Source organism: Perna viridis, chromosome 3 (assembly GCF_037379345.1).
Source record: "Perna viridis isolate PV_CMFRI_1.1 ecotype Kerala chromosome 3, ASM3737934v1, whole genome shotgun sequence".
NCBI classification, from domain to species: Eukaryota; Metazoa; Mollusca; class Bivalvia; order Mytilida; family Mytilidae; genus Perna; species Perna viridis.
The window spans coordinates 58,972,341-59,033,288 of record NC_142447.1 but is presented as its reverse complement, the minus strand read 5'-3'; the positions used below and the strand labels follow the sequence as shown (position 1 = coordinate 59,033,288).

The following is a 60,948-nucleotide window of genomic DNA, read 5'->3' as shown; positions in this document are numbered from 1 at the left end:
TGATTACTCTTTCACTATGACAGCTGCCTACCTCATAACTCTATCAATGCTAACCTTCACTATGAAAGCTTTATACCTCGTTCATCTATTTTTGCAACCTTCCCTGCGACAGTTCAACTCTCAATCTTTACATCTGTAAACCTCTGAAACATCAGCCTTTCGGTACGGTTTTGTGACCTATTCTAATCACTGGCTTTCACATAGGTGATGCAGTAATGTCACTCGACACCCTCTCAGTACTGGAGCCAAACATATATAGGTGGTATAGTAGTGTAACTCGGACACCTTGTCAGTACTAGATTGCACACAACGGCCAAAAAAAAAGGTGATGTAATGTAACTCGGACATTCTGTCGGTACTGGATTTCACACAATGGAGCCAAACATAGGTGGTGTAATAGCGTTATTCGGACACCCGGTCAGTACTAGATTTCACACAATGGAGTCAAATACAGGTGATGTAGTAATAATAATCGGACACTCTGTAAGTAATGGACTTCACACAATTGACCAAACAATGGTTTACGTACATCATCAATCTTTTTAGTTTAAATCGAAATTAATACTTAAAATACCTGCTGTAAATGATTTGAAATGTTTACTATAAAATTCGATCATAATCTTAATGTCCATTTTATAAATCAACTTCAACAATTGAATAAAAGTCACTTTATTGTGTATTTGCTCAGCTCATTTTAATTGTTAAAGCCATCTGTCCGTCCAATTTCCCTGGAATTGGTCTACGAGCACTAAAGGAATCAACATGAGGTCATGGGGACATATTTCTCGCAACATTATGTTTAAGATAAAAAAATGATATTTCTGCTGATTTCATCATCCTTCCATCTGTATGATAACAATCATTACAGAGAGTGAATATTGAACCAATATATAAGATCGATTATTTCTAATATACCTATATAGAAATCTGTTCCAATATACCTACATACATGTTTTTTTTTTGGCTTTCAACTGCTCTGCTTGAATTCATTATTGTTTGTTGTTTACCAAACATCAACCAAAATTTAAATGAGCCTGAATCGCTCTGCAAGTATAATAGCTTTAACAAGAGGCTCCCAGGAGCCTGAATCGCTCTGCAAGTATAATAGCTTTACCAAGAGGCTCCCAGGAGCCTGAATCACTCACCAGGTTTAATAGCTTTAAAAAGTTGAAAACTTTGAAAAACCTAAATAAGATCCAACAGATTTTGATCAAATTTGTACAGATGATATTTGTCATGGTACTGAACATTTAAACATAAATCATCATTCCACATAATGAATAACATGCTAAATGTGCAAAAAAGCAGTGTCAACAGATTTTTCTGAAATTTGCACGAAAATAGATACATTAAACATCAATCTGCTTTCATTTTCTAAATAATAGGCAAAAACTGATAAAAACGTCAAAAATGACCATTTCAATGGCCAGAAATACAAGAAGGTTTTAACAGATTTTAATCAAATTTGTAACAATAATAGATGTTGAAGGACTGAACATTTTATCAACTTACATTAACAATCCATCTGCTTTCTAAATAATAGACAAAAACTGCCAAAAAAGGATAAAATAAAAAGGGTAATAACTCGAAAATTAGTCAATCAACTATCTTGAAATTATGAAAAATAGATCTCTTTGAGCCAAAAGCCTAAAATGTCTTAGAAATCTTCTATCTGTTATATTTTTGGAGATATAAACAAAACTATATAGTTATACTCCTATGTATCACTTTAAGTAACAGAGGCCATGTTTTTTGGTGAAGGACCATAGCAGACACATTTTTTTACTTTTTTGGATAGACATGCCAAGAATAATTGTCACCAAATTTTATCAAATTCTGTTTAGTGGTTTCAGAGGAGAAGATTTTTAAAGAAAAGTTAACAACAGACAACAAAGGACGCCAAATGATGAAAAAAGCTCACATGGTCTTCCAGGCCAGGTGAGCTAAAAAGGCTATTGTCAACTTACAAAATGAAAATAACTGAGAATATATGATTTCTATAAAAATGAATATGCAAATGCATGTACTACATTAAATTATGTATAAATTGTCAACTATACATATAAACATTGGAATGCTTAATTTTTAGAACAGTTGTATAAATACATTGCATCAACTTTAACATAAGAATCCCTTTTTTTTTTTTTTTTTTTTTTTTTTTTATAAAAACAGCATCTTTAATTTTCATTTCATTTGTGACTCTCAGTAAAAAATATCAATTATTTGTTTACTTCTATACAAAAATAATACAGAGGCAATGAGAGAAATATGCAGATAACCATCTTGAGCAATATATTTTGCAACATAATGAAATTCTTCTACAAAAATAAAGGGAAATTTTTAAAAACACAAAACAAATGATAGTGGATAGATTTTAAAAGGACTGTCACTTGTGCTTGCATGTTTCAATTTGTTGCTGCCGATTTGGTAACAACTCCCTAAATTCTTTTTAACATGTACATATTATCTAAGTGATCATTCACTATTGTAGAGGTATCAGGTCACTTTTCGTGACAAATAAATGCAAAATATAATATAAGTTGTCAAATAGACACATAAAAAACTAGTTTATTACTTCCTACTCCATAAAATCAAAGTCCAGTTTTCATACTCTTATTTATAAATTTGAGCCATGAAGACATGCAGGAAGTAATAAAATAACATTTTACTACTGAAAAAAAGTGACAAAAGAAAAATGATTTATTTCAGGTAAACATTTAGTCAGTACTAATAAATCTAGATAGCTATGTTGTAATGCAAAGATATAACAGAGATTCTTCAGATATGTAACAAATTTCTTCATCAACATACAAATGTATAGCTCATCTTTATAATAAGATTATCATAGCAAAAACTATATAGTATTATAAAAAGCACTTATATATTACTATCATAATAGGACAATGAAAAACAGTAATAATTACTTCCCCTTAAAATATCAGCAACTAAAAGATCAATCAAATTGTAAAATAAAAAACATCTCAGATTAAACGCAATCAGTCTTTACAACTGTAAAGTTTCTGCAATGTTACATGATCATTTAATATACTGGTAGGCAATTCTAAGCTGAATTCACCACCTGTTCAGACATACAAAATTCTAATCTCAGACTGTACTGCATTTCTGAGATAGAACATCGTTATAACACTTAACAACATGACTAGTTTAATGTATACATTTCTATCCATCAAAATATATCAATAAACAAACTCAATAATTAATGTAACAAATCTATTTTTACCTGATTTCCATTTAAAATATTTGTCATAATATTATTTTAGGCTTTGAATATTGAGGATCTGAGCTATTTATACTCCAATATAATGACTTTGTTGTTATATGTGATGTCGACTAAGTGGAATAGGCTTCATTGCTGACTTAGTAAACATAGCAGGAAGTAAGAAATATTTTACCTAATAATTATTATAGAGGACAAAGTCTTAATATGTGCTATCTATCTGGGAAGTTTCCAGTAATCTACCATTATAGTCCTCATAAAAGTAATTTTCCAGTCTCCATGAAGTTTGTCTATATGTCTTGTCTATTACCTTTTAATCAATGAAAGTCTGATTTCAGTCTGACAAGAAATGAACAAAAAAAATCAGGAATGTGCATAGACACAAAAGTTTGGGTAACCAAAATATCACATGTTTAATTAGTTTGAGAGTAAAGATTTAGGTCAGAGAGTTTTTCCACCTTTTGATTAATACTGACTGACTGCAACATTTTTCATTTCAAAAGGGCAATTACTTTTAATGATGTTTTTCTGACTTAATGACTTTGTCCTCACTAATATAGGAAGAAATTACAAAGCAAAGTTTAGAAAATAATTATGAAAGCAACAAGTGTTTAGTACTGTTTCCTCTATCAACTTGTAGACAGTTGGCAGTCTTTGCCATGGTTTTAAATTTTTGGTTCTTTTTTTTTAAGAGGTATAACATAGTATAATAGATATAAAATAGATAATCAGTCTGAATCTTCTTCATCACCATAGTCTTGAGATAAGGCTCGGGGAGCAGCTGAAATAAACAATAAATTCATTTTATTTTTAGCCACATCACTTAAAAGAAAGCAAACAAAAATGACAGGCAATATTTACCATGGTGATCACTTAATCAAAGTGCTGATAGCACTGGAAGTTTTTGATTCTAGTGAAAATAGAAGCATGAAAATAATTTCAAAGATACCATGATGTTAAATAAAATTGTGATCATACATTGTACATTTGCATTTTAAATATTATCAAAATCATTTTTTTTTATTTTTTTATTTTGCTATGTATAAACTGAATGTCAATCCATACTACTTATCCAGCCTCACACATATTTACAAATATTGTTCCATTTCACCTTTTTCCCAAATTTTGAAACCAGTCAAAAAGTTCATGTGTATTTACATTAAAAAACTATATTAACAGTATTATCCTACAGTGTAATTATACTCAAATAAAACCAATTTAAGCTTAAGAAAATAATTTCCTTGGTGAAAACAAAATTTTCCAAAATTAGACAATTTTATCAATTTGAATTTTCCCGCCAATTTTACTTGGTTAAAATCACTGCTTGTCACTTTCTGTTTATTAATGGTGAAATATTACTGATAGGATGAAAATTTGACTGGTAAGTGTGTTAAAGGGACATGCTGTTCCATTTAACACTTCTTGACACATTACTGCAAGAAATAAAGTCTCTAAATGTAAAGTTATTACTAAATGTCTTAAAAGGCCAAAAAGGAGTCCCTCAAACCTTCAGCTGATCTGAAGACTAGATCTTAGTTTTCTTTGCAGAAATAATAGAATATTGTTGGGCTGAATTATTTACTGGTTATAAAAGAGGTGTTGAATGATATAAAAGGAATTACATTTCGACTGTATTTTTGTGTAGTATTCAGAAATGCGGGAAGTTCCAGTGATGGACTGGTGACATAAGGTATTATTATCCTAAAGGATCAAAAACCCCAAAACTTTACGACTAGCTACACATGTATCTAACTTTTTCATCATTTTTTTTAAATAAAGTTTGAAGGAATCATCAAATTAATTACAAATCTCATTTAGAATCTTAGGGTAATGACTAATAGTAGAGGACATAGTCATTAAATCTCTTGCTTTTGGGGGAGCATCCCTGTATTTCATAAAAATGAAAAATCTCCACTTATGTGCATGCATCAAAGCAGGAGATTAAGACCCATTTGGAGATTTCTTCTGCCTGATTTGAATTTTCAGCTTAAAATGGTAATGCATTTCTTCTTTTCTTGTCAAATCAAATTAATGTCATTTTGAACCTGTAATAAAGATCATTGAAAGGAAGTTCCTGCACTTAAGAATTTTCAAAAGTTAACTACTATGGCAGGTAATGTCATTTGTATTTAAAGAAACCCTCACAAGTCTTATCATTATGTCACATCAAGATAATGGACTCACCAGCGAGTTTGAGTTGAGCTGCTGTTTCAGGATTTTTACACAAATCATAAGGAAGTTTCTTTTCATTATTTACAATATCTACTTTAGCACCTAGAAAACAATAAATGATAATTACAAAAAATAAAATATTCTGATCTGATTTGATTGTTGGTATTATACATGATGTTTCGTAAGTCATAGAAAACAATAAGTAATTAAAGAACCTTAGTGAGCGTGCTCACATACCCCACACGTCCCCTTGTCAGATAACCATGTAAATTTGTGAGAGAAATACATGTAGAAGGACCCAGATAAACATGAGGCTCCAAGGAGACTAAATTGCTCACCTGGTTCAATTTTGTCTTTCAATGGCAATAAATTTAACAAGAGGCTGTCTAATAATTTTGACTCAAGAAGACTGGTAGGACTTATCATTACATGGCCTAACAGATAAAAATGAAAATTTGACCACATATAGATCTCATCATGCTGAACACTTTTACCCTATGTCAGAAGTTGAATCAGAATGGTTTTGGAGATATATAATCAAAAATCTACAGTCTGACCCCCTATGCTCTATTTTTAGTAACAGATGCCATGTTTTTTGACAGATCAAAAATCTAAACACAACTTTTGTGCACGATTCCCCAAGAAACATTCATACCAAGTTTGGTTCCCATTGGTCAAGTAGTGTGAGAGGAGAAGATGTTTTAAAGAAATAACATTAAAAATAGCAACAAAACGTCAAAAAAGGTTCATAACTCCTAAATGGCTTGACAGATTAAAATGAAAATTTGATCACAGATAGATCCCATCATGCTGAACATTTTTACTACTATCAAAATTTGGCTTAACCTAGCGGTTTTGGAGATATTTGCAAAAAATTACTGTCTGACCCCTATGTTCTATATTAAGTTGTGGCGGCCATGTCTATGTATGAATAAAAAATCCCCACATCAGTTCTAAGCAAGATTCCCCTACAAATATTCAGGTTTGGTTCTAATTGGCAAGTAGTGTCAATGGATAAAATTTTTGAGAAATATAACATTAAAAATAGCAAAAAAAAGTTGAAAGAAGGCAATAACATGGCTTAACAGATTAAAACGATAATTTGACCACAGATAGTTCTAATCATAATGAACACTTAATCCCCAAGTCTGAATTTGGTTAAAATTAAAGGTTTTGGAGATATATACAAAAATCTGCTCTCTTACCACTATGTTTTATTTTAAGTAACAGCAGCCATGTCTTTTCAGTGATCAAAAATCAAAACAATCATTTTTTTATGAATACCCTTAAAAACAAAGAAATCAACTTTCATTGAATTCTTTACAGTAGTTTCTGAGGAGAAGATTTTTTAAAGAAATAACAGCAAAAAAACATCCAAAAAGGACAACAACCCCAGCATGAGTCAACAGATTTTCACCAATATTTGACCACAGATAGATCTCATCATGCTAAACACTTTTACCCTTGTCAGAATATGATTAAACCTGACGGTTTTGGAGATATATGCAAAAATCTGCAGTCTGAACCCTATGTTCCATTTTTAGTAATGGCAGCCATGTTTTTTAACAGATCAAAAATCAAAACACTCATTTTGTGCAGAATACTCTAAGGAATAATCATATCAAGTGTCATCCAAATCCATTCAGTAGATTTTTAGACGAAAAGATGTTTGAAGAAATTGTTGATGACGACAACAGACATCAAGTGACGGTTAGTTAGAAAAGTTAGGGAAACAAATGTAAGACAGACTGGCAGACAAAGAGCAAATTAACTGTCCTTTTTGCTGAAGCAAAGCAGTATTGGAGTAGAGCTTAATCAAATACATGTAATGTTATGCCTAACCATACTTCAAAGCTTGGCATCATTAAACTTAATAATATATGTAAAGAATATATTACCATTTTCTAGCAACATCTTCACTACATCAGAATGTCCTCTCCAGGCTGCTGAATGAAGTGGGGTATCTCCCATTTTATTCTAAAATTTAAATGTTTCACTATTATATAGCATATCACACATAAAATACTTAAAATCAAGAGGCAATTTTTTTTAGCATAGTTCAAAACAATTACACAAATCATTCGTTCTTTACATTTCATTTCTTTATGATTTGGTTATTTTATCTTCAGACGGCTAGATCTTTGTGACTTCACATCATTACAACTATTACAAAAAATAGCCGTTGCAATTGGTTGTTGCGTGTTTGTGTGTGATTTCCTATAAAACCTGATTGGTTTACAGTGGCTTAGTGATGTTTCTCACTTGTTCTTCCAACATAATTGTTAACATCATAAAAGGAAGATCCTAGACAGTGTCCCTACTTGAATGTTGACCAGACAGTTGGGAACAGATGACAACACCTTGATAGAGTGTCTCTACCTGAACATTGATCTGACAGTTGGAAGGATAACAACATTTTGATACAGTGTCCCTACCTGAACGTTGATCTGACAGGTAGGAACAGATAACAACAACTTGATACAGTATCCCTTCCAGAATTTTGATCTGACAGCTGGGAACAGATGACAACACCCTGATACAGTGTCCCTACTTGAACGTTGATCTGACAGCTGGGAACAGATGACAACATCCTGATACAGTGTCCCTACCTGAATGTTGATCTGAAAGCTAGGAACAGATGCCAACACCCTGATACAGTGTCCCTACCTGAACATTGATCTGACAGCTGGGAACAGATGACAACACCCTGATACAGTGTCCCTACCTGAATGTTGATCTGACAGTTGGGAGCAGATAACAACATCTTGATACAGTGTCCTTACCTGAATGTTGACCAGACAGTTGGGAACAGATGACAACACCTTGATAGAGTGTCCCTACCTGAACATTGATCTGACAGTTGGAAGGATAACAACATTTTGATACAGTGTCCCTACCTGAACGTTGACCTGACAGGTAGGAACAGATAACAACAACTTGATACAGTGTCCCTACCTGAACGTTGATCTGACAGTTGGGAGCAGAAAACAACATCTTGATACAGTATCCCTTCCAGAACGTTGATCTGACAGCTGGGAACAGATTACATCAACTTGATACAGTGTCCCTACCTGAACGTTGATCTGACAGCTGGAATCTGATGACAACATCCTGATAGTGTCCCTACCTGAACGTTGATCTGACAGTTGGGAGCAGATAACAACATCTTGATACAGTCTACATGGCCTCCATGTGCCGCCCAATGGATTGGTGTAGAGCCTGCTTTATCTAAACCATTTACTGACACCTGTAACCAAAGTAACAGTCTACAACAACGGAGCCAGAATATACATGTACAACAGGGGATCAAATGCAAGTTGATTTATGTATAAAAGTACTTATCAGAGATTGAGAGGATACATATATACATTTTAAATTTCATAATTGAACAAAAGATGAATTGGATAATATCCAAGCTCTTTGTTCTTAAGAGACATAAAATTAAATGAAACTACTCTCGATGACAAAATTATTTTGAACTTTATTTTCTCATTTCATAATTTAAAAACCCAACAACAAAACATCAATACCTGATCATTGTATGTGTGATACTTACATTATTATTTAAGCATTCCTGAAGGAATGGTATGTTACCCCTCTTAGCTGCCTCATGTAATGGGTAATCTATTGATTCTGTACTGGACTCAACTAGACAAACAAAATGAAAGGGAGATAACTACAATAAAAGCACTGTCATTAATAGAAAGCATACAAAATTTCTCTTTGTTTCCCTACTGCTTGACTACAGGAAAACCCCTGAATACAGAAAGAGTAATCAAGGGAACCAAAGATTCTAGCAAGAATCAAAAGGATGTAATCAAGGGACAAAGACCAGACATAGAAAAGACACACACAATAAATAACATAAAATAACAAAATAAAATGTACAAAGCAACAAGAGGCTCCCAGGAGCCTGAATCGCTCACCTAGTTGAATTTTGCCTTTCAAAGGCAATAAATTTAACAAGAAGTTGTCCAACAATTTTACTCAAGAAGTCTTTGGTAGGACTTATCATAAGAATTATATCAACAACTGAAAGTTTCTTTTAATCTATCATAGTTTTCAAGATATTGACCGAAAACTGTAAAATAAAAGTCATTTTTCACCTTTCAAGGGCAATAACTCTTACAAGGAATCATCTGACAACTTTTATCCCTGAAGACTATTGTAGTCCTAACATCAAGGATCATTTCAGCTATTGAAAGAATTTAGTTTAACCTAACGGTTTTGGAGATATATGCAAAAAAATATCTGTCTGACCCCTATGTTCTATTTTTAGTAACAGTGGCCATGTTTTTTTGACGAATCAAAAATTTCCACATCAGTTCTATGCAGGATACCCCAAGGAACATTCACACTAGGTTTGGTTCTAATTAGTCAAGTAGTTTCAGAGAAGAGTTTTGTATAATTGTTAACGACGAGGACGAAGGACGCCAAGTGATGACAATAGCTCATATGGCCTTTGGCCAGGTGAGCTAAAAAAAATGTAAATGAGCAATTCTGACTCCCATTAAAAACTGGGAGCATGGATCAGGTGCACTGGTAGGGAAAACATCCTCTGCTTTTCTAGAAGGACCTGCTAAGTTGCTCATATAGAGTCAAGTTCAGGTTAGAAGAACGAGGAAAGGAAAACTATGACACAATGAACAAATGGGTCCTCATGGTGTAAATAACCTACCAATGTTTGACCACAAGAAAATCCCTTGATACCAAACCTACCACTGTCTGACCACAAGAAAATCACTGGATACCAAAAATACCACAGTCTGACCACAAAAAAACTCCTAGATACAGAACCTACTAATTGTTAAGAATTTTGAGGGAAAGGACAGCCTACCACTGTTTGATCACAAGAAAACCCCTGAAGACAGATAATACCACTGTTTGACCACAAGAAAATCCCCGGACACCAAACCTACCACTGTCTGACCACAAGAAACCCCCTGGAGACAGAACCTACCTTTTTTTTCAATTCAGTAAAGAAGAAGGTCATAGTAACAAAACAATTATGATTACATAAGGAACAATACATGTAGTTACATAAGGAATAATACATGTAATTTTACAAAATAACATACATATAATATGGTGTAACAGTCTTCATTGGTCATTACGATTATATGATGCAGAGGATACTCCACGTACATGAAGCCATGTTTCTATTTCTAAATATATTGACACTATACTTCAAAATTTATAAAGGGATATCAACCGTTCCATTTCATAATTACTCTTAGCTAATCATAGCCGAAGCACCGCAGACAAAGCAGACAAAAAGAAAATACATTATCTACATATGTAATATATAAATTAAGGACTTTCACTCAGTCAATACGTTATATATGGACCTGTTAGATCATTTTGATCTCAGACTTTGTCCTCATTCAATTTAATCTGAACAAGTCCATATATAACATACTGACTTCATTAAAAGTCCATAATTGATAAATATATCATAGCATGGTATCAAACTATAAGATACAGGTTCTTAATTTAATTATTATGCTACATGTTTATTAGTAATGACTATAACAGAACAGTGTCTAGCACTTACCCCAGTATTATTGAAGAAAAAGAAAGAAAATCTGACGGTTGAAAAAGTATTAAAGGGGTTAAAATAATTAACAGTATATAAAGTATTTTGTGTAAGGTGACTCAACTGCAAAGAGTAGCAAGGGTTGATGTATTAAGACATGTCATTGGTACTGTAGCATAATAGAAAATTAATTTTCAACTTAATACAGGGGGTGCTCTTGCTTCCAAAACTCAGTCGCCAGAAAAATCACCAGTTGGCAATTTTCTTCACCAATTTTCAGAAATTAAGCCAAAAAAGCAGTCCCAATTATTTTTTATTTAGCCATAGTCTTAGTCATCATCTAAAACCATTAGTTATTTTTCACATGCAAAATACTAAACAAGGACTTTATATTAATATGCTCATATACAGGGATCAACACTAACAGTAGTCCAGTAGTCCTGTGCCACCCTAATTTTAGAGAGGACTACTTGATAATTGTTGATGGTAGTCCAGTGGGCTATCTAAATTTTAAACTATTTATCCAAGATCTAAGAATGGAACTGTCATTACCATCTGCGGACTACCTGTTAATCCTCTAAAGTTGTCCTCTTGACCACCAAACAAATGAAGTTAGTGTCAAACCCCGATATCGTCCCTGATTTTAAAACATTATGACCTTTGTCCTTTGTGGTCTGATTAAACTCATCTCAAAATAAAATTTGATGTTTTATTTATAAATTTTCAGCAAACTTGATTTTTTTTTCAAGTGATAAATTTTTTTTTAAAAACTTTTGGTGAGACAAGTCTTTTGATTGGCTCAATAATATATTTACATCTGATTGACACCTTCCAGGAGGATATTGTGAGTCACAGTCACCTGGTCCAATTACCTTTGATTTGTTTCAGTCGTAAATTGGTTGTGGTCAATTATCTCAGACCAGGTGTCAATACAAATTGTTTAATTGGAGAGAATATCCTGTCAACACTTAGGAGCCAAGAAAATTGCCAACTGGCTACTTTTGTTGCCATATCAAATAAAAAATCTCAAATTGCAACATAGGCAAAGCCCAGCACGATCCCTGCTTAATATAGATTCTATTTGCACGTGTATACATATTGTACAATAATTATCAATACAAACAATGAGTAATATCAATATCAGCAATGTCTACCTAGTACTTTGTGCAGAAAAGTCAACTTATTAGTATATCAAACTCCACTAGCAGTCACTGACATCAGTATTCCATCAGTATATCAAACTCCACTAGCAGGCATTGACATCAGTATTCCATCAGTATATCAAACTCCACTAGCAGACATGGACATCAGTATTCCATCAGTATATCAAACTCCACTAGCAGACATTGACATCAGTATTCCATCAGTATATCAAACTCCACTAGCAAGCATTGACATCAGTATTCCATCAGTATATCAAACTCCACTAGCAGACATGGACATCAGTATTCCATCAGTATATCAAACTCCACTAGCAGGCATTGACATCAGTATTCCATCAGTATATCAAACTCCGCTAGCAGACATGGACATCAGTATTCAATTAGTATATCACTAGCAGGCATTGACATCAGTATTCCATCAGTATATCAAACTCCACTAGCAGACATGGACATCAGTATTCAATTAGTATATCACTAGCAGGCATTGACATCAGTATTCCATCAGTATATCAAACTCCACTAGCAGACATGGACATCAGTATTTCATCATTTAACATCATTAAGCAACCAATTAAATTTATCATTGATGCCAAGGTATATAAAATTAGCACATGTAGAATTTGTTATATCCAACATTGATTTTCTCAAGTTATCATTGTTGGTGCATATAAACAAAAAGTGTTTCTTGTCATCTATTTCCTGGGATGTAGAAAAGTTCTGATTTGTTGACAGAATACCCTGGTATTTCCCACTTTATACTTGTAATCTATGAGCAGATTTTCTGAGTCTGGTTGTATTTCTCTGATTCTCAAAGTTCATCAGAACTAACATTTTTCAATGCCAAAATTATTTTTAATGAGGCAATAATTTTCAAGTTTACCATTACCATGTGATTTTTTAAAATTTTACCACAAGCCAAGATAATGTTGAAAAATTAATTTCTAACCTAATTCTTTAAATTTTGTAACTTAGTACATAAATTTGCATTAGGCCATATAAAATCAATGAGTAGATTCTTATCCTCTCCCGCTCTTAACTTCATGACAAAATCAAAAAAAAATTGGAGTGGGAATTTGAAAATCAGGATTTTTTTGGCATCAAAATCTAGTATTGAGATACAAAATCTTTCATTTCTTGGTGATTAAAAAATGTTCTTCTCTGGAACTGATGTGGATTTGGATTTAGAACATATCTATACTTCAAATAGCCAAAATTAGGCTAGTAAGTATCTAGTAAAAAAATAAAAAATAAAATCCTCCCACCCACCCCAATTTTTTTTTGAGAAGGTTAGATGAGAATCTACCATCTTAGTTAACATGGCCTTATATTAAAATGAATTAAGGAGAATGTACTCAAACAAAAATATGACAAAAGCAAATGATCAAAGTATACATGCATGCACAATTAATCCGTAAAATTTATTATTACACATGTATAACACCACACACTGCAAGCATTGAATTACAAATATTTACAATGCACATTTTAATGGCAAAAAAATTACATGTGCTTAATATAAAATCAAGTTAGTAGCAAATGAGCACATTGATTGGGAAACATTGTGAATGAACCTTAACCCTCTCCATTGTTTCCACGGTAATCACTTACCATAATTACTGGGTATAAGGCCTTTCCTGTTATCACACTTTGCCATCCACCAATCCTTACTACTATGCATGTCAAGTATGTACAACATATCACCTTCATCAAATGACAATTCATCTGTCTGTAAAACACATGTTAATCAACTGCTAGTATTGAACTGATATATATTCTATAAGTCTATTTTATGGGAGTAAATCAGGGCATCAAATAGTAGGGTGGATCTAACTTAAAGATTCCAACTAAAGAATGTCTAAGGTCTTGAATATTGACAAGAAAGTTACAACAACACTAAGCAGCCAGCCTGATGCCTTTATAGTTTACCACAACTTTTTCAATGCTTATGCCAGATTTTAGGGGATTGATCTATTTGTTTCTACTTTCTTATGCTGAAAATATGATGAAACAAAATAATATTTACTTCTTTTTGTTTATTTTTTTCATAACACTAGACCTATTGAATTTTTTTGGGGGTATTTTCCACAGATTCATTTTATGTATTTGCTACAGCTCCTATCAAAGTTTAATAGCATTGGAAAAAAGCCTGTTAGGCACAGACCATTTTTCTTTTCAAAGGGGATTTCATTTTCATTTAGATTTTTTTTTGGCACAAGATTGAACATCTAAATGTACATTATTAAGTAATAGGGAAAATATTGAATAGTTTTTTTTTTGTTCATGGCTGACCAAACTTTACGACAAACGTGATGACTTTTCATTCAGAATTGTCAACTTTCCTTTCATCTGTGGCAACATCCCTTTGGCTCCTGTGTATGGAGTGTTCATATCACAACTCATACGTTATGCCAGAGCTTGCCGAAACTACGCAGACTTTTTGTATCGCGCTAGAACTCTAACAAATAGGCTTCTGGAACAGGGTTTTGTTGCTACAAGATTGAAGTCATCATTACAGAAGTTTTATGGTCGTGATCATGAACTCGTGGATCGTTATGGTGTATCCATCAGCACAATGAAAACTGATTAATTAAACGGGTCATAGTTTTCCTTCCCTCGTTTGTCTCCCCCGGACTTGACTTTTTATGAGCAACTCGGCGGGTGTTTCTAGAAAAGCAGAGGACGCTTACCCTACCGGTGCACCTGGTCCATGCTCCCAGTTTTTAGTGGAGTCCGAGTTGCTCATTTACTTTTGTTACTTTGTATGTATGATTTTAGTTACTTTATGTTCTTTGTTGTGTATGTCTGTTTTCCCTTTCTGGTCTTTGTCCTTAGATTACATTCTTTTGATTACCGCTATGGCATTGGTTCCCTTGATTACTCTTACTCAAATTTAGAAATTTTTTTTCTTCAAAATAATCCCAGCCCCCTCCTTTGGTATAAAAACCTGATGGTGTTGTAATTGTGTGCAAGAAGATTAAAATTCACCCATACACTTCTCAATACACAAATTGAATACATTATTTGTTCCCTTGGACATTTCCCAAAACAGAATAATTGTTTAGAAACAAAACAGCACAACAAAGAAGAAAAAAAGGAACACTTGATATTCTTGTAGTTTTTGTACCCAGAAAAAAATAAAACCAATATGTTCCCTGTTTTCTTTGTAAATACCTGGCCTGGTCGTACACCAAAAAACATGTCACTGAAATCACATCTTCATATGTTGAGGAGAAGAAAAACTTCACAATTTTTACATAGCTGCCCAACATGCTCAAAACTTTTTTCCTTAAGGATATCAAATTAGGGATTCCATGTTTATCATAAGAATAAAACACAGACAAAAATCCACAGATGAGAAGGGGATAATTTTTATTTCTTTTGGTTGATACAGCATAAACATGCTGTCAATATCAGCTAAAACAAAACACTGAACAGATACACAGAGTGAAAGAACCCAATTTCTACTTCTGTTAGGAATTAAACAGGTTATCATGTTTATTTCCTAACCTTCTAATTTTGGATTGCTACATCGCACTCAATGATTACCATAGATGATGGTCATTCTTTGTCTTGTTAAACTTTAGTTACAAATGTACAACTCTATCATGGTGGCATAAATAGATATATGTCCAATTAAGAGTGAACCCAAAATTGAACTCCCTTCATTCAGTAGTAAAGATGCCTTTAGCTTTCATTTTTTGCAAACATACCAAGATATGTGTAACGGTTCCTTAAAATAAGATTTCAAATATGTACAGAGAAAAAAATGAAAAAAAAAAGTGAAATTTAAATTATTATTTTAATCAAGTCTCCAGTGTAGTATGAAAATTAATAAAATTCTGGTTAATGGAAGGGTACACAACTGATCATTATGAACATTTCATGTTAAGCTAAAAATTAGACTGCATAGGTTCATACATACAGTGTATGTAGCTGTGTAAATAGTTCACGACTGACTGATAATCATTACCTGTTGTGCGGTGTAAGGATACATTGCACGGAATACCTTGACTTGGCCTACAAAAATAATATAAAACATGAACTACATGAAATAAATCAGGGCCTAGTGAAAGAGGGAGCAAAACCCTAGTGTCTCTGACAGGAAGATGTTTTTGTAATAGATACAAATGTAACATAGACAAAAATGTAAATCTTGTTATTTTTTCAAACATACATGTAATTTACTGAAACTTCTTACTATCAATGTCTAAAATAGGCCATGTAAATTTTAACCATTTTAATTTCTCTCATCATACATGGCTTAAATTTGGTGCTTAAAACAACAAAAGATTCTAAATGGTTAAACAATGATCTTCATCAGTTACATTATATGTCATAATTTTGCTTTGTATCATGCAAGTTACAAATCTGGCAAGGTGCTTCAGGATACACTACAGGTACACATGATAAAATACTACATTCATTTTAGGAACAGCTGATTTAAATTTTATAAATTGATAATAGTGATGTACCTACAAGTTAAAATTTGAGGTACAATAGCCATGTTTAAACCAATTGATGGAACTAAATCTGATCATGCTATTTTTTCACAGCAAATATACAATGAATCTCTTAAAACTTCTACAATACAATGAATTAAAATACACAGAAATGTTTTTTCTCACTGAAAATATTTTATTTATTTAATATCACTTAAACTGTATGTACATGTTCAAAGGATGTACCACAAAGACTTTATCACAAGCTTGGTAAACAAATACATAAAAAAAATGGAGGACCTATTTCAATTAAATACACAATCAATCCACACACCCATCCAAAATGTGAAACTAATGCCAGTGGCTGTTGAATGTAGTAAAACAGTGCATGCAGGTCTCTGACTAATTATTTGTAGGCTCCTGGGTCAATGTACAAGTTGCTAGAAAATGGAAATACAAACCACTGATACATACTGAAATAGGCAGTATATTGCCATTGTCAACTTACACAAAGACCTAGAACCCTACAAAAAAAATTCTGATTAGCTGTACTCCTATCAATTATTGTTCTGCCAGAAACAAGTCAGTGAGGTTGTTTGGGGCTATACTTTCTGTTTTTTTTTAAACCCAGGAACTTCAATTTATATGATATTAACCAAACATCATTGACTAAATTACATGTAGGTCAGTGTGAATGTCCTGTGCTATCCCACAATTCAAAGGCAATCTTTTTCTCTCTAGTTAAGGGAACACATTTATGGAGAGAAAATCTTTATCTTTACATAATAATAGCCCTAAGTTAACAATATACTAAAGAGTGACATATAACACTGCTGCATGTTTCTTGTGTATCAGTTTGCAACTGCTTTAAATTGTAATATGAGTGATAAACAGAATTTCATCTTTCTACTTTTCGTCACTGTATATATACAAATGTTGCACCGAAATCTATCCTCAGAACTGTTTTACTTTTAATAATGAACATGTCCAATCTGATCTCCTCAGCCTTTCTTGTTACACAAAAGAAAAACCTCGCAGACACTAGACGGAAGAATCTCTCCAGAATTTGACCGATCTGATTCTAAAATTATAGTTTTACTGCTTGAAATTTTTACCATTACTTTTTTCTTTGCTCCTCACTTCGCGCCAAAATTCTTGAAAGATTTATTGTTCTTTATTTCTAGTGATATTTATTTTTCAGTGCCACCTGGTGGATAGAAATACTTTGATTCCCTAATGACTACAATTACAGCAATTTTTTCAAAAAGAAATTCTACTTTCTGCTCCAATGTTATTTTTTAGTATAGCGGAAATGGCAGAGTAGTTCTGATCAGAACATGCACATATTAATTCTGCATCTATCATTCTAGAATTTCACTGTTCCTGCCTATCAATAATGAGATGATTATAAACGAGCAATCTTGCTCTTAAATGTATACAAATTCATCTAAAAATTCATCATACTGACACTTAAGAAAATTTCCTTGAAGCAAAACTCTACATCTGGGTACATTAAAGCTTAAGAAATACTAAAAAATGCAGCCTAGACAAAACCTTTTAAAGATATTATACTTCTGATAGAGATCTAGATAAAACCCTACAATGTACACCAAACCTGGAACAGTTCTTCCAATAATTTTACGAATATCTGGAATTTCCCACTCACATGTATAGGTGAGTTCACCAATGTCATTATTGATGTCATATTCACTAATTTCCATACCACTATGTGTCAAATTGGTTCGCAAATAAACAACTAAATAAACAATTGACAAATTCATGATCAGAATCCCAATTTTCAAAACTTTATAACTTTGTTATCTTATATCCAATTTTGGTTCTGTAAAATGTTTCATTTAGATAAAATAATTCATATTATGTATGTGAATTTATAACTCTTTTACTTAAAAAACAAATTTGTAGTGATATTTATATGTAAACCTATGTAAAAATTCCATGGATAAAAAGAATTTTACTTGCAATGTTGGGAACCAAAAGAATTTTTCAATTATCTATAAAAATAAAAGAAGTTATGATTATTTAAAGATGATACCCCATGCCACTAAATGGATTTTTTGCCAACCAAAACCAAATCACAGGTTAGTGATAACATCACGAAGAACTCTCCTATACACTGGTGAAAAATTCCTAAGAAAACTTGGAAAAATGATAAATGGTATGAACTAATGAAAAGGGGAACCCGATACTTTTGCTTCGGATTTCATTCGCACTAAAGGCCACTGCCTTCCTCATATTATTTTACACCAAATGCAGTATTGGTGCACTCCAATATGTGGAGGAAGTTATATAGAGAAAAGAACTGTGATATCTGCTATCTGGGAAGTTAAAAAAAAGACTGCTACTGGGTCTGTCAGTAAAACCCTTGATCAGTAAATGAGTAAAACATATGACAAAAAAACAAGCAGTTCTTGACGACAGCATTACCAGGTTTTGGTACTGGCGGTGGCGGTCTGCCTGGCTTTGACATTGCGTTTATAAGAAATTTTGTCGAAACACGGAAGTCGGAAGTTTACATTTTTATTGAATTGTGAGTTTGCGCAGTCGGAAGTCACGCCCCTTTCAAAAATGAAAATAGAACCGAAAGTAAACAAGAGGAACTCCTCCTTCTTCAGTGTAGACTAGAAAGGCTGAAGATTTCTTCTCGATAAATTTGCCGGGATTAAGTTATCTTTTATTGTAGCGGAAATGGCCGAGTAGTACCGATTGCGAAAGTAAACTGTGTTGGTAGAACGATGGTCTCCTTTTTTTTTTTTAATGTTCCTGACAATATAATGTAGAGGAGTAATCAAGCTATTCAAGGGAACCGAGATTATAGCAGTAATCGAAAGAATGTAATATAGGGACAAAAATCAGACATGGAAAACAGACATACACAACAAAGAACATAAACTAACTAAAATCATACATACGAAGTAACAAAAGCAAATGAACAACTCGAACTCCACTAAAAACTGGGAGCATGGACCAGGTGCACCGGTAGGGTAAGCGTCCTCAGCTTTTCTAGAAACACCCGCCGAGTAGCTCATAAAAAGTCAAGTCCGTGGTAGACGAAAGAGGAAATAAGGGTAACAACTAAAATAAAGTCAAGTCCAAAATAAATCTGGCAAAACAGATATTACACCACTAGAGCAGTTGTACCGCAATGGTCCAGATCGACTTGGTACAGGCACTTCAGACGAATAAGTATAATGGTTTACTTACCGCATACAAAAAAAAATAAAATAAAAAATAAAAAATATATAGACCAGATATTCGTGGTCCAGATAATTTCATGATGTTGCTGATGCATTTTTTTATCCGACGTTTATTGCGACCAAGAAAAATATTTAAAAGGCCATAATTATTTGGACTAGTTCTATTAAGAGATTTGTTATTTACGTGTATTGATTAGAATTATTTCTTGGAATTGTTAATTTGGATCTATAGCACATTGTCGCGTTTTCCCAATGACCAAGCAGGAAGATGGGTATGCAGGACAGGAAAGATTCTTATAAAGACAAGAAAATTCATAATTTGACAAATTAATTTACCAATGGACATAATGTGATGCATTATAAGACTGTATGTTTTATATAAAATACCCTCCTTCATGGTCAATTCATTTTTGTGAAGTTAAATAGAATCACAGGAATGATCGTTGGAAAGAATGGACTGGAAGCAAATTTTATTGTCATTAAAAAATTACCCAACTTAAAAGACAACAGTTTTGTGAAAATAAGAATAACATCCATGTATATGTAAACTAAAACAAATCCTCATGTTATTGTGAATGGATAAGGACACAGAGGGATGCTCCGGTGGATAATACAGAGGGATGCTCATGTGGATAATACAGAGGGATGCTCATGTGGATAATCTCTTTTGGGAGTGAATGAGTCTTTTTCTATTTGAACGCATACGGTATGAAATGAGTACGTGAAATGCAATGTTTTTACTTCGAACAATTAGATGTATCCCCTATCTAAACTAATATTCAATGACTGATTTTCAGTTTATAATGTTTTACAGTCTGATTATAGAACCAAGGAGGCATTAAGCAAGGAGGTTTTATTCACATATGTTTTCAATGCATTTTAGTATTAGACCATTTAATGTGATTGAAATTTCGCACATAAACGCCTCTCTCCTATATTATAAACAACCTGTTTTGGTCTGTTGAACAGAGATCTATTTCATGGTATTTAAATTACTCTTTTTTGACATGGACAAAAGTAGAAATATATACCAAATGTAAATATAAATTACTTTTATTGTTCAATTACGATTTAAATATACACTAAACTCTTTTCAAACACTGTTTGGATAAGTACAAAATACCTGATGACGGAATAAGGTAAGATGACTATCATAAGATAATAGAATAATTCCATGTGTAGTTACAGGCAGGTAGGAGGGGGTTAAGCATCTCAAACTGTTAACACTGGCATGTGACAGCAACATAGCCAGGAATCTGTTTACGGTGGCTTGTAAACGTGAAACAGAACTTATTACTCTACATTTTCTTGCTCGCTCTTACAACAGTTTGTAAAATACATACTTGTACCATGTTTCACAATTTATCTAATTATCATTCAGTGTACCTAAGGACGAATTCCTGTATGGCAGGATGGACAGGCGGACGAGGATACGGGGTTAAGGGGGCAGGAATCAGTGGTTGAAGGGTCAGGGAACGGGGAGTGAAAAACACGGGAAGTGGGCATTATAATTGGGAACAATATTTAAATCAGGGTAAATGGAAGGGGTCGGGTAATCAGGAGGGTACGTAGGAGGCAGTAGTCTGGGAAAAGAAGCGGGGATTTAGCACCCCTGTTCACCCTCCTTTATGATCTGGATGTTGTTCTAGTTTCGACTTGTGATATGGCGTGTCTTTCCAGAAGTCTTAAACATTTAAAGTCAGTGATGGATCAAAGGTACTGGGGTTGGTTAGAACACCCTTTTGTTGGGAAATTTACTTATTAATAAATCTGTGCAAAATATATAGACATAAATAAGCAAATGGTAGCTAAAACCCCTTTTTATACATTTTTTGATCGAGAGCCTTTTATTATTCTGGATTTGCCCCTTCAGAGTAACCTATACAATACTTAAGATTACTACACGAATTTAAGGAATTCACTTGCACGTCTAGACAAAAACTGAAGGAAAAAAAAATTATTTAGATCAAAGTCAAGTGTTTCATTACTTCATAGTTACAATAAAATCCTGATGTGTTTTATTCATTTATGGTTATGTAACTGCCATTCATAATCGACTGTTAAAGCTGAACAAATCTGGCATTCAATCAATACCTGTCATTAATAATAAAGGAACTCTCAATTAATCTTGATCTCTCAAACAGGTAAGGTTGATAATGCACATTTTATTGCAATCTAAAATGCAAAAGCTTCTTTTAATGGCTACTCAAAATAATATTTCTTCAAATACACGAAAAAAGATAGTAGTTATACATTTTAAAGTTATCATATTTAATGCCACGTACAAAAAAGTATCCTGGTTTCATCATACTTTCAAAATCATTCCACATTTGTATGATATATAACGCTCAAACATAAACAGTATAAATTCTGAAAGTTCAGTTGTTAAAACAAATTACATGTAGTGTCATACATGTGCTTGCAGCTGAAATGCCGAAAGTGAAGGTTGTATCCTCACTGGAAACCTCTGAAAAAGTAGTGAAATCGTTGTTGTGTCTGGACAGACCAGTTATAGGGGTATGCTGCAAGGGCACAGGCACGGAATCCAAAGGTATATGAGCTTAATATAAGTTTTAATATAATGTACTTTGGATGTGTACGTTAAAGTGTATCTCCTGTAAAACAGCCATCTTCATCATAAGAACTGCCTGCCTTCTATAGTAAGCTATATCGTAAAAAAAAATCCCGTAAAAGACATTCTATGCATAATATAACCTGTAAATAAAATAAAAAGCACCTACGCGTGACACTATATTGGAAGTTAATTTCAGGCAGATACGTTTGACTGTTGAACAATCGGCAACTCATAGGTTCAGACTAGGTTTTAAGAAAGCTGAATCAACTAGAATGCTTTGTTTACTTACTTACACAGGCAGTATCACCCAGATTACAGTTCGTACATGTAATGACGAAGTCTACATATTTGACGTCAGAAAGCAGCCCAGTATTATCTTAGATGGAGCAGTAATTAGACTGTTACAGTCTAGAGAATTGGTTAAGGTACGAATCCTGGGGTTAAGGTAATTAAACAATACAAAAGAATGAAATGAAACGAACATGGCAAAATATTTGTGAAGAAAATACAATAAAAATCTGCATGTAGTTAAGAAACATATGTTGGGCCATATGGGGCATCGCGTTTTTAATATGCTTCTTAAAATTCATTGATTAGTTGTTAGTAAGAAAGGAAGTAAGACTTGATAAAATAACTATTGTCTTAAAATGTCCCTACCTTTGCTTAATTTGTCATTTATTCAACTTCTTTAGTTTTCTCTACCATTTTCATTTATATTTTGTTATCCGATCTTACATTTCATTACATGAGATTTGTTAAATAAATGATCTTAATAGCAATAGTGTTATCTCTCATTTGAGCAAATGGAACTTAGTCTCCTTTGTGAGAAATATGAAACAAGCATGCTCTATCGTGAATGTGTTTTATGGGTCTGTCAATAGCTTTCGAATGGGATTCTCAAACTTAAAGCAATACCGAATTTATTAACTCAAATTTCTTTGGCTGACAAAAAATACGTTGTCGAGATCAGTGATTCTGTTATACTTGCTTTCTTTATTAGGTTTTCCACGACTGTAGAGTTTACAGTTCTATTTTAAAGAAAGCCTATGGTGTGGACATCAACAACTATTTCGATACTCAGGTACCATATACTGTCGTACATATATGTCCCACTGAAACCAAATAAGCTAGCTAATCCTGGAAAATAATTTGTCTTTTTTAAGGGGATAATCTCTGAGTGACCACTTTTTATCGGAAATATATTTTTTTGTTTAAAGAAGTTCTCATCATTGGTGACCTCAGTTTTGAAATTTTATTACAGATTGCATTTTCAATCATTCTGGAACAACATGGTTTCCCACCAAGAAAAGTTTCCTTGCCTTTCTTGTGTGAACGATTTGGATTACAGGCATATAGGCTAGACCGTACGCAACAGGTACTGTGTTTAACGGCTATACACTAGACCGTACGCTGTTAAACACTTTAAGTTATACACTAGACTGCACACAACAGGTATTGTATTTTTACACTTATACACTATAGACTACAAAACAAGTCCATGAACATCAACGTTGAAGTTTTTATATAAGGACTATGACATAGAAATGACTTATCTTCTTATTTTTGTTTGTTAGTACAAACAATGATATAAAACAGGAACAATAAAACAGTAGAGGTTTTTTTTCTCTGTACAGATAATGTAACTCTAATATCTAAAACCCAAAGGCGAATCCAGGCCCGGTGCGCCGGGAGCATGTCATCCCGTTTATCGGTAAGAATGTTTGTTCACTGAAGCATGACGGTGTGTAGACCCTTCTCTCGGCAGTCAGTGCACCCAACCCGCTCTTCAATTCCTGTATCCGCCCCTGGAAGTATGATTATCAGCTGTATAATTTCCCAAGTAAAGTGATGTAAACAAACCCATTATAATAATAAAATAAAATAAAAAACAAACTAAAACTAAAATTCAAACAAACACGGACTACAGCATGAAATTATCGACTACATTATAGTAAACTCCAGCACTAACATTTTTTGACGCAATGAAAGGTGGAAATTTTATTTAAAAAAACACTGGTTAATTGTCGCATGTAACAAAATAGAAGGACCATCAAAAACAAAACCATAACCACTGAAATCATTGTCTTTATTGGTTTCAGATGAAAATGAGTGATGTCAACTTTTGGGCATTGCGTCCACTGAGTACTGAAATGATTGACATTTCTGCCGCTGACACACTGCCGTTGATACCATTGTATCACAGTCTAACGCAGTAAGTGTTCTGCATCACAGTCTAACGCAGTAGGTGTTATGTATCACAGTTTTACGCAGTAGGTGTTATCTAGCACAGTCTAACAACTGTAGGTGTTCTGTATCACAACCTGACGCAGTAAGTGTCAGGTAACATAGTCTGACGCAGTAAATGTTCTGAATCACAGTCTAACGCTATAGGTGTTCTGAAGCACAGTCTGGCTTAGTAAGTGTTCTGTATCACAGTCTGGCTTAGTAAGTGAGTGTTGTGTATCACAGACTGACGCCATAAGTATTATGTATCACAGTCTAACGCTGTAGATGTAATGTATCAAAGCCTGGCTTAGTAAGTGTTCTGAATCACAGTGTAGAAAAGTAGGTGTTATGTATCATAGTCTGACGCAGTAAGTGTTCTGCATCACAGTCTAACACAGTAGTTGTTATGTATTATAGTTTTACGCAGTAGGTGTTATCAAGCACAGTCTAACACTGTAGGTGTTCTGTATCACAGTCTGACGCCACATGTGTAATATATCACAGTCTGACGCAATGAGTGTTATGTATCACAGTCTGACGCCACAAGTGAAATGTATCACAGTCTAACGCAATAAATGTTCTGAATCACAATCTAACGCTGTAGGTGTTCTGAATCACAGTCTGAGTCTGAATCAGAGTCTGGCTTAGTAAGTGTTCTGTAATACAATCTGGCTTAGTAAGTGAGTGTTCTGTATCACAGTCTGGCGCCATAAGTGTTATGTTTCACAGTCTGACGCAGTAAGTATTATGTATCACAGTCTAACGCAGTAGGTGTTATGCATCACAGTCTGGCTTAGTAAGTGTTCTGAATCACAGTGTAGATGTACCACAGTCTGACGCAGTAAGTGTTCTGTATCACAGTTTGACACAGTAATTGTTATATATCAGTCTGACGCCGTCCGTGTTCTGCATCACAGTCTAACGAAGTAAGTGTTCTGAATCACAGTCTGGCTTAGTAAGTGTTCTGTATCACTCTGACGCAGAAATAGTTATGTATCACAGTCTGGCTTAGTAAGTGTTCTGTATCACTCTGACGCAGAAATAGTTATGTATCACAGTCAGACGCAATAAGTGTTATATGTCACAGTCTGACGCCGTAAGTGTATGTATCACAGTCTAACGCTGTAGGTGTGCTGTATCACAGTCTGACGCCATTTGTGTTATGTATCACAGTCTGACGCAGTAAGTTTTCTATATCACAGTCTGACGCAGTAGGTGTTGTGTATCACAGTCTGGCTTGATAAGTGTTCTGTATCATAGTCTAGAACAGTAAGTGTTGTGTATCAGAGTCTAGAACATTAAGTGTTATGTATCATAGTTTAACGCAGTAGGTATTATGTATCACAGTCTGACGCAGTAAGTGTTCGGTATCACAGTCTGACGCCATAAGTGTTATGCATAACGGTCTGACGCAGTAAGTGTTCTATATCACAGTCTAACGCAGTATTACAGTTTTTAATAGTTAGTATTACCATTATCACTTTTGTATATGACTCAAATGCAGTTGTAATAAAAATCCCTTTGTTCCAGAGTCACAATTGTAAATTAAAATTTAAATGCACTTTCATGTTCCTGCATTTAATGTATATCAAATGAATCAAAATTATCTTTTATCATAGCGTAGAACTACTCCTTAACTAAAACTAAAAACGCCAACATGTATGTCTTGTTAATATTACAATGGTCCGTTTCCACTGTAAGTCAAGGTACATCCAAATTATCTTACAATCAAAATAGTAAAGAAAAATAAAATGTTTTAAGAAGCAGGAAGTTAATCACATTATGCACTTGTTTTCTGTTATAAGCAGTGATATTTCCTACAAAACATAATAGTATGTAGTGTTCTATTTAGTCAAGATCTAAAATACTACATTGATTCGTTTTTATATAGACTACATTTTTTGCAGGTCCACAAGCAGTAATTTTAACAATAATACTTTTATTTATACTAAGAATTACTTGTGGTTAATGTCTCAGCACATTATTTTGTTAATCAGGATTTATATAATGGTATTAAAATGTTACCTAATTTCAGTCCTTATCCATAGTTTCTGTTGAGTGAAAGGGATTAGGATCTGTTTAGTACAAATCTCTTAACAATTATACCTAACGATAATAGGGAGAGTTAAACATAAGGATTTAATGTTTGCCGTACACATTGGTCGAATCGTAAAATTTATAGGAGTTCATTATTTTGCTTTCTACGTCTTTTAAACAGTAAGGCATAACTATATTTATACGTCTGCTTTATTTTTTTTTTCATTTGTACATCGTTAAAATTAAATCGAATGATAAATATCGAATGAATTTAAAACAGAAACTTTGAAATCCACGAAAACACATTTAGTCACATGTACCCTCCAAAGATGCACAATTATAATTTTTATTGAAACCTGATGGAGTTGACATTACAACATAAATCGAGCGTTTTGTCGACTTTACGTAGAAATCTTCTCAATGAGTCTGGACAGATAATGTTTTCAACTGTTCGAGTTAATAATCAAGTCATCGATTTTTAAGGCCAATCTCAATTTGTTGGATCAACAAAAGTTGTTGATTTATGTTGAAAATGTCTAATCTTATCTATCTCGAGGAAAGTAAAGGTTTCCATATTGTGCCATTTTCAGATATTATAATTGTTCGTTGAAGTCACTTGACTTTACATGACACCATTCAAAACTGTAAAGTTTCTCACGAAGAGAAATATTTGGCTAAGAATATCACATTACTGTTTGTTTAATCCAATAGACGATACTACCATAAGGTATGTGTAATACTTTCCAGTAAAACATCTTCAACGAAATATTTACGGAAAAATGTTGTACACACCGTGCGAAAGTAACAACTGAACTTGCCTAAGTAATAGATGCATTGATATCCTTTATTCATAAAGACAAATCAAGTCCATGTTCTGCTATAGAATCCTGTTGTGTAGGATTAGCTTAATACTGATAAGGAAAGGTACCCCTTTACGTAACTACAGTACGGGTGGAAGTATGGACACTGCAGTACAGGTGGAAGGATGGACACCCTACCAATATATACTCCCACTTCCCAAGCGGGGTATAATAAATGTAAAGTATAAAATGTGATCATGAAAAAACAGTCGACCACAAGAATTAGGATGGATACTTTTCCAGATGTAGCAAAAACATTGTCAACTATACAGGACAGATATGTTGTCGTTCCAGCAGACAAAGCCCACAACAACATTGTTTTTATCTGCAAAATGTATTACATCCAATGTTTATCATCAGAGGTAGACATAGAAAATAATAGCAGTGATAAGACCTATACTGCCACTACACTCTCAGAAGAAGAGATAGCTGTGCTATCCTCTTTCGGTCTCTCTACCAAACATGATGATTGTGATCTATCGTCCATGTACTGGATTCTTAAACTCCACAAGAATCCATACAAACAACGTTACATAGCTGGATCTGCAAAATGTACCACCAAACCTCTTTCAAAACTTTTAACTTCTATACTCACAGCTGTCAAAGAGTAATCAAGGGAACCAAGTTTATAGCGGTAATCAAAAGAATGCAATCCAGGGACAAAGACCAGACGTGGAAAACAGACATACACAACACAGAACATAAAGTAACTAAAATCATACATACAAAGTAACAAAAACAAATGAGCAACTTGGACTCCACTAAAAATTGGGAGCATGGACCAGGTGCGTCGGTATGGTAAGCGTCCTCTGCTTTTCTAGAAACACCCGCCGAGTTGCTCATTAAAAAGTCAAGTCCGGGGTAGACAAACGACGAAAGGAAAACTATGACCCGTTGAATAAATCAGTTTTCATGGCGCAGATGAGGTTTCAAAGAGGGTCTCCAGTCTTACCACAGCACATGTTACTCCCGTAGTGGTAATAATTCGATGTGGATCCTGTGAAATTCGAAAGATCTTTTGAAGACCCTCAATTCAATATTATTATCAAAATATAATAGCATTAAAACCTATAGTTTTTTTTCAACCCTGTATACTAACATTCCTCATACTTGTTACATGTACAATCCTGACTCACAAAAACGTAATACATCGTTGTTTTCCAAAAAAGATGGTACACTTAGATATAATTATATAGTTCTTGGTAGAGATTCCTCATACTTTGTAAAAAATAATTCCAAATCATATTCCAAATATACTACAGAAGTGCTGGATTTTTTTTATCGACAACATACTTGTCCAGTGTGGTGGACGCGTTTTTCAACAAATGGTCGGTATTCCAATGGGAACAAATTGTGCTCCTCTACTTGCTGACCTATTCCTACACTCCTATGAGGCTGACTTTATAGTTGATCTGATCCGAAAGAAAGAACATCGTTTAGCTAAATCCTTTAATCTCAGTTTCCGGTATACAGATGGCGAACTATCGTTTCGAGGACTTGATACATCGCATCTACCCCAGAGAACTTGAGATAAAGGATACTACAGACACTGTGAAGTCAGCCTCATATCTTGACCTACACTTACAGATCGATGGTAAAGGAAAACTATTGATCAAACTTTACGACAAACGTGATGACTTTTCATTCAGAATTGTCAACTTTCCTTTCATCTGTGGCAATACCCCTTTAGCACTTGCGTATGGAGTTTTCATATCACAACTCATACGTTATGCCAGAGCTTGCCGTAACTACGCAGACTTTTTGTATCCTGCTAGGCCTCTTACAGTTAGGCTTCTGCAACAGGGTTATGTTGCTAAAAGATTGAAGTCATCACTACAGAAGTTAAATTTATGGTCGCCATCATGAACTCGTGGATCTTTATGGTACATCCATCTGTGCCATGAAAACTGATTTGTTAATTTCCTCTTTCGTCTACCCTAGACTTACCTTCTTATGAGCAACCCGGCGGGTGTTTCTAGAAAAGCTGAGGACGCTTACCCTACCGGTGTACCTGGTCCATGCTCCCAGTTTTTTAGTGGAGTTCGAGTTTCTCATTTGCTTTTGATACTTTGTATGTATTATTTTAGTTATTTGATGTTCTTTGTTGTGTATGTTTCCCATGTTTGGTCTTTGTCCCTGGATTACTTTCTTTTAATTTCCGCTAGAACCTTGGTTCCCTTGGTTAATCTTTGACCTCGATTAACTGCTGTTAGATTCACAAATCTTCAGAAAGTTACGAAGCCATGCTACAATAATCAAATTTTCATTTCAGAGATCTATCTGAAGACACGAAGAATTGGTTTGAATGTTTGAGCATTGACAGCAAATTTTTCACTCCTGGAAGAGTTCATAATCCAGCACTTAAGTGTGAACGATTCCAGCAAAGGTTGAAAACAAAACAATGTTAGACTCATTAACCATGCCCAAAACAACTTAGATTTAATTATCTGTCACTAATCACAGAGCTCCTTACTTTTGTATATTTTATAAAAGGAAAGTTTGTCTGCCAAAATGTTAGTCAGATATTTTTCAAAATTTCAGGACAGGTGCCGGCTTACTACTTTTACAGGTGCATATTTAATCATCGTCACATTGTCATTTGTTTTTTCATTGATCTGCAGTGTTAGGGTTTTAAAATAACAAACGAAATTTTTTGAGTACTAACTTATGAGTGGAATGTTGATTATATAAATCTCAACATAAAACTCATCGACCAAAACGAATTTACAGTACATCTGTAGTCCAAATGGCAAAGACAAGGTCAAAATGGAAATATTCCAAATAATACTTAGTATTGAGACATGTTGGTGTAACAACCAAGCAGACAGTAATCAATATAACTTATTGAAATTTCAACTTACATTAAAAATACACTGTACATGTCCAATAGTGATAAAGCAATATAAGAATAGAAATTGCAGGATAATCAACCAAGTTTAAAATCACAATCCTTTTTCATACCAATGGATCTTCTGCACAGTTTGTCCATAGATATTTTACATAACGCACGATGTTGTTTTGGAATAAAAAGTTTAGGGATATGATGTGCTTTCTGCATGTATCATAGATGGTTCCGTAGGATTCCTCCACGGATATGATCTACAGTAAAATAAAGGCACACTACGATTGGCATACTATACATATACGCGAATGAAAGGGACAAATAAATGCATATATGTCAAAATTAACAACTAAAATCTTTGTAAACCTTTGAGTACACTCTTCGAAAATTGAAATTGAATGCTCAGCTCAGACTCGACACAGACAATAAAATGGGAAAGGTTTCTAGAAATAACCACCGAGCATTACAACTGCTATATAGTTAAGGTGGATCATACTATAACGATGGAGTACATAGCTGGAACTTTTGGTGCAATGTCGTACCAATGTACTAGAAAGTGTATGTACCGACTGGGGATAATTTTGAGGCACCAATGTTACTATAAATTTACATTTGTAATGAAGAATTGGACAGATTTTTTGTACATTGACCTTTTAAATTGTCACTCAAACAATGTCATATCATGAATAAATCGTCGTATAATTATACTGTCGGAACTATGGGTAGGAATGAGAACAATACAAACATTAGAAACCAACATTTGGTATATTTAATATCATGATAAAATCTCATCTACACACATCTTTATGAATTTCAAAATAGAATTGAGTATCTTTCGAATAGTCGAATAAAATTTATCTTGGACAAACTCATGTTTTTTCTGTGTATTCTGAATCCATGGTAAATATGACGTCACTCGAGTATAAACATCCGGGAAACCCGACATTTGACAAGATCCAGATCCCCACGAAGTCACTCCATATATATAATATAAACCACGTACATTACAAACCAGAGGCCCACCTGAATCTCCCTGAAATAAATGACATCTACAATTACACACTCAATAACACCTCCACGAATATATAAAGACAATTGATAGTCAAATGTAATATGTATATACGAATTTTTCATCAAATATAACGAGAATGGATATGGTGAATATGCCAAAGAGACAATAACCAACCGGAATAAAAACAATGTCAGCTCAATTAATTAAGGTCACCCATGGGGTCTTCAATGAACGACGAGGAAACCTATGAGTGGCCATTCATGTCAAAATTGCGCCATTTTCATCTAGATGTAATTTTCTATCTAGACACTTCTAACAAGTATCTAGATACATCGCATAACTATCTAGATGCTTCTTACAAGTATCTGAATACACAAAAACTCCTCATGAGTATCTAGATACTTCGCAAAAGAATCTAAAATCTCACAACTATCAAAAGTATCTATAAAAGAACTAGAAGTTTCTAGATAGAAAATTACATCTAGATGAAAGAGAAATCAAGGGAACCAAGGTTAGTGGTAATTAAAAGAATGTAATCCAGGGACAAAGACCAGGCATGGAAAACAGACATACACAACAAAGAACATAAAGTAACTAAAATCATACATACAAAGTAATGAAAATAAATGAGCAACTCGGACTCCACTAAAAACTGGGAGCATGGACCAGGTGCACCGGTAGGGTAAGCGTCCTCTGCTTTTCTAGAAACACCCGCTGCTATTTTGACATGAACGGCCACTCATACCCCAGAGTCTGACTATGAATTTAATCTTATGTTAGGTTCATATATTAAAGACCTCCATTTATTAAAGAAATGATTAAATTCTCACTCATTATATATATTATTATTACCTTACATGCACCTGTTTCTCCATTCCCTGCACAGATATTTGTTTCTTGTATATTACCGAACCACGAATCATTACAGCTTGAAATAGGAACCAATGGTACTTTAATGTGCTTCAATTGACGATTGTCACCTGTACCTATAAACAAACAGACATCTTTTTCATAAAGCAATCGAATTTTAGTTGAATCAGTTGAATCATCACCTAACAGTAGCTGATACATGAAAAAAAACATGTGATTCAAGATTTTGAACAAACACCGTTACATAAATATCGTTAAGAATGTTTGATGTTATGTACAGTGGTTAATTTGGAAACATTTCATAATACCCGTATTTTCTAAGCTCCAGTTGAAGTTCTGATATAATTGGTTCTATGTGATATTAACATAATATCATCAATAAAATATATATTGATAGCTTAGTGTCTTATTTTACCGACCTTATAAAAATAATCTGTAACAAATTCCTAATTTAAAAACCTAGACAATGCGAAAGATTCTTTTTTGTTTGTAAAGGCACAAACCTACTGTTGATCCCCATCCACTAACGTAACAATCAAGTTCAAGATCACTTTCGCGGCCATTACTTCCGGTAGTCGTTGGTAGGCACGCTGTCCTTATGTAATGACCAAACGTATCGACATGTTCTGACAGTTTTATCAACGCAATGTCATGACGAGAGTTCCCGAGTGAACCTCCGGAATAGTTAGGATGCTGAAAGTGGTAAAATATTTGGTATTTCGATCTATATGATAATTGCAAAAGTATGTGAGCAATTAGCGCAAAACGTAAGTACCGCAGCATTTAGAGACATCAGAATCTAAAAACGTGAAAACAAGAAACAACAGATTAAAATACAATTACATGTAGAAACTGAAGAAAAATTACTTAAGCATTTGCAGTAAGAACACTCCCACATGAAGCCAGTAGTAACACTCGGTGCTCCCAAAGGGTAAGCATATCATGTAAATCCGGTAATCGTAAACTTTGACGGGTTATTAATCCGGTGAGATGTGAAATCTACCTTCATCTTGACTCATCTGTTGAGATAAAAACTTCAACCACATGTGATGACGACCATAAACTTCCGTGTAGTGATGATAAATGTTTCGACAAAGGTTGAACATGCTCCTGTCTTATTTGATAGCTCTATAGCCCTACATTATATACACGACAGTAACGGATCAACTGTGAAATATATTCTCTATTTGCAGGAGCTGTTGGAAAGTCGAACTCATCACGTCGTTGTATAGGTATAAAGATGGTGCATCATCTGTTTCGTTGATTAAAAGTTTATTTGGATAGTTGATATGTATGTTATCATTGAACTTAGGCTTATTCAGACATAATACATTATCTATTAAACGAAAACTGAAGTAAAAGGACTAGACTAGTTGCTTTTGTAGTAACCCATGTAAAAACATAGCTTGATACAGTTATAAAAACAAATAGGCCATGCATAAGAACACACATAATTGACTTTAGCTTGTCACGTGGAAATACGTTGTACAAGACAGAAAGATCAACAGCTTGTCACGTGGAATTACGTTGTACAAGACAGAAAGATCAACAGCTTGTCACGTGGAATTACGTTGTACAAGACAGAAAGATCAACAGTTTTTTATTATACTAAATCAATTTATGAAGAACATAAGTCGTGATAATCATTAAATTATTGTCTGATGCTTACAATGAACAAACTATCTATCAATACTGTTTTCTCATTTCCAGTGACAAACGCTGTGTGATGTTCGCCAAGGGTAAGGTTAAAATCTCCTGTAGTAAGACTAAAAAAAAATCAGTATGACTTAATTATTATTTATAAACACTTAACCTCTCGTTCTCGTTTGTATTTTGTTTCTACGGAGATTCTGTAGTTTGAAAGTCGTTATGCTTTTTTAAATATGCAAGTCAATTAATGAACAAATTAAAAATGAAAGAAAAAAAAAACATTTATTACGTAAAGCTGATATTACGCACTAACATATACAGCTATATTGAATGCCCAAATACTTCAAAAAATGTTACAAGTTACAAAAAAATAGTAATGTGATTTTATTATTGTGATTGAAAAAGTCACCCGTAAAGACAATGTGCAGCTGTCAAAGCCCATGTACTGGAGACAAGCGTTCCACCACAGAAATGGCCATAATAATCATGGATAGATATCATCCAAGGCCATTCCCCTTCCTCAGAGTCGACTCCGCCTACTATCCTGGAACTGATTCTCTTATTACTTTTTATCCGGGTTATCAATCCACAAGTTTCAAAACCTATGGAAATTTGGAAATTTTCTTCAATAAGGATAAACTACTATTTTTCATGTCATATATCTCCAGATATATATATATATATATATATATATATATATATATATGATCATGTCATCTGTTCACGACTGTTTTCCAACAATGCAATTTTTAATTGCAATGCTGTTAAGTATTTTCTTTAAAAGCTGAAATCAATTAAAATGAAGCGACAGGCTTTCCATTTTTTTTCGTTTTAGCAGAAATTTTTTGCTTTTATTGTAATTCAATATTTCAATGATATACCCAAAATGAGAATGTAGATAATGTTTACACACCTGGATATTGAGGTTCTGGTTGTAGGGTAGAAGGAGCAGGCTTACAACATAGGTAATCGTTACGACACAATCCGGAAGTATCGATAAAACCAATACATTGTGATGTATCATTGACACAGGCACCTGACTTAGGTGTACAGGTGTCAACATCAGGTAAGGGTGGCATGCATAATCCTTTGTAAAAATATTATCGTTCATTTTAGTATCATTACATATGCTTAAAAGTTCATTTGAGATGAAAATATTTGAGTTTAAAAGTATTTCTAGTCAGGATTAAAATTCAACCATAAATCTGCTGGCATTCATGGACAAACCCGAATGTCTTCGTCTAACAAAAAGAGGATCTAGGAAAATTTACTGTTTAGCATCAATTCTATCACAAAATAAAATCCCTTTTGACATTGTAGATAAATTTAAATTGTAAGCACACTAATTTACATCTTTATTGTTATCCACTATTTACTAATTAGTAACTAAAAAATCTTACCTCTGCATGAAAAGAAAACCACAATTAAAAGCGAGTAAAAGGTTTGTAACTTTGTTGTGTACATGTTATGTTTGATTAACTCGTGCAGTCCATATAAATACTAAATTGGATGCTTTACTGACTATCATTCAACTTATGGTCCTTCATACATATATATGACGGTCTCAATGAATAAGTAATAAATCTCAAGAGCTTAATTTATGTTTGGGCATTTTACAGTATTTACAGCAAGTTAATGTTGGGATTGTCAACGACCATTGTTTTGGATTCAAGAATGAAATAAACGAATAACAATATAAAACAGTTATACTTCGAATATTGTGCCTCCTTTTCATTCCGCCATTCTAGTACATCATTGTAACGCTTACATTTACAATTTTCGAATTTGACTAGGTATATTTTAATTGGAAACATCATATTGCTATCCAAGGCCAGGCCAGATATCAATGTACTTGTGTCATTATTTTGTTTACATATATATTATTTGCGTTATTGTTATTTCAACTGTGCACTAGTTATTTGTAATGATTTGTTGTATTTAAAAATAATAAAATTACTATGCTGTATAGTATAGTTAATTGTTAACCCGTTTGTGTATTACATGTTGCATTGAACTTTGTCTAGAAATTCTTTGTCATGAAAATTCTTTATCACAGAAGAAAATTACCGACCTGGTAGGCAAACTCTAGGCAATAGTCAACAGGAATGGTCAAAAGACGAAAAGACCATATAAAAATGGCAATATCAAGGCAAAAACCGTTATATTTATAAAACATTACAACTCATACGTTATGCCAGAGCTTACCGTAACTACGCGTACTCAAGTCTTACAATTCTGGAACATCGTTATATTGCTACAGAAGTTCGAGTTCCTCATTTGGATATATTTCTTTGTACGTGTTATTTTGGATATTTCATATTCTTTGTTGTGCATGTCTATTTCACTGTCTAGTCTTTATCCTTTGATTTTGGTCTTTTAATTTGTACTCAAATCTTGGTTCCCGTTATTACTCTTTCAACATTAATTACGTAATGAGAGACAATATACTGTGATAAAGTTACCATGCATTGATATTTTTGTAACTAGCACATTTTCATATTTTTGTGTTTCATACACGCAAGTGGCATAGCCTTGTCAATGTTATAAAGTTGTCTGTAAATAATACTGACGGGTGTCAACGAGTCCCATCTTTGTAGATGCTCTGAAACATAAAAGGTTTCAAAACCGTTCTGTCGGAAGTGACGTAGAAACATGCAGTTAGAAAGTTATTGCTTGAACTTTTAACGCTGACGCACATCTTGTGTTGTATAGGAATTGTCTCCCTATATTCCAGTTTGTGGAGACACTAGCGATATGACAATGTAGCAATGAATCATCAACCAAGTCAATGATATATGAGTAAAAATAGCCCTGTCTCTCTTAGGCAAAGCCTGATACCATACATGTAGACGTTTTCTAGAATGGTTATGGACACAGTGGTCATGACTGATATTTAAAAAGTTTTAAGTGTGTATTATACTCTAACACTTGTGGTTGGAAACTTGCTTGTAGTTGTCACATCTGTATTGGAATAAATTACAGGATTTTCTATTATATGCGTTGCTGTTTATATTTTTTCCCCATGATTCTATATGTACACCTTACGAATATCTTTATATGATCATTATAAACGATTTTCCCATGATTTATCATGTGTCCTACACATGTTGCTAATACATGTAGAGTTCGTAGTGAAACAAGACATGATTAACAGTACATTTACTATTTATTCAATATTCACTTAAATACATAATTTATTTTTGAATCTACATATATTATTATTTCTTACTGTAATTCTATGGGTATTCTTTTCTGATAAAAAAAATTAGCATTATCTCCCTTTTGACACAAAAAAAATCGCAGAGTTATATCAATTAACTGAAAACGTTTGTTTTGTTGAACGCACCAAATACATCAATGTTATTATTTAAATATTTATTTACTGTTAGAAAAAATAACGATTTTTAGTAAAGCATTAGGCATCAACTGTGGATCAAAAGATTTTATTATCATAATTATTATGATTTAATCACAAACAACATACGAACACCGCAGGAAAATTTAAAGAAACTACAAACATTACTACAATAAACAGGGTTATCAGTAATGATATGTACGTAACGTTTTTGATAAATTTGTTTTTAAACAGTACTGACTAAGCCTTCCATTATATCGATTTTGGTTCTTTTTATTTGTAACTGTAAGATAAACTCCGATCGTTAGTCTCAACATGTACCTATTTGTGATGTTTATTGTCATCGGTTTATTTAGTAAGTACTTTGTTTCTTGATATACTTTTCTGTTACATTTATATTACTGGTTTTGACTTGTGGTAAACGTTTTCAGCAAGTATTAATTGAACAAAATAATTTGATGTCTTGCCATCACGGATTTTTTTTTTTTTTTTTTTTTTGGCAATTTTAATTTCTCCAGTATGTCATCCTATCATGAAATCTTTGTAGGCGCCAGTGCAGGAAATTTCCAAATATGTTTTAACTTCTTTAATACCAAAGAATGCTTTGTTGAATATTCTGGTCGGTACTGGACATAATATTTACCACTTTATTCTATTCCACCAAAGATCATGTTGATTTTACAGTTTTATATCAAGTAATATGACGTATTACAAACAGAACATTTATTTTCTAGTTAAATCAAGCAATACTGAAATCAGTTGTGATTTTAACACGGGTTCCCTGTGTCAAGGATGGGTTGTAGAACAAACTTCCAAGAAATATGCTGCCAATTGGAAAGTATGGTCTGGACATACACCAACGACTGGCTCAGGACCAAAAGGTGACAGACGAGGAAAAGGTATTTTAGTTTTAATATTGAATTTTTGCTCAATTTGTTTGCACAGCGTGGTATTTTACGAATGACTTGAAAGGATTTTGTTATAAAATCATTTCAAGATAATGTACGTGACAATGCAGTTTTTAATTTCAGGTTACTCTTACATTTACATGGAGTCGACCAATCAGAAACATCGAGATATTGCCCTTCTGTTAACACCGAGTCTAGAAGCACAGAACTCAGTCGTTAACGTCACGTTTTGGTATTGTTTACATGGAATATTCATACAAAGTCTAAAACTTTATCTAATTCCCATAAAAAACAACCATTTAGGTATAGATTTTGAAGATTCTGAACTACTCGCAACAATCAAAGGAGAACATGGATCCGAATGGAAACAAACATCAATCTTTTTACAGCATTGGGGACCTTTTAAGGTAAAATTGAGAATCGACAGGAAAACGTTATAAAATTGAAGTATGACTAGAATTACACTTAGTATTTTTATCCATACAGAAAATGACTGAAAAATGACTGAAAAAACAACGAGTGAAATGAAATGTTTATTAGAATAATTTTACACAATAAACAATATGCGCAAAGTACATTTTGTCAGAAAACTGTGTGTTTCGCACGACACGAGGATTTGGACAAGTGATATCACTTGATACTTCTTACTACAGACACTGTGCAGTCAGTCTCATATCTTGACCTACACTGAGAGATCAATAGTAAAGGAAAAAATATTGACGAAACTATAAGACAAACGTGATGACTTTTCATTCCGGATTGTCAACTTTCCTTTCATCTGTGACAACATCTATTCAGCACCTGCGTATGGAGTATTTATATATTTTATATATATCAACTCATATGAAATGCCAGACCTTGCCGTAGCTACGCAGACTTTTTTGTATCGCGCTAGACTCCTTACAATTAGACTAATAAGGCTTACCTCACAGTGTCTAACGTATTAACTAAAAGCTTAATTTTTTTCGGTGAACTCCTTAATCGATAATTGTTATTTTTATTTTTTTTTTAATTCGGATAATAATAAAATTTTGATTTTAGATAGGATTTCAAGCAATGGTAGGAAGTTTAGCCTCAGACATAGCAATTGATGATGTTGTAATATCAGGAGCAGGTGAAGTATCAAATATATTAAGTACAATATTTATGTTTAGTATTACATTCAAATAAGGGTTAAAATCTAACTCACTGCTCCCAATAAACTAAATTGACTAAACTGACTTGTCCTGTTATTGCGTAATGTTTTTTTCGTATTGGCTCAGTTATTGGTCCATGGCTGGCTAGCCATATTGAGATAAGGCGCATTAAGGAAACAATTAGCCATTTATTGACTAACCAGTCCATTATTCCGATATGTTCAACTGAACAGTTCAATACAAATTCCAAATAGGTTATTATGGAGTTAACAATATCTCCTTCAAAATGATATTGGAGTAGTTCAATTACAGTAACACGCTTTCTGACTTGATAAAAAGATTTGTCCATCATTTCGTTGACCAAATTTTGTAATGTGACTGTGACATTTTTAATGGTTTACTAGTTGAATTTTGATACTGAAATTAATCACATGGAATGACTGTTTTGAGGACTATTTGAAATAACCTCAACGCCCGTGGTTCTAACTTGAAAATAAGCTGCTACGCATGTAATTTAGTGTTCGGCATGTAATAAGGGTTATTTCTTTTCACAGATCGAAATAATATAACAGTCCGTATCACAATCCTTAAATAAGTATCAAAATACCAATTATATATATATATATATATATATATACTGAAAATTTCGATATGAAGTACATTCATTTCTTGAATACATGATTTTTTGTCATCAATATATGTCGAATGAACTTGGGTAGACGATGCATCGTAAAGTGAAACCATTAATCAAATGACAAAGAAACAAATATTGGATTAACCAGCACCAGGCTAATACGGATATTAGACGGGGGTATTTGTCGAATTGGTGACATTTTCCGTGTGTACTGTATTGTCAGTTGTCATAACATTTTAGCTTATCTCATATTGGTAGTGAATAATTGCTAGTATTGTCAGTTAAAAAATCAGATTGTGTATGAACTACGAGAAAAAAAAAGATTTTTATTTCTATACAACAGTCAATTATGGACAATGTGACATTTTACATCGTTTAATTTTCGATCACCATAGTAAAGTGTGCATCGTTACAAGCAGTAAACAACTTTTGAATGTGACAAGCCTACGAAAGGTTAAATTTCTAAATTTCTACACTTATATGTACATTTTAAAAAAAAAAGTCGACCATCAATGCGACTTTTTTCATGCGACCGCACAATTCAATAATACTGAATACTGCGTAGCAAAATTTGTATAATGTTTCAACTGCACACAGCTTACATGAAAGAAGTACGCAATGTATCCTGATATTTGAAACTAAAATATTGAAACGTATACCTTTAACGTCATCGAAAGATAAAAGAAAAAGAACGAAACACAATATAATGTTACAAATGATTTACAAAAGACACAAGTTGTTAAGCTATAGATAAAAATGAAATAAAGACGAGAATTACATAGTAGACAAATAATAGGCTAACATGTAAAATAGAGACCAATCAGAAATACGGACAAATAATAGGCTAACATGTAAAATTTAAAATAAAACACAGAGATCAAACAAATCATAGAATATAAAATCGAATCCCATGACACAAAAAGTTAATTTTGCCTTACTTTTTTAAGATGAGATCAAAGATTCAAGAACAGAAAATAGTTCAGGTAATTTATGATAACAAAAAAAAAAAATAAATAAAAAAATAAAAACAAAAACAAACAAAAAAAACCACACAAACAAAAACAAACAAAAACAAAACAAAACAAAAAATACCAGTTACTGCATTAATAGGTATATCTTTCTTTTTAACAGAGACCGTTTACACTTGTCAAACCTTTTATACGTGTAGACTTATGATAAGGTAAATCAACTATTTACGGTCCTTATCAAACCTAACACACGTGTAGACTTTTGACAACCAACTAATTACTGTTCTTATTCATATGCACCAAGGAAACTGATTTGTTCAACGTGTCATAGTTTTCCGTTCTTCTTTCGTCTACACCTGACTTGACTTTTTATGAGCAATTCGGCGGGTATTTCTAGAAAAGCATAGGACGCTCACCCTACCGGTGCATCTGATCCATGCTCCAAGTTTTTAGGGGAGTCCGAGATTCTCATTTACTTTCGTTTCTTTGTATGTATGATTTTAGTTACTTTGTGTTCTTCGTTGTGTTTGTCCGTTTTCCATGTCAAACCTAACACACGCGTAGACTTATGACAATCAACTGATTACAGTTCTTATCGAATCTACGACACGCGTAGACTTATGACAATCAACTGATTACAGTTCTTATCGAATCTACGACACGCGTAGATTTATGACGACCAACCAATTACAACTACTAGTTCTTACTATCTGTATACCCTTTACACATAAACAAATTATGAATATGTTTTCTTTAGATAATGATGCTATGTATTTTTGAGTTCGCTACACAATCCCGAGTTTTTATTCCGACACTTTTGACATTATTTCTAAGTTGTTATCAGTGTGTACGTGATTTTTGATGATTGATGAAATCGTTTTTCCTGTTTTCCGGACTTAAAGCTGAAACCAAAGGCAAATTGATTATGTCATTAATGTCTAGATCATCCATCTTTAAAACAACAAAGGACAATGTGGCATAATTTATCAATACTTGTTTTGCTTCTTCATTTAATGGTGTGTTTTATTTTGTAAATGTAGAAGAGATGCTGACCAGTACCGCAAAGACCCACAGAAACTTGTATATCAGAGACCAATCTGTATCTAACGCTTACATTACCATTTGTTCCGTTGGAGGCGTTCTGTGGATTATTGTTCTATTGATATTATGTTATTGTATATACAGAGCCAGTCAAATAAATTTAGAGAAACGATCAGTTGAGTGTAATACTTCATATTCACTTGGTGACTTTACAGATGGCAAGGAGAATTTGATGTATACCCCTGACATTGTCAATGGTGACATTAACAAAATAGAACTAATTCTTGATGTACAATATTTGGATGATGCACACATTAATGAATGTGATACAAAACTGTGATACTAATTTATTTGTGAAACATGGATTTGTTGAAAAATAATATATCCCAAGATAATGTTTTCATTGTTATTGTTAACACCTATTCACATTTCCTGCTGTGTCTGGTATTTACGAGTATGCAGATTTTTTTTATTTTAAAGGGCAAATAATGTTTGTTTTGTAGGAAATTCAACAGAATAAGCTTATGAGCATTCAGTCCATTAACTGCGGAGTATTCATTTATCCTGTAGGTAGTAAATCGTACAACAAGCATATTTATGACGATTTATACAATATTCATCATGTAATACACATAATTGAATTTTATGGATGAATTTAGTTTCTTATTATTTGTGTCATTTGAATGTATAACAAAAAAAAATCGGAACGTAAAAGGTTGTGTTAACTTGGGTTCACTATAATAATGTTATGATGTTATGTATGATAAAGTATCAATATCGGGATTGCACCTTCACTGAATAGGAACCTTTAAAATTTATCATAAAATGGATTTTTGTACATTTTTAGCAGTTTTTGAAAATGCAATTGAGAATCAAACCAGTTTCGGAAAACGTCCACTATTTGCGATGATTAGATACAAATCGATCATGACAACTGTATATCAAGACGATTTAAATCGTATTGGAAGATAATTAAAGTGGTGTAATATGACTAAAAAAAATGAAACATTCATTGATATTTGTTTGACGTTTTCTTTTTAATGGATTTTTGTAACTTATTCTTATGAAAGAATTTTTAATTCACAACTTAGTCATTTAAACATTATAACCACGTACAATCTCACAACTTCGAAACTAAATGTTAAACTAGAGGCTCAAGAGAGCCTGAATCGCTCACCTGGTCAACCATTTGCTTATTTGAAAACCTTGATGAGACAGGCTAAGTTAAAATCAACTAAAATGTCAAATGCAGGAAATGCTTTTCATAGCATTTTCATGACCTGAACCAGAATTTTGCTAAAGGCAATAATTTTTGAATTTTTTTCAAAAACCTGTCTTATGACCCCTATGTCCCATTCTTAGTGTAGGCAGCCATATCTATTCACGGATTAAAAATCACAACAGTCATTTTGAGCACAATACACTAAAGAACTATTATGCTTAACTGTTTCAGGGGTCGTTACTCCTACATTAGTCAATGAATAATTTTGGAAATTTGGCATATGCCCTTCTCATGATGCTTAACAATTTTACCCAATGCCAGAAATTCGGTAAAGGCAACGGTTTTTGAGTTATTTGCAAAAAAAAAAAAAAACGGCCATCTGACCCATATGTTCTATTTGTAGTAACGGCGGCCATGTTTTTTCATGAATCAACAATCCCAACAGTCAATATGTGTGAAATACCCTAGGGAACATAAATGCCAACTTTTATTGAATTCTGTGCAATGGATTTTGAGAAAAAAAAAACTGTTTCTGGGGCCGTAACTCCTACACCAATCGTTTTGAAAATTTTGGCTTATGTCCATCTCATGATGCTGAACAATTTTACCCATGCCAGAAATTCAGAAAGGTTTTTGAGTTATTTACAAAAAACTGCAATCTGACCCCTATGTTCTATTTTTAGTACCAGCGGCCATGTTTTTTCATGAATCAAAAATCCTAACTGTCATTTTGTGCAGAACACCCTAAGGAACAATCATGCCAAGTTTAAAACCTGTCAGTCCAGTAATTTCAGAGGAGAAGATTTTTTAAAAATTTGTCCACGACGACGAAGTCATTTATAGAACGGATAGATTTAATTCATTATAGACAAGTAAATACATATCATTAGATAGATTCGCATTGTACAGAGTGTGTACAAAAATGACATTTTCAGTCTTACGCATAATTTCTTATGAATGTTGGACATTTCGGCCCAATGTCATATTGAACCAAGGTTCGATCGCACTAAGCCACCAAAAGGTGTTAACAGTTATGATTTTTTCTGGAGCGTTTCAGATTAAACGTGTCTCATCTCATATTGATTGTACTGTGTGCTTAAATATACTGTTTATTTTTTATCAAAGTCTTGGAATAATGGAATAATTTATAATAACACTATACCGGTACTTGAAATGAATTAAAGTGTCTTTCATAATTTGTGACGAAGAGACAAGAGAAAATAGTTAATATAATAAACATATCACATCACAAACATTATAATACATCAGTTTGTATCACCTAAGTCGTTGTTAAAACATCTTCATTTTACAAATTTGGATATATTGTAGACAATACTACATAAAAATTACAGTTTCGGCTCGACCAACTGGAATATATGTAATGTCTGACCATTTCTTCCTACAACTAGTATTGAATGTGTTAAGAAATTATAATCTATTCCAGATGAATCTTGAACTTCTTGAATTTCTTCATGTATTTCCGATAGTGAAATGCATCTTTTGGATTCGATGATCAGTTTATATATTCGACTTTCCCCTAAAGCTGTAAAATAAATATTACTTCTTTGATCACAACACATCCAGTTGATAGACAATAGAACTGAAATACAGTTTATCTGGTAGTTTTGCACGTTTAATATTCGGATGCTATTAGATCCTACCTTACATATAGCTACGGAGTCCTTATTGACCTTGTACATACGTAGTTCTCCTACTTCTGTATTAAGAGTTTTTATGGTTTCTCCATCCATGTTAGTTATTACTATTCCTCTAGATTTACAACTAATCACTAATCTGTCTTTAATCACTACAACGGCATTACATTCATCTCGCATATGCTTGAATTTTATAATCTTTCAGATCGACGAAAACAATAGCCTTAAAGCAAGTCACAATAATTTCATTTTCATTTACTACATTTGCGGAAGTTGGTTTGAATTGCAGCTGAACTTCGCCCTTTTTCTCGAAAGAGGTCGTGTAGATTAAAATCTTGTTTGAGCTCCCACCTATAAGTAAAAGTTTGTTTGATAATATTTTTACGAAACGGGGACCAAGTGGTGGCGGTAATTCAAACAATTTTGGTTGTTCTAATCTTCTGCTTTGAAGGCTTTTGTAATTCTTATTCAAAGGTAAAATCTTGATCCCGGGCAGCACCGCTGTCTTCTCATCGACTGATGACTTTTCAATGTTTTCATGAGTATTCGTATGTATTTTATGTTTTAATCCACTAGAAGTTTCACTGAAGGATACTGTGCCATTCAGTTGTGTTGATCTTTCTGTCATATTTACTATTGCGAAAATTGATGAATTTGACTTTATTTCAATATGGCAATCACATAAGTCATTTATCTTTTCAATAGAAAGTTTTTTTTTGACTTTTTGGTGTATTAAAGGGAAACGGAAATCGTTTGTTGAAATCTCGGACAAAAGTGTGACAACTTTCTTGCCTTTTGTAAGATTTTCTCTTTGCCGCGTATATTCTTCTTTTTGTTTTCGTAACTTTAATTTTTCAGCCTCAAACTTCGTTTTAATTTCAATCCTCACGTCAGACTCAAACTTATCAAGTGCTTCGTCTATCTGTTTTCGCTTTAAGGCAAGGATTCTGCATAAAGATTCTTCTTCCGCGTCGAGGTTTGATATGTTGTTCTCATTTGACTCCAAAAGATTAAAAATACGTGTTGATGTTTGTGATATACTTTTAAGTGATTCATTTAAACAGCTGATTTGTTTTTCTTGAGCAGCGGCATCTCCTATTTCCGATACCAATAAACAAGTTTTGTGCTTTTGTTTTTTACATTCCACACAACAAGCTATATTGTGATTTGTACAATAATGAGACAAATCATTGTTTATGTGTACACTACATTTCTTTTCTAATGTTTGTAAATGGGGTTGAATTGTTTCAAAATCATTTTTTGAAATCAATTTATGTGATTTTGTTATTTTCAGGGCATGGTGATAGACGGAACATGACTCGCATAGATAGTTTTCACAATCAAGACACCAGTGAGTAACCGCAGCAAATTCTCCAAGATCTGCACATGGCTGACATCGTAAATGTTCATCACTTTTCTGTATGGACGTAGTTGACATCCTGGTAGACTTACAATACCTAAAAGTATAGTGTCAATGTGATGTTTACGAATACATTACATATATTGCATTTCAGTTACGGCATTTTAACATGTTTTTGCTATATCTATAAATCAATACTAATAAAAAGTTTCAAATACATTTGTAACATGAATTGAGATTTTTTCTTTGTTCTACTTCCCAAATAAATATGAGAGGAAGGCCAAGTGTGCTCTAACTAGGGACAACGCATATGACGAAAATGACCATGCAGAACGACCTTACCGTGCCTGTATATCTCTCATTGGTCAATTATTGATTAATGGGTGTTGTTAATTCATGTTACAAGTTATTTATAGCACCGTCTTCCTCGTCATATAAATAGACCCCGAAATATAAACAGCATACGTGGTAAATGTCTTTTAGATACTTATACATACATGGTAAATGTCGAAATCAAAAATAAATTCGCTAAATAAAAGATGTTTATATTATAAAAATCAAATGCGAAACTAGGTTAAGACACATTTTAAATTCAACAATGTCCTCTAAGCAGCAATATTTACTCTTCAAGGAGAATTGTATGGAAATAACCACCACAGATTGTTTTCAAATATTAATCAAACTAATTTGGTCAAATGATTGAATAAACATTTCTACACGAATTAATAACTTACAGTCATGATCCATTAGTATGACTGTGGTCTAGTTCCGTTATCTATTGTGGAGAACACAGGTAACAAGTTTGTAAATGTATTAATTTAGGCAACACCAATTAGATTTCTCGTCATTTGGACCTATTGAAAAAACGGGGCGAACGAGCGAGCGTTTGAACTGTTTTTTGAAAAAAATATTGGTTTGGAAAATTATAGAGGCAAACCTCAAAAACTCAAGGCGAGCGAAATTATTTTAAAAATAACACTTAAATTCATGAATTTACAATGTGTTGTGTAAATAAACCAGAATAAAAATAATGGTAGATGTAACAATAAACTGCCACATATGGTTGTATATAGTCTCAAACTATCCATTATTTTGATTGCATTACTGTCACTGCCTATGTATTTTGTGTCTGGAACAGGACAATCGTTATTAAAATGGTTGAATATTTCTATTGTGCTGGTACATAAATGTTCTTTGGTTTCCATAAATACAAATGTAGGCTCTTTTCATATCCATATAATCTATACTCGAGATGTATCTTGTTTGGTACAACACTGTAAGTACAGCTTGCGTTATAAACAGCCTGCACACCCTCAGGTGGGACATTCGTTCACAATATATTAAGCCCTGTACCATGGATTGGTTGGGAAAAGTCCTGAAATTAGGAGTATTCCTTATCTGCATTCTTATTAACCCTCCCACATTTTGAGGAAGACTCAACTTGAGCTCTGTTCCACAAAGTGTGAGCTTCCTTCGCGGGAGACTATAAACTCCCTCTTTCAAAGATTTCACTGGCATTATTTAGCATTGGAAGATGCACATACGTTCCCTGCATCCTTCCGTACATCCAAACTGTATAACTGAACCAACCATAAGAGAGGTATAGAATACCCCAAGTTAGGGGTCAAACGCAATATCAGGAAATTGCTTCAATCCCAATCAACTAGAGGTTAATATTGACATTTTGTAAGAATTTGACACATGAGCTACAAAAGGAATAGGCTATGTTTATTTCTTTTTTTTTAAAATGTGTAATTGTCAGGTGCAGAACTTCAATGTCCGTATTGCCTTTTGATTTTCAGTAATTTTCGAACGGTGAACGTATTTCTGATACTATTCAAAACGTTCCACCTGGAAAAGCCTAGAGGTGTTAAGTAGAAGTTTAATTCCGAAGTAACGACAAAGATCGGCATTACATTTAAATTTTGTAATTTCACGCGATTACCAATATAACAACAATTTCAATGAACTTGGTGGCGGAAAAAGCGGGATTTTAAAAATATATTTTAATTCGGTTTTCAACACCTATGATTTTGCTACTCCTTGGTCTGTTTTAGCTATATAGATGGTGTTTGTCTGTAAACAATCCTAGGTTCGGGGATTTGATACATCGCATCTGCCAAAAGATTTTGATATAATTTATTTATCATCCCAAAACTACCACTTGATTTCAGGTTCTCTTGATTTCCCGTTGTGAGTTATCCATCTACATCAATGGACAAAGTATGTTTGTTGTGGTCGACGTTCAATTTTTGTTTCTGTTTTTCTACTTGTGATATAGAAATAAAATATTTCTTTTTAGTTCACCTGACTAAACTAGGTGTCTTTTGTCGTCCGTCGTTCTTATTCACATTTTTCAAAAATCTCTGAAACTGCTTAATTAACCAAAATTGGTATGAGGTTTCCTTAGGATAGTCTGCCAAAATCTAGTGTAGGGATTTCTAATCTGACAAAGGCAGTCAGGGGTAAATGTGTTCATCAAGATGAAATCCACTATAGCAAATTTTCGTGAAATTATGTTGACCAATGTTGCAGATTGGTTAGAAATCCTTCCGGCCAAGTAGTCAAAATTATAGCAGATTTTATTTATTATACTTATCAAAATTTGCAGTATTACAAATTTAAAAAAAACCACTGTGGCTTCATTCCTCATACCACACTTGGTAGAACCTCTCGGTGATGGATTTGACTGCCTATTTCGGTAGTTTTGTTTTTTAGTACTTCTTGTATACAATTAATGTTTGGATTTAGATCTTTCTATATATTTGATTCTATTGCTGCAGATGAGAGGTTACTCATTGAAACACGTGTACATCATATCGAAATATGTAATTGGTATTTTTGTAATCTAGAATCTTCCTAAAATGTCATGAATCGTCTTGACGTAGAATCTCCAGGAATCGTTCTAGGCCCTGGCACACGTCGCAAAAATTGTTCTAAAATTTAAGAACGACTTTTCAAGAATCGCCATCCGAACTATTTGTGACAACTGCCAAGACAGGTTAAGAGTGGTCTACACTGGAGTTAATTTAAAAAACGGATCTTTAAAATTTTGTTTCTTTTGTGTTTTGAGTATTGATGTTTTTTTCCTGTTTTCTAAACGGGATAACGACTAGACAAGGAAAACAGACACACACAACAAAGAACCAAGAGTAACCAAAATAACACGAACGAAGAGACAAAAAGAAAATAACCAGGTGCACCGGTAGGGAGAGATTGATTTTTTACAGGAATTATTAAAAAAAAAAAAAAAAAAAAGATAATATGCATACAATATGAATATGTAGGAGTCTGCCAGTAGACACGAGTCTGCTGGTAAACATGAGCATATTATACATGTATGTCTTGAACTGGTATCGTATACTTTGATAGAGAATCCTATACTTTCTTTACGATTTGATAATTTAACATGTTTTACATCTTAATTGTTAAATTGCACTGAGTATTCTTTATTATTGTTTCAGTGCGTCGAACCTATTGCATTTGTAGGTAGGATCACCCGAATTACACAATTAGAAATTTCTTTTATTGCTAGTTCTTTTCAATACTTAAAAAAAATTGTCAGAGGCTTTGTTCAGAGGGACAATAAAGTATTTGAAAAGAAATATTTTCATGTGATTTACTTTCGTCTCGATTGACAGTCGTGGTTCTCCCTACGTCTCGTAATTTTTCACTTGACGGAGACCGTGGAAATATCGGCGGAAAAGGAAAACTATTGACCAAACTATACGACAAATGCGCTGACTTTTCATTTTGTATTGTCAACTTTCCTTTAATCTGTGGCAACATCCCTTCAGCAATTGCTTACGGAGTTTTCATAACACAACTCATACGATATACGCACACTTTTTGTACCGCGTTAGACTTCTTAAAATTCGGCTTCTGGAACAGTTATATTGCTACAATCTGGTCGTAATCATGAAATAATCGTTACGGTGTATCATGTGCACGATGAGAACCGATTTGATCAAAGTGTTATAGTTTTTCTTTCCTCTTTTCTCTACTTTACCTTTAAATAGGGTAGGTATTTCTAGAAAAGCAGAAGACGCCTACCCTACCGATATATCTGGTCCATGATCCCAGTTTCTCGTGGGAGTGGGGTCAGGGGCGTAGCCAGGGATTGATGCATGAGGCAGCTCAACACGGCATGCGGCCAGGCCCGCTATAGGCCTCCACTAGATAATGGTTTGGGCCCAATGAAAAATAATGGAAATGAAGAAAATAACATGCATGTACTGGTTCACCAAAATAGTTACCATTCTTGACCAATTAAACGCAAAAAAACCATATTATATTAAGAATGCAAAACTGACATGCACGGTGACAAAATTTGTTTTATTTGGGATAAGCGTAAATTGTATCTTCATGGGTTAAAATATTTTCAACATAGAACTGATGTGACTGAGGTTTCTTTATCTCAGACGTACAAGAGCTCATTGTATTTCTAAAATTTAACCCTTGAAAAATTCTCAAAACTGGATCATTATATTGAATAATGTATAAAGAGAGCCAGAACAGTTACTCGAAATGAAATACAGTTTAATATGAGTATAATTCAGGTCAGTGTCGCGCTTCTACTCTGAAGTCTTCGGTCCTTACAAGGGTCCTTACGTACAGAGAAACAAACTAACTTAGTCAATGTCATTGCATGCTATACGCATAGTCCTGTTAGTCGGTCTGTTGTAATTGGCTCTACGCACTCTCGGTCGTAGCAGTGGCCACAGGCATGCACATTTAAATGAGCATACATTAATATAATATGTTGACAGAAAGTTTATTTATTGCATGTATCTCTCTTATATCAAAGTTACTAATTATTGCGGGATTTTAGCAATAAGTAATGGCGTTATCAGAGGTTAAATACATAGGTTTTCTTGTGTAATATATACATTGAATAATGAAGAGGGACTCGTAGCAAGTCTAGTTTCTCTGCATCATCTACGCTATTCCACTTGGGTTTCCATAAACGTACTTCACGTTTGAATTTATCTAATATTGTGTCTGAAAATGTCAAACAAAGTGTTGTAACATTAAATGTGAGACAATCTATCACTGAATGAACGATGTCCCGTGCAAGAAAAATATCTTCGTTTGTTGTCAGTCTATCGCAAAGCTCCTTGAAAAGATGGTCAATGAATAGAAGAAATATGGCTTGTTTCCAATGCTGATTCAGGTTTTCTGATGAAACATTCACACGGTGTTGCTGCATTGAAGATCCTCGATGGACACAGGAAATCACGTATACAGTTTCCGATCGCAACTGCTCATTCATATATGGAGTCCCACTCAGTTTTAATATCTCGCTTTTCCTACAACAGAGATACAACGACCTTTGCTTCTGAAACTGCTTGTATAAATTCTTAGAAAATGTATAACTGTATACTTGACTCTATGGAAAAGAGAGAAATTAACTGTTTTGTTTTTTACAATTTTTCTAAAGCTTTTGATAAGATTTAGCATAGTGGGCTTTTAAAGAAATTACAGGCTTATGGCATAAAAATGATTTATTTCGTTGGTTTGAGAGAAGGAAACAAAGAATTGTTTTAAATGCGTTTGAGTCGTCTTTACGTAGCATATCCGCGGGTGTGCCGCAAGGTTCTGTTTTAGATCCCCTGTTATTCACAATATATATATAAATGACATTTCTGAGAAACTAACTTCGTTATGAAGATTATTTGCAGATAACACTTCGTTTAGTTATTCTGACCAATGCCATGAGCATATCAAAACAGTAATTGATCACGATCTCAAGGAGTTGAATGACTGGTCAAAATAATGGCGAATGTCATGTATTGTATGTATGATTTTAGTTACTCTATGTTCATTGTTGTGTATGTCTGTTTTCCATGTCTGGTCTTTGTCCCTGGATTGCATTCTTTTCATTACCGCTATAACCTTGGTTCCCTTGCTTACTCCTCCATATTGAAAATATTGTAACAAATGTAAAGAAGCATCTAAATGTTTTGAGAATATAATGATTATAGAATGGAACTGTTTGACAATCTGCACTGGCTACCTGTTGAGATGACCATAGATATACACAAGCTTACCTGTGGTAATTCTGAACTTTCATATGATCAAAATGTAAAAATATTTAAATCGGTATTTGAATATATAAGGAAATCCAAACAGTTTCTCATTGTGTAATCATAAGTCTCAAAAAAACACCTTCAACATTTACTTTGTGATTAGGCAGTAGTAGCTACGTACCTTAGCATCATCATCTTATTGCAGACCATCCGAAGAGCCAAGAATCACAGTAAAGGCAGTCAAAGATGTGAAATCGCATCTATGAATATTTGGTACGCCATGATGCCTTAAAACTTCTGTTCCTATAACGGATATTTCTGCATACTTACATAGGCATTTTTGTCAACAACTCCATTTTTGATTTCATCATACCGCGGTAGATGCTTTCCCTAAGTCGATTTTTCAATTTTTCATCAGTTGAACAGCTTGTAGATATGGCTATAGAACATCTTTATCGGCATTGGAAGCGTCAATAAGTTCAACGGCTTTGGTTTATAGATGATTAATTTTATAGAAATAACAGAATTGCTGCCTTCGGAATCGATTGATACTGTATAAATTTATAAATTTAGTTCTTTGACGTCTTCACCAAACGCGGCCGTCATTCATGATTGAAAGGCAAAAAGTTGAACATTGTGAACAAAGGGATTAAGACACAAACATAATTACATCGAAGTTAAATCTGATACTTTGACGTAGTATGACATGTAGGGTCAGCAGTTCATAAATGATATATTATATTTGTCAGTAGACATGTAGAGAACCATCGCCCCCTCTCCCACCTCTCTCTCGTGTCTTTTGTTTTTAACAAAACTATGTGGAAGCTCGCCTAGTTACGCTCCTAATCGGTGTCCGAGTTGCTCTTTCACTTTTGTTTCTTTGTTTAACTTTGGTTATTTTATGTTCTTTGTTATATGTGCCTGTTTCCCCTGTGTTGTCTTTGTCCTTGTATTGAGAATTTTGATTTTCGCTAGAACCTTGATTGAAAAATTACTTTTCAACGATCTATAATTTTATGCTTTTTTGTGATTTTCCAATTGTTGGTGTGGTATAGTCATATTTGATACAAAATCAAGTATGGTATTGTACTGTTATATTTTAGCATTATTGTTTTATTTCTGTGATATTAGTTTCAGTTGATTTCTCATGTTGATCCTCTGTATTGTAGCTGGTCATAATCTTGGTTTGTTGTTACAAGGTCTCTGATTGGCTTTGCTGTCGTTTCTATATTTAACTTGACTATTGGGTGAACTGATTTACTTGCATGAGTTTTTGGAGTTAGACATATTGAAATTGATATTGAGTTCAGTCTTGTATTTTGGAGTCCTACTTATCAGTGTATAGTATGAATTTACATACTATTTAGCTGTATTAGTGTATCTTGTAGGTTATAGAGTTTTCATATTTATCCTATTTAGCATGTATTTTATTTGACTTGAATTTTGCCTGAATGCACATATTATGAAAATGTTGAATGAAAGTGATTAAAACCATTAGAAGAATAAAGCTTTGCTTCATTCATATTTTAATATCACAGAGTTTTCACATTTCATGAATAAGTATTTTCATTAGAGTCTCAATTTTACGACCTATTGAATAGTGCCTTCCATTATATTTATTATTATTCGTATTCAGTTTGATACTATATGAGAACAAAGGAAATATTATATATGTTTTGGTGAACTGTTTATATTGCTTTTAATCATTTAATTTCTAGTTTTTTAGTTTAGAATTCTAGTCCAGTGTTGCTGCCATAAGTTTGCAAATAATAAATATTCATAATTGGACATGAAATATCTATCTAGAGAGTATACAATGTAAGACGGTTTAACAAGAATAAATTTCTTTGATATTGAATCTTTGAAATGATGTGTTGTTCTGAATAAATTGAGTTGTTTCCCTTTGTACAGTATGCAGTATGATTATGTGTATTGAATATTTGTTATTTGTTTTTATAAGGCATTGTTATCTTGACAAATTAACACCACAAAGAATCCTAGAATGTACTTTTGACGCCCTCGATGTGCCTTGAGTTACACTAGAGTCTCTTAATTTGACCAAAAAGGAATAGGTTTTACATGAGTAGAGTTTAAAAATCGGGTTATCTTTCACCAGCTTGAGAATTAAAAGTTTCTTTCACGAGTGAAACGTAGCGGAACTAGTGAACAGACCAGAAATTTCTGTAAGGAGTGAAAGAAAACCCGATCTTTGAACTTTAACAAGTATAAGTACCAGTTTCTTCCGTGAAAATATCTATATTTTGTTTGCTTCACGTAAAGAGCGCAGCTATTTCTGGAAAAAACAGTGTCTTTTAACACGTTTTTTGGTAAAGAGAGCGAGTGAAGGTGAGCGCGTGTGACCTTGTCTTGCACCGGTCGTCTCAATTCGCAAAGGGTCATTTCCAGTAGAACAAAAATACCCCATGTATTTCATTCTAAAAGAGTAATCAAGGGAACCAAGATTCTAGCGGAAATCAAAAGAATGTAATCCCGGGACAAAGACGAGACCTGGAAAACAGACACACGTGACAATGAACATAAAATAACCAAAACAATACAAACAATACATACAAAGTAACAACAGTAAATTAACAACTCGGACTCCACTAAAAACTGGGAGCATGGATCAGGTGGACCGGTAGGGTAAGCGTCTTCTGCTTTTCCGGAAACACCCGCCGAGATATTCATAAAAAGTCAAGTCCAGGGTAGACGAAAGAGGAAAGGAAAACGAACACACATTGAACAAATCAGTTTGAAAGGAAAGTTTACAATACAGAATGAAAAGTTTGTCGTATAGTTTGGTTAATAGTTTTCCTTTACCATCAATCTCTAAGTGAGGGTTATGATATGAGCCTGACATCACAGTGTCTGTAGTATCCTTTTTCTCATGTTCTTTCGAGGAGATGCGGTGTATAAAATCCCACAAACTAGGATTATTTAACGATAATACGTCACCTATATAGCGGAAACGGAGATCAAAGGATCTGGCTAAACGATGTTCCTTCCTTTGGATTAGACCAACTATAAAGTTAATCTCATAAAAGTGCAGGAATAGGTCAGCGAGTAGAGGATCACGATTTGTTCCCACAGGAATGCCAACCGTTTGTTGAAAAAAGCGTCCACCACACTAGATAAATATGTTCTGGATAAAAAATTCCCGCATTTTAAAATCATCTCTTGCAGTATATTTGCAAGATGACTTGGAATCGTTCTTTTACAAACTGTGATTAATCTACCAAGTACTACATATCTGTATTTAGGTGTACCGTCTTCTTTGCAGTAACTACAATGTATAATATTTTTAAGCCGAGAATTTAACTGAGTATGGGGAATAGAAGTATAAGGAGTTTTTTTTTTAAATCATGGATTTTAATGCAATTGTAGTCTGATATTAATCTTCAATTGAGAGTTTCCAGAAGATCTTCTGAATTTTTCAGGATCCACATTTAATTAATACCACTACGGGAGTAACAAGTGTCGTGGTAGGACTGGAGACCCTCTTTTACAGCTGTGAGTATAGAAGTTTACATTTTTAAAAGTGGTTTGGTGGTACAGTTTGCAGATCCAGCTATGTAGCGTTTTTTGTATGGATTCTCTTGTGGAGATTAGAAAGCCAGTACATGCCTTTCACCTCTGATAATGGACATTGGATGTAATGTATTTTGCAGACAAAAAATGTTGTTTAGGGATGTGTCTGCTGGTACGACAACATATTTGTCATTTATAATAGACAGTGATTTTGCTACATAGGGGTCTTTGAAAACTGGTGTAGCATTGACAGTCATTGACCTACTTAAAACTTAAATGCGTTTCAAACTTAAAGATCTCACAGCCTTTACCCACTCTGACAGTGAATCAATGTCTTCTTATTCTCGTTTTATCCATTTACTTGCATAGTCCTCCACTGCATCCATGAGAATTTTAAAGTTATAATTTCAATTTATGGAGCGCCGTTCACGGTACTTGGGACTTTTAGAAAGTACAGTATGGAAAGATTCGTTTTCTATTATGTTTAAATTTCCCGAAATGAATGACGTGACCGGAAGGGTCATATTAGAATGGAGAGGTTTTGACTGTGCAGTCAGGCGGTTTAGCCTTAAAGTCCTCAATCTCGACCTCCTACAATAACCTTTTATAATTGAAAATTTTGGATGCAATAGGTGAAGTATAGGAATACGAAATAATTGGTATTGATTTGTCTTTGAAATACAAGGCAAATTTGTTCGTTTGTTATACCTCAAACATGCCTTCTTTTTAGGTAAATAAGTGCGTTATGGTATGACATGATACCATGTTATATATCTGCTACATAATGACCAGTTGCTAATGTACATCATCATAAACAGAACGAACACCGAACATAAAAACAATTAATGGTCTACCAATACACAAATATACGACAAGGCTAACGGAAAAGTTTCTTATCTGATGGGGCACTCTATGGCCCGCGGTAAGATTTTCCTCTTTTGGCCCTACAATCCTCAAAGCAAGAGTTGTCCCAATTAGCATAATGGTTACTCACCTATGAAACTCAGAGAGCTTAACATCAGGTAAGACTTTTTATTGTCCTTTGTCATCTTAAATATGAAGTTAAGCTATGTGCATCGGACAATATATTTCTTACAACTCACACCTAGTTCCGCTATTTGATTTTTTGTGAATTCTACATTTCCATTTTAAATTTGCTAATTTGTACACAATTTCATGCTTGTAACAAAACATTTTTGCAAGGCTACTGGTCTGTTGATTACATATAACTTCATAGTACTTTCACGTTTTCATTCGAAAAAATTCAAGCAACAAATTTTCTCATAACACTCCTTTAAACAGATAATATTTCTCTAGTAGACAAATACCTTCATCAGCACCGATGGCCTAAGAAATCTATACTGAACAATTAAATGTCGAATAAAATAGGTTCGGGACAGGAACTGCAAGAATATTTATGTCCAATGTCATGTGATCCTATTCCGGGTAATGTCAGATGTTATTTGATGTGAATCAAATATTTAGACTATGGTGTTGTTTCAGGAAGAGGATTTATATCCAAGTTAATGTCGGTAAGCAACAATGTGTTATTGCATTTTTATAGTTTGTTTTTAAGATTAGACTGTGGTATTATTGTAAACTTTAATTTATAACATTGATAACTATAAGGTTCAGTAATGGGGCACTCAATGGCAATTATGTGAGTGTTTACACCGATACCATATGATTTTAAGACACATGATGTAGCTCATTTTGTTTGGATATAAACTTTGGGAATTTCTCTTGGGATAATAGAATTTATAGAAAGGAACGCCATCGACGTCCTATATTTGTAACGGGACTGGAACATGAATGACCCAAAAGTGTTCTGTTGGAAATGACGTCATTAGTTCGGAAGTGGTTGTTTAATCGCGAACTGAGAGCGGGTGTTTGAGCAAATCTTGCATATAAAAATTGATTGGGTAAGTGCCCTTTGCTTCCACTAAATCCCTCATATGCTGTCAAATCAGGGTAAACAAGAAAGATGGAAATTACGTAAATGTTACGAAATATCTGTTCTTAAGAGAGATAAATCATAACTATCAACAAAATCATTATTGATATTGAAAATTTAAAATGTCTGAAATAACAAATCATATATAAGCTTTTTTGTATTAAAAATGAAATGGTCACCGTGTCAAAATGGTACCCGAATAGACCTTTACATTGTATGTCTAGAGACAAATATGACTTTTGGGAAATAAAGTGATCTGTGTATTGAACTATATTCCATCGAAGTTTTTTTTTTTTTAATTCGGTGGTTACTAAGTAAAATCTATTTTTCTTAATGTGCTATATTTGTCTGAACGTCATTCTCATTGGTGAATGGATTTTCCTTTTTTGGTCATTTGCATATTATTCATTCAAATATTTTCAAAAATGGCGGATAGACTTTCTATGCATCATCCTCATTTGCGTATTGCTGCTTCGGTTATTTGGACGAATGGTTTTATACAATCAAGAGTGGTCAACACAACTCAAAATTGTACAATATACATTTTGAATACTTTTAGAAATAAGTTTGCCTCACATAACGAGAATGAAGCGAAAACGACCTTAAAATATTCTTGGCATATTATGGAGACGTACCGTTAAAACAATTTTCACTCATTTTTTAATTCACATATATATTCATATATTCATAAACACCAATAACCATAAATCACATTAAGTCCCTGAGGGTATTCACCAATTTTATATTCTTCAAAATAATAACTAAAAAGTAATGTAACGACACAAAGACGCATTGAGGACAAACATTTCCCGTCTGTGGACAGACGTATGAAATATGCGGTGGAATTATACTAATATTTAAGGCCGTAACCATAATTCTTAAATGTGAGATCAAAAATGAACTGAAACAACAAACAAACACACCATAAAATTTACTTAATACTACACCCAATTCTCTCAATGGACTATCTAAGCGTACATCATAGAGACAAAATGAGACATTCAAATAAAGAACGCTCGTAGTTACTGAAAGTAAGTTCAGAACACTTTATAGAAAGACAATACCATTAAAATTACCAACATTAGAAATAATCGGTGACTACAATTTCAGTGGAGTGGATGTGGAGAAGTGACGACCAGTACTAAATGAGCAAGATTCAATGTAATACTAAAAAATGACATAGTTGTTTTTAACTTAGGGATGTAATAAGTGGTCGAATATCTCTACTTGTGAAAACAAGGTTCATAGAAAAGGCAATAATTTAAAATCGAATCCTATACCACTTTACCCATCGGATTGGATGTTGTTTGACAGAATGGGCTTTACAGAATATATATTGCCGTAAATCACTGGGTGAGCAATAACATTTTTAATCAAGGACCTGTAAGGGCTATCATATTTTTGTATCAAAGTTTTATAAGGATGAAAAAGACTTAATATTTTAGAAGTTTGTGATATCGATACCCCTTGTGCAAAAGCTTTTCTTTTTCTGCAAGAAATTTATTGCATTTTATTAAAGAAGAGTTATGTTTTACGAACTTGACAGTGTAGGTTGTGGACAAATATGAAACTATTGTTAACGTTTGTTCTTTCAGAACTTTTATTTTCCATTGAATTCAAGTAACTCTAAGTGAATGTCCAGTTTCATGTAAAGTGAAGTATGAAATTTTTTTTTTTTTTTTCAGAAAAGGTATCAATACAGGAGGTGAGAAATCCTTATACGCAGAAAACTAACGGTACAAACGACGGAAAATCCTTTTACACCGATCTAACGGTATAGACGATGGAAAATCATTATACACAGAAAACTAACGGCACAAACGACGGGAAATCCTTATACACAGAAAACGAACGGTACAAACGAAGAAAATCCTTGAATAACAAACGTATCAAATATGCTTTAAGGCATAAAATACTAATGTTATTTATTTGGGAAGCAATATCATAGTCTATACATGTATTATATTTCGTTGGGTGACATTACAAAAAACTAACATTTAAACAATATATATAAAATTATTTTTCTAATTGCTGTTTAATCGTGTAAGTTGCATTAATTGACTAGAAAAGTGGCGTTTGCCAATTAACATGTCTGCAAAAATATTTTGACCGCTAATATCTACAAAATAATACTCTTTGAAAAATATACTAACATTAAATTATCATTTGAGCAACTCGGTCGGTGATTGTAGAACAGACCCTACTGGTTTAATTGGTCCATTCCCTCAGATTTCTTTTGGGCCAGGGTTGCCCTTTTTCAATTACTCTGGGTTTGTATTTCATCAGTTTTTGAATGTATTGCGTTTTGTCTGTTTACTTGCTTTTTCTTTGTTCCCCGATTTGGAAAGTCTTGTTTCTAGTTTTAATTATAGTTTATTACTCCTTTATTAACGTTCTTTTGAAAAAGAATACTACTATTTCACTCGTCATCTTGCTGCTCTTTATATGACATTGAACCGTGATAGGGACAATATGACATTGAACCGTGACACAATGAAATTAAAGTTTTAGAATTTGACATCATCTATTTAAGGCATTCATTGTTTTATAATGAAGGATGCAATTATAGATGAATTGCAAGTTGGTTATGGCATCCTTATTACATTAACAAGAAAATGTTTGAACAGTTTATTTTTCAAAAATCAACTTGACTTGACAATTGTTTATACAACTGTTGCCTTACATGCTAAAATAGGCACAGATATGAGCTTACACATGTACATTATTCAAGGAAATATTTTGACTAATTGACAATTCTTGTAGCGCAGGTCTTTTGATGTGTGACATTTTCAATCAACTTGCTTTACTCTGCTCTCTCTCTCTCTCTCTCTCTCTCTCTCTCTCTCTCTCTATATATATATATATATATTTTAAAATCTGAAATCTATCCCAAAGGGATTGAGATATAGATCACTACACCACGAAGTCAGCCACATATCTTGATTTGCGCTTAGGGATCGATAGGAAAGTAAAACTAACATATGAGCAAGGTCACCAAACTATACGACTAACGCGATTGCTACCCATTGCGTATTGTCAAATTTCCATTCATCTATGGCAATATTATTTTATCACTACGAATTGAGTTTTCATATCACAACTCATACGTTATTCTAGAGCTTGCCGTAGCTACACAGAATTTTTATACCGCGATAGACATCTTACGATAAGGCTTCTTGAACAGGGTAATGTTGCTTCAAGTTTAAAGTCATCACAACAGAAATTATATGGTCGTCATTATGAACTCCCGGATCTTTATAGTGTATCCATCTGCACCATGAGAAGCATTATGTTTACCGTGTCATAATCTTCCTTTTGTCTTT

The 60,948-nt window shown here is 33.5% G+C and overlaps 5 protein-coding genes across 11 annotated transcripts; 2 read left to right on the top strand and 3 right to left on the bottom strand.

Moving 5' to 3' along the window:
• Positions 1-653: 653 nt before the first annotated feature.
• On the bottom strand, positions 654-19,100 carry LOC148623136 (osteoclast-stimulating factor 1-like). The gene is made up of 8 exons (XM_088573684.1): positions 18,994-19,100; positions 16,080-16,126; positions 13,718-13,835; positions 8,967-9,058; positions 8,538-8,657; positions 7,309-7,387; positions 5,423-5,512; positions 654-4,019 (listed from the first exon to the last, which is right to left on the bottom strand). Exons 1-8 carry the CDS (start codon positions 19,034-19,036, stop codon positions 3,967-3,969), a joined length of 642 nt encoding a protein of 213 aa, XP_088429810.1. The 5' UTR covers positions 19,037-19,100; the 3' UTR covers positions 654-3,966.
• A 31-nt stretch (positions 19,101-19,131) lies between these two features.
• LOC148623135 (piRNA biogenesis protein EXD1-like) lies at positions 19,132-30,938 on the top strand. 6 transcript variants are annotated; one of them, XM_088573680.1, is made up of 7 exons: positions 19,132-20,469; positions 22,189-22,314; positions 22,636-22,763; positions 23,339-23,419; positions 23,600-23,713; positions 24,438-24,550; positions 29,734-30,938. In XM_088573680.1, exons 2-7 carry the CDS (start codon positions 22,194-22,196, stop codon positions 29,867-29,869), a joined length of 693 nt encoding a protein of 230 aa, XP_088429806.1. In that variant the 5' UTR covers positions 19,132-20,469; positions 22,189-22,193; the 3' UTR covers positions 29,870-30,938. The 6 variants fall into 6 exon arrangements, with proteins under 6 accessions (XP_088429806.1, XP_088429803.1, XP_088429808.1 ...); XM_088573677.1 differs by having other exon boundaries at positions 19,132-20,480; XM_088573682.1 differs by lacking the exon at positions 19,132-20,469 and adding an exon at positions 20,534-20,799.
• A 107-nt stretch (positions 30,939-31,045) lies between these two features.
• LOC148623134 (chymotrypsinogen B-like) lies at positions 31,046-35,458 on the bottom strand. Of its 2 annotated transcripts, none has more exons than XM_088573675.1 (7): positions 35,236-35,432; positions 34,749-34,922; positions 34,245-34,437; positions 33,855-33,951; positions 32,689-32,878; positions 32,168-32,301; positions 31,046-31,336 (listed from the first exon to the last, which is right to left on the bottom strand). In XM_088573675.1, the coding sequence occupies exons 1-7, from the start codon at positions 35,297-35,299 to the stop codon at positions 31,079-31,081; spliced, it is 1,110 nt and encodes a 369-aa protein (XP_088429801.1). In that variant the 5' UTR covers positions 35,300-35,432; the 3' UTR covers positions 31,046-31,078. The 2 variants fall into 2 exon arrangements, 1 of the variants encoding a protein (XP_088429801.1); XR_015920781.1 differs by having other exon boundaries at positions 31,200-31,336; positions 32,693-32,878; positions 35,236-35,458.
• A 1,935-nt stretch (positions 35,459-37,393) lies between these two features.
• On the top strand, positions 37,394-42,523 carry LOC148623133 (MAM domain-containing glycosylphosphatidylinositol anchor protein 1-like). The gene is made up of 6 exons (XM_088573676.1): positions 37,394-37,545; positions 37,925-38,089; positions 38,222-38,505; positions 39,140-39,212; positions 40,816-40,851; positions 41,877-42,523. The coding sequence occupies exons 1-6, from the start codon at positions 37,506-37,508 to the stop codon at positions 42,215-42,217; spliced, it is 939 nt and encodes a 312-aa protein (XP_088429802.1). The 5' UTR covers positions 37,394-37,505; the 3' UTR covers positions 42,218-42,523.
• Positions 42,524-43,456: 933 nt separating this feature from the next.
• Positions 43,457-46,936, bottom strand: LOC148623132 (uncharacterized). Its single transcript, XM_088573674.1, has 2 exons — positions 46,849-46,936; positions 43,457-46,211 (listed from the first exon to the last, which is right to left on the bottom strand). The coding sequence occupies exon 2, from the start codon at positions 46,190-46,192 to the stop codon at positions 44,924-44,926; it is 1,269 nt and encodes a 422-aa protein (XP_088429800.1). The 5' UTR covers positions 46,193-46,211; positions 46,849-46,936; the 3' UTR covers positions 43,457-44,923.
• Between the last annotated feature and the right edge of the window lie 14,012 nt (positions 46,937-60,948).

Coding starts and splice junctions, on each gene's coding strand:
- LOC148623134 (XM_088573675.1), bottom strand. CDS start 35,299: ATGTACACAACAAAGTTACAAACCTTTTACTCGCTTTTAATTGTGGTT. Junction 33,952..34,244: donor GCTGCACATTGTCTTTACGG/GTGACTTTTTCA, acceptor ATTTTTTTTTAG/TCTTACTACAGGAGATTTTA. Junction 32,879..33,854: donor TGATAGATAGTTTGTTCATT/GTAAGCATCAGA, acceptor TACCACTTTCAG/CATCCTAACTATTCCGGAGG.
- LOC148623133 (XM_088573676.1), top strand. CDS start 37,506: ATGTACCTATTTGTGATGTTTATTGTCATCGGTTTATTTA. Junction 37,546..37,924: donor TATTGTCATCGGTTTATTTA/GTAAGTACTTTG, acceptor TTTATTTTCTAG/TTAAATCAAGCAATACTGAA. Junction 39,213..40,815: donor TGTTGTAATATCAGGAGCAG/GTGAAGTATCAA, acceptor TACTTTTTTAAG/ATGAGATCAAAGATTCAAGA.
- LOC148623136 (XM_088573684.1), bottom strand. CDS start 19,036: ATGTCAAAGCCAGGCAGACCGCCACCGCCAGTACCAAAACCTG. Junction 7,388..8,537: donor ACTGTCAGATCAACGTTCAG/GTAGGGACACTA, acceptor TTTAAATTTTAG/AATAAAATGGGAGATACCCC. Junction 5,513..7,308: donor GAAGATGTTGCTAGAAAATG/GTAATATATTCT, acceptor ATTGTTTTCTAG/GTGCTAAAGTAGATATTGTA.
- LOC148623132 (XM_088573674.1), bottom strand. CDS start 46,192: ATGTCAACTACGTCCATACAGAAAAGTGATGAACATTTACGATGTCAG.
- LOC148623135 (XM_088573677.1), top strand. CDS start 20,441: ATGAGTCTTTTTCTATTTGAACGCATACGGTATGAAATGA. Junction 22,315..22,635: donor CACAGGCACGGAATCCAAAG/GTATATGAGCTT, acceptor TTACTTACACAG/GCAGTATCACCCAGATTACA. Junction 24,551..29,733: donor TTGTATCACAGTCTAACGCA/GTAAGTGTTCTG, acceptor TTTTCATTTCAG/AGATCTATCTGAAGACACGA.